At 37.2% G+C, this 65,457-nt stretch overlaps 3 protein-coding genes across 3 annotated transcripts; 2 read left to right on the top strand and 1 right to left on the bottom strand.

Moving 5' to 3' along the window:
• Nucleotides 1–5,284: 5,284 nt before the first annotated feature.
• Nucleotides 5,285–6,670, top strand: LOC107003756. The gene is made up of 2 exons (XM_015202044.1): nt 5,285–6,005; nt 6,171–6,670. The coding sequence occupies exons 1-2, from the start codon at nt 5,285–5,287 to the stop codon at nt 6,668–6,670; spliced, it is 1,221 nt and encodes a 406-aa protein (XP_015057530.1).
• A 5,224-nt stretch (nt 6,671–11,894) lies between these two features.
• On the top strand, nt 11,895–12,407 carry LOC107003755. Its single transcript, XM_027912716.1, has one exon. It carries the CDS (start codon nt 11,895–11,897, stop codon nt 12,405–12,407), a length of 513 nt encoding a protein of 170 aa, XP_027768517.1.
• A 34,268-nt stretch (nt 12,408–46,675) lies between these two features.
• Nucleotides 46,676–47,553, bottom strand: LOC107003754. Its single transcript, XM_015202042.1, has 3 exons — nt 47,320–47,553; nt 47,073–47,237; nt 46,676–46,990 (listed from the first exon to the last, which is right to left on the bottom strand). The coding sequence occupies exons 1-3, from the start codon at nt 47,551–47,553 to the stop codon at nt 46,676–46,678; spliced, it is 714 nt and encodes a 237-aa protein (XP_015057528.1).
• Between the last annotated feature and the right edge of the window lie 17,904 nt (nt 47,554–65,457).

Raw genomic sequence — 65,457 nt, 5'->3', positions numbered from 1 at the left:
CCATCAAAAAACTAACCCACACCGCCCCTATTATTATATAAAAAAATTACATAACAAAAAAAAAAAGGAGAAGAGAGGAACCAAAAAAATCAGAAAAAAGGGAGAAGAGGAAAGAAAAAGAGAGAGGAAAGAAAGAAAAAAGAAAATCAGCAAAAGAAGAAAAAAAAAGAGAACAAAAAGAACGAGAAAAGAAAAAACAAAACAAAAAGGGAAAGGAAAAAGAAAAAAGAAGAAACAACAAAGAAAACTTTTCAATTTTTTTCTGAAGAACACACGCACAAAGAAAAACACAAGTAAAAATAGTGGAGTTCGAGGTTTCAAGTTCGTGGTTCCTAAATTCTTTCTTTTCGTGAAATAATTTCCACAAGAGGTAATACTAATTTTATTTTGTATTAGTTTTATGTCATGATAATGCGAGAATGAATTGCAATACATATTGAAGTTGTTAAATTTCGCATGCGTTTAAACCATTAATATTTATTCATGTTATTATATGAAGTATGTTCAAATATTCATATCAACTTTATGTTTAGATCCTTTTTATAGTTATATCTATTGTGAAATTATTATAACAAACCATGATTTATTTTATATTTAAATAGCCCATAGTTTATTTTATATTTAAGTAAAATTATTGTCCAAGTCATTTTAATTTTTAATATTTAGTTTATAATGATAACATGTGTATCTATTATGTAAATATATTAATGTTAGTTAGTAGAATTTTCATTTAATGTTAGTGACGTAAAAAAAAAATCGAATAAAAATGGAAGAAAAAAATATAATAATAATAATAAGAAAAAAAAGTTAAAAAGTAAAATGTGAGAAAGTATATAATAAAAAAAGAGGGGAAAAGAGAAAACAGAAAAAAAAAAAGAAAAAGAAGTATAAAAGTAATATTACATATTAAAAAAACATTCAATTGAAGAGGAAAGAAATTTTTTTTTAAAAGTTTCTTTGTCCAAACAGAGGAAAAAAATTAAGTTGAATAATAATTAAAAAACAAAAACAAATAAAACCTTGAAAGTATAAAAAATAATAATAATAACAATAAAATAATAATAATAGTAAAAGATGAGAAGGTAAAAAGAGAAAAAAAAGATGCGTAAAAAATAGAATAAAAATAAAAATAATAATAATAACAAAAGAAAAAGTAAAATAAAAAATATCTTATTTTATTCTGCTTTGTTTGATTTAATTTATATGCGTATATATATTTTTAATTAAAGGGCATAGATTAATAAAATAAGGTAGTTTAAATATATTTAAATAAATTAAATAGTGAGGTAAATACATAAGTTTTAACAATAGAATATTCAAAAAATTAATTTAAGTCATAAAAGTCCATAAAGTAACCGTGCTAGAACCACGGGACTCGAGGGATGCCTAATACCTTCCCCTAGGTCAATAGAATTCCTGACCCGAACTGGTTCGCAGACCAAACAAAGAGTCATTTCTTTTTTATTAGGGATTAAACAAAAAAGGTGACTTGGAACACCGTAACTCAATTCCAAGTGGTGCCTCTTAAAAAATTAAAATAATCCCCTAATTAATAACGTCACTTAAATTGGAAAAACCCTTACGCCGCTGTGCGAAAAAGGGGTATGACATCTCTGGCGACTCTGCTGGGGACTAGAATTCGAGCTTGTGAACATGGACTTTACATGACTTTATTATTTATTTACGTACTTATCGATTTGTGGATATTGTGTTTAATGGCACAATATGTTATTTGCTTGCTTATTTACCCTTTTGATAATATGTGAATTATCATATAACTATCTTTCCTCGCGCATCCATCTGAGTCCTCTGAGATACTTTATTCGGAGATGCAATTATGCTCCTAAGCCTTGAGATACCAGAGATGCGGCAACGCTCCTGAGAAGGATTCTATAGTAACACATGTCTTAGGATGGGAAGGACTAACAGTGAGGCCGGAAAGCCCTGCTACTGGTAAGTTGTCCCTTCTCGACTCGAGTAGTCCGCTCGTTTTACGGCCAGTATAGACAGCTTCACTATTAGGTTGTCCACCTAGTAAATCAAGCCTCAACAATGACTATCCGTAATAAGATTCGATTTATCTGCATCATGCATAATCTTGAATTAATGGGGAGCTCGACACAGGGGTCGAGCCTGTCTAGGAGAAGTATCCCTACTTAAGACTATCATGTACATTATTTGTGTTACTTGTTGCATTATTGGGAAGACTATACAAATGTTTATCGGCTTTAGATGAATGAATTATAACGAAAAATTAATTATAACGAAAAATATAAAATTAAAGTTTTGACGTATTCCTTTTATTAAACACAATTTTCTCTATCAAAATTTATATTTCTTTTACAAATAGAAAAATCTTTCATTACCATCAAGTTTTTCTATATAAAACAAAAAAAATTGAAAATTTAATTAACAAAAAATAAAATACAATCGAATATACTAATATTTCTTTTTTTTTTTTGAAAAATTTTGAGGGCTACTTATATATATTATTTTTTTCTCTCATTCTTCCTTTATTAACCATATTTTTTTAAAAATAAATAAATAAATAAACATAAAAAATAAAAAAAATTACTTTTTTGTGTGTGTATGATTTTTACGTTATTCTTATTAAGAAAATATTTTATTAAGCCTAATTTGTCACTATCATAATATAGGAAAATATGAATCCATATGGAATGGGAGATAAGAGACAAAGAGAGGATCAATCACCTCGATTCATGATATTGGATAAGGCCCCAACACTCTTGAAGACATGGTATGAAAATATGACAAACCATGGACGAGGAATGGTGTTCAAACGCTTGGGATTTCTACGAAGCCTTTTGTACGTTGAGCCACGACGGGATTTGATAGAAGCACTAGTGCATTTTTGGGACCTGTTAAGGAATGTATTTCGTTTTTCTGGTTGTGAACTCACCCCCACCCTTGAGGAGATAGGGGCATTCATTGGAAAGGGTAAACATCTTCACAAAGGAGAGCCTATGATACCAAAACATATTAATGGGAGGAGGTTTCTAGAATTAATGCATATAAATGAGAATGATATAGGTGGTTATCTCGATAATGGATGAGTTCCTTTAGAATTTTTGTACAAAAGGTATGGCAAAAGTGATGGATTCGAAGTGTATGGAAAGAAACTCCGTAATAATGGGTGTCGTTTGACCTGGGAACCACACAGTTATGATGCCTTCGTGGTGGCTTTTTTGGGGATCATGGTATTTCCAAAAAAGGGAGGAAAGATTAGCATGAACTTGGCTGCAGTCATTACAACTTTAGAGAAAAAGCCTAAGATCAGCCTCGTACCAATGATTCTGGCAGACATCTATCGTGCTTTAACTATTTGCAAGGATGGAAAGACTACTTTGAGGGATGCAATATGTTATTACAGCTATGGATGATTGAACACATTCGTCATCACCCTTATGCGGTGGACTTTAAAGTAGAATGGAATGATTATATTGGAGGCCACAAAGAAAGAATCAAAGATCATAGTTTTCCGAAGAGTATTGAAGCTTGGAAGCAACACCTCAATAATCTGACCGCTGACAGATTGTGTGGAATTATCATTGGTTTCCATCGGTCGAGGTGATATACATGTCTACTTTTCGATCATTCATTGTCCTAATGGGTCTTCGAGGTGTCCAACCTTACATGCCACTTGGAGTTATGCGACAACTTGGGCGACGCCAGTTTCTACCACCTAATGAAGATATGCGGGAATTCATGTATGAGTTTCATCCCGAGATACCTTTATGGCAATCAGAAATATTTAAGATTTGGGGGGGATGCATACTCTCAAGTCCCCACGATATGGTGAAGGATCGCACAAGAGGCGAGGTGGACCAAGCATAATTAGACTGGGTTCATGATCAGCCCCTTCATAAGGTTATGCCAGAAGGGTCAATAAAAGGACCTATTGATCGAGAAGCAGAAATTGAGGTTAAGATTAAGCAAGCTCGCCTCAAAGTCGAAAAAAGCTATAAATCTACTCTGGATATCCTAAGCAATGATCTGAAAAACGCTAAAGAGGAGTTCGCCCAACGTGATGCGATATTTGAAGTTAGAGTTATAAAACACCGCTCTACCATTCTAACCTTACAAGAAGACTTGGGCATTGCCACAGGCGCTATGGAGCAAAAGGAAGAGGAGTATAAGAAAGAAAAGGCCCAGCTTATCTGCGCACAGTCTATACTCCAAACTCAAGTTAAAGCCTCTATGGAACGGAAGAGAAATAGCAAGGCGTTTCAGTGCTTATCAGGCAGACTGTGAGATTGAGAGAGGTCAAAGGATAGACGAGCGAGATGCACTCCACCTTCAAATTTAAGAGCTCAAAGAACAAAGGGAAAATTTGACGCATGAAGTCAATACTGCTCACCACTGGTTAAGAATTATTATTACAATATGGATGAAGCCAGAGACTGAATACTACAACTCAGGGATGAACTCAACAATGTTTATGCTAGATATTTACACCAGAACGATGAGAGGTTGGGCCAACAGGCCCGTGCTTTGGCTCCATATCTACCGAAAGCGTTGGCGAAGATTTATAAGGGTCTTGGAGATGATTGAGATTCGAGGATGGATTCAGTTTCTTTTCGAGTCTATTTTCTTAGTAGTGAGTATTTCATTTTATTTTATTATTATTTTTAGTTTTTTCTCTTTCTTTTAGTTTTTGTTATTTTATTTCATTTAGAGTCTATCTAAGTCCTAGGTACTTCTGTTTTTTGTTTTGTTTTATTCAAATCATTGTTTTAAAAATATTTGAAAATGAATGAAAAAGATTTTCTTTCGGTCACCTTATGTGCATATGTCATGCCAAAAAAATTAATATCTTTCTCGAACTATGCAAGATCTGATTCATGGGCCAAACATGATACGTAGGCAAACCTGGGGGTTCGATCCAAAAAAATTTTCTTCTTCTATCTTCTCTCTTTGAAAAAAAAATCAAATTTTTATTAAAAAAATAAAATAATAATCATAATCATAATAATAAAAAATAAATAAGTAAATAAATAAATAATAATAATAAAATAATATAAAACTAAGGAAGAGAAGAATGCCTAGGTAAGCCTGGATGAAACATAAGGTCCTCCATATTAGAAGTATGTATGTTGATGCAATGTGCATAATTTCTTAACACTAATCGGTTTGTTACTTCATTCAGAGAGAGAGAGAGAGATAGAGAGAGAAATAATGAGAGACACACTAGCTTAAAGGTAGTTGGTTTGTGGTTAAACTGACATCAAATCCTTACAACACAAGATCAAAAGGGAAACAGAAAATGGCCCCCAAAGACGGAAATGAATCGGACAATGATGAGATCCAAAACCAGATGACTTCACAAGAAACAGGGACAACAGAAGAGATAAGGGCATTAAAACAACAAATGGCAGAGATGTATGAGGCTTGGATGAGTGTACAACCTCCACCGTATTCAATCCGGGACTATTTTAATACAAATATGTCTCCCCCTATCCAGGTGTCGACAAGTGATCCGATATATCCCCCTGGATTCGGCCCCTATGCTAACACATCCAATGTCGCTGGAACTTCTATGGTGCGCCCTTGGAATACACCTATGATAAGTAATCCACTCTTTGTGTCAACTGCCCCGACTAACAGCATCGCGCAGCCAACGATGGTGCCCAAATGCAACAACGATCCCCTGCACAAAGTTCGGCTTGATCACAGTTACACTCTAGAAGAGGCCATTAAAATTCCAAGCTCTCATCCCCACATTCATCAATGTAGTTCCCCTGTCGAAATTGAGAAGATGGTCAAGAATGAGGAACATGAAGAAATGACTAAGAAAATGAAGAGTTTGGAACAGAGTATAAGAGATATGCAAGGACTAGGAGGCCACAAAGGCATCTCGTTCAGTGACTTGTGTATGTTTCCTCACGTCCATTTGCCTGCTGGTTTTAGAACTCCAAAATTTGAAAAATACGATGGTCACGGAGACCCCATAGCTCATCTAAAGATATATTGCAACCAATTGAAGGGTGCAGAGGGAAAAGAAGAGTTACTTATGGCCTATTTTGGGAAAAGCTTAATAGGGATTGCATCTGAATGGTTCATAAATCAGAATATCACCAACTGACACACATAGGATGATTTGACTCATTGTTTTGTACAACAATTCCAATATAATATTGACATTGTGCCAGATCGTTCCTCGTTAGCCAACACGAGGAAAAAGACCACGGAAAATTTTCGTGAATATGCTATCAGATGGAGGGAACAAGCTGCTAGGGTTAAACCACCGATGAAGGAGTCAGAGATGATTGACGTTTTTCTCCAGGCACAAGAACCTGATTACTTTAACTATCTACTTTCTGACGTCGGAAAGACATTCGCTGAAGTTATTAAGGTAGGGGAAATGGTGGAAAATGGCATCAAGTCTGGAAAGATTGTAAGTCAAACTGCCTTAAAAGCCACAACACAAGTGCTTCAAAGTGGTTCTGGAAATATTGGAGGGAAGAAGAGAAGGGAGGATGTGGACACTATTGTATCAGCGCCTAGGATTCATGTCCAAGATAATTCCCCCCAACACTATTTTCCTTCCCAAGCTCCACAATATTCTGTCCCATACACTCCATATCATGTTTTTAATGCACAACCAATTGCACCCCCTTCTTATCCACAATGGCGTGCACCAACTCCATAAAATCATCCACCCCCCACAAGTTCATCAAAATACTGCTAGAATTTCTTTCCGTCCTAGACCACAATACAAAAAGGGAAATGGCGTTAAAGATGAGTTCACTCCTATTGAGGAGTCGTATGCTAGCTTGTTCCAAAAATTTAGGATGTTGAATGTTTTGAGTCCTATTGAGAGAAAGATGTCGAATCCTCCCCCGAGAAATTCGGATTATTCTCAACATTGCGCATATTGTTCTAATGCCCCAGGGCACAACATAGAGAGATGTTGGTATTTGAAAAGGGCCATTCAGGATTTGATTGATTCTAATCGAATTATAGTTGAAAGTCTGAGTGGACCCAAAATCAATCAAAATCCATTGCCGAGGCATACTGAAACAAACATGCTAGAAATGATGAAGGGCCATGAAGAGTTTGCATCTCTGTATAAGCCAATCCTTAAGGTTGGAACTGAAATTGAGAAGTCGACAAATGTTGTTGATTTAACAAAAATGATGCCTTTAGGGGCGGAAAGTAGGTTAGAAAAGTTGAGTCCATCAAACACACCCATCTTAACTGTGAAAGGATCCCTTCAAGATGTTTGGGCAAGTCCGAGTAAGGCAAAATCGTTTGTCCCAAAAGGGCCAAACAAGCCTATCTTGATCGTGCAAGGGGCCCATATTCCTCCTGTGATTATCAGGACAGTATCCCAGCTCTTAATGACTAACCCCAAAGCTGTTCCTTGGAATTATGAGCCTACTATCGTGACATACAAGGGAAAAGAAATTGATGAAGAAATAGATAAAGTAGGAGGAATAACCCGTTCAGGAAGATGTTATATCCCGATGGAATTAAGGAAAACTAAAAATAACCAAATACAAATAAAAAGTCCTGTCACTCTGAAGGAGAGGCAGAGGAATTGCTAAGGATGATGAAACTATCAGACTACTCCGTGGTGGAACAATTAAGAAAAACTCCAGCCCAAATCTCTTTGTTGTCTTTGCTAATACATTCTGATGAACATCGTAAGGCTGTAATGAAAATTTTGAATGAAGCACATGTTCCTAGTAAAGTTACAGTGAGTCAATTAGAGAAGATTGCTGGGAGAATATTTGAGGTAAACCGCATCACCTTTTCAGATGATGAACTACCCAAAGAAGGTACAGGACATAACCAAGGCCTACATATCACTGTAAAGTGTGAGCTTTCATATGTCACTCGAGTTCTAATTGATGGAGGATCTGGAGCAAATATTTGTCCTTTATCAACTCTACAGAAATTGAATGTTAGTGCTGAAAGGGTCCGACCCAACAATGTATGTGTTAGAGTTTTTGATGGGTCAAAAAGAGATGTCATTGGTGAGATAGAGCTCGTACTAACCATAGGGCCTGTGGATTTCGCTGTGAATTTTCAAGTGTTGGATATGAACGCGTCCTACAATCTATTGTTGTGGAGGCCATGGGTGCATAGGGATGGAGCAGTCCCCTCAATGTTGCATCAAATGATTAAGTTTGAATACGACCGACAAGAAGTGATTGATCATGGTGAGGGGGATTTGTCAATCTACAAAGACTCTTCCTCCCATTTTATCAAGGCGAATAATGAGAATGAGGCACTGGTTTATCAAGCTTTTGAGGTAGTGGTTATTGAGCATGTCCCCGAGGGGAATGTCATTTCAAAACCAAAGATGACCATCGCGTCTGTAATGGTGGTGAATGAATTGCTGAAACATGGGTTTGAGCCGGGTAAAGGCTAAGGAATCTGCTTGCAAGGGCGAGCTTATCCAATGAGTCTATGAAAGAGCATCGGTACTTTTGGCTTAGGCTACCAACCTAGAGTCGAGGACAAAATGAAGGCAAAGAAGAAGAAGAGAGATGTATGGTCACTTACCAAGCCTATACAACCAATCTACAAATCTTTCATCAAAGCCCGCGCAAAATAATCTTATCAATCATCTTTTCCAGAGCCAGTGATGAAAGTAAGCGAAGAAATGATCAACTATTTTCAAGATTTATTTGTCGAGGTTGATATGGTGGAACTCGGAGAAGGCACTAGCGACAGATATGTGCAATTCATTGGTCCTGATGTCAAGCTAAACAATTGGGAGGCCACCCCTCTCCCCGTTAAAGATGAGTCTTGGTAGTCTGTCTTGTTTTACTTTTGTCGTCCAATTCATTCAAGGATTGTAATTCAGATTTTATCTTTTCGTTTTATTTCGAACTATCTATTTCCTTTTTCAATAGGATGTAATTACATCTTTATTTCAGTCTAATATATTTTTTCGTTTTCTTTTATACAGTTCTTTCTATGCCGATTCTAGTGATATGTCATGCATGCAGAATTTTTTGCCAGATATTAATATCCAATGTAATCTTCGACCTAATATTGAAAGAATAAGTGAAGAAATCGAATATGATGAAGACAGAGTATTTGAAGAAGTAAGGAGGGATTTCATTCATTTTGAAAATAAGTCAAATCCAAACATGAGTGAAACTGAGACGATAAATTTGGGGGATCAGGAAATTATTAAGGAGACTAAGATAAGTGTACATGTTCGACATCAGAAGGACGATATAATCCAGGCCCTGTTTGATTACAAAGATGTTTTTGCATCATCTTATGATGACATGGCTTGATTAAGCACTGACATGGTTGTTTAGAAGTTGCCAATTAATCCTAATTTTCCTCTGATAAAGCAGAAGTTGAGAAAAATCAAAACCGACATGAGTGTAATAATTAAACAGGAGAAACAAAAATATTTGAGGCCAAAGTCATTCAAGTCGCTCAATATCCTTCTTGGTTAGCCAATATCGTACCCGTCCCTAAGAAAGACGGCAACGTTCGAATGTGTGTTGATTATCGTGATTTGAATAAGGAAAGTCCAAAAGATGATTTTCCTTTGCCTAACATCCATATTTTATTGGATAATTGTGCTAAACATGAGGTTGCATCTTTTGTTGATTGTTATGCGGGTTACCATCAGATAATTATGGATGATGAAGATGCAGAAAAAACATTTTTTATCACTCCATGGGGTATACATTGTTATCGTGTTATGCCTTTTGGATTAAAAAATGCAGGGGCAACTTATATGAGAGCAATGAAAACAATGTTTCACGATATGATGCATAGAGAAATCGAAGTTTATGTGGATGATGTTATCATTAAATCTAAAAAATAGTCAAATCATGTGAAAGACATAAGGAGATTCTTCGAAAGTCTCCGCAGGTATAATATCAAGCTTAATCCTGCAAAATGTGTATTTGGAGTACCATCGGGGAAGCTTTTGGGGTTTATAGTCAGTCGAAGAGGTATCGAGTTGAATCCTTCAAAAATAAAAGCAATTCAAGAATTGCCACCTCCAAAGAACAAAACTGAGGTTATGAGCCTTCTAGGAAGGTTAAACTACATCAGCAGATTCATTGCTCAACTCACAACAACTTGTGAGCCTATCTTTAAGTTGTTGAAAAAGAATGCCATAGTCGAGTGGATCGAAGAATGTCGAGAAGCTTTTGAAAGAATTAAGAATTACCTATCGAATCCCCCTGTGTTGGTTCCTCCCGAGCCAGGAAGACCGTTGATATTGTATATGTCAGTACTGGATAATTCTTTTGGTTGTGTATTGGGTCAGCATGATGACACTGGGAAGAAAAAGCAGGCCATTTATTACCTAGGCAAGAATTTCACCATTTACAAAGCGAAGTACACCCTTCTTGAAAGAACGTGTGTGCCCTAACTTGGGTAGCACAGAAGTTGAAACATTATCTTTCATCTTACACTACTTATCTCATCTCTCGTATGGATCCGTTGAAATATATTTTTCAAAAGCCCATGCCCACAGTCAGGCTTGCAAAATGGCAAATATTGCTCACAGAGTTTGACATTATCTATATAACGCGGACCGCAATGAAAGCTCAAGCATTGGCAGATCATTTGGCAGAGAACCCTATTGATGAAGAATATGAACCACTTAAAACCTATTTTCCAGATGAAGATATATCTTGTATCGATGAAGTTATTCACGATATAATCAAGGTTGGAAGTTATTCTTTGATGGTGCCTCTAACAGTAAAGGAGCTGGAATAGGAGCTGTTCTTATGTCTGAATCAGGGTAATATTACCCTATATCAGCCCAACTTAGATTCTATTGTACTAATAATATGTCTGAGTATGAAGCGTGCATTTTGGGTCTGAGGTTAGCTGTTGACATGGGCATCCAAGAATTGTTAGTTTTAGGAGACTCAGACTTACTAGTTCATCAAATTCAAGGAGAATAGGAAACTCGAGACCCAAATCTCATACCATATCAACATTGTTTACAAGGTCTTTGTCAAAAATTCGTGTCGATAAAGTTTAGACACATTCCCAGAGTGCACAATGAGATTGCAGATGCATTGGCCACTTTATCTTCGATGCTCCAACACCCTGATGACGCTCATATCGACCCTTTATACATACAAATTCGTGATCAACATGCTTATTGCAACATCATTGAGAAGGAATTTGATGGTAAGCCTTGGTTTCATGATATCAAAACATATCTACAGTCTGAAGAATGTCCGTCGGATGTAACTAGTAATCAAAAAAGGACTATTCGACAACTAGCAAGGGTTTTTTTCTTAAGAGGAGGCATACTGTACAAGAAGACACCCGTTTAGGTCTTCTAAGGTGTGTAAATGCTCAAGAGGTTTCCACAATCATGATTGAAGTACACTCAGGAGTTTGTGGACCTCATATGAATGGATATGTTCTAGCCAAGAAGATACTTCGAGCAGGATATTATTAGCTCACCATGGAGCGGGATTCCATAGGATTTGTTCGTAAATGTCATGAATGTCAAATACATGGTGATTTGATACATTCTCCCCCTTCTGAGTTGCATTCAATGTCTGCTCCATGACCTTTCGTGGCATGGGGAATGGATGTGATTGGACCGATAGAACCAAAATCATCGAATGATCACAGGTTCATCTTGGTAACCATTGATTATTTTACAATGTGGGTGGAAGCAGTAACTTTCAAGTCAGTGACCAAGAAGGTCATGGTGGATTTCATCCATTTCAACATTATCTGCCGGTTTGGTATTCCAAAGGTGATTATAACTGATAACGCTGCAAATCTCAACAACCACTTAATGCAAGAGGTATGCTACCGATTTAAGATTGAGCATCGAAATTCGACTCCGTATCGCCCAAAGGCAAACGGGGCTGTAGAAGCTGCTAACAAAAAACATAAAAAAGATACTTCGTAAGATGGTGCAAAGTTCTCGACAATGGCATGAAAAGTTGCCTTTTGTTTTGTTGGGTTATCACACTACAGTCCATACGTCAGTGGGCGCTACCCCATATTCACTGGTATACGGGACTGAGGCAGTTATACCTGCAGAGATTGAGATCCCATCTTTACGAATTGTTGTGGAGGCTGAAATTGATAATGATGAGTGGATCAAAACTCGGTTAGAGCAATTAAGTTTGATTGATGAGAAGCGTCTGACATCAGTATGTCATGGACAATTATATCAGAAAAGAATGGCACGGGCATACAACAAAAAGGTGCGTCCCAGACATTTTGAAGAGGGTGAATTAGTGTTGAGATGCATTTTGCCACATCATGCCGAAACCAAAGGCAAATTTTCTCCAAATTGGAGAGGACCATTCGTTGTTAAAAGGGTATTACCCAATGGTGCTCTTTACTTAGCAGATATAGAAGGCAAAGTGACAGAAACGATCGTCAATGCTGATGCTGTGAAAAGATATTACATATGATTTGAGTTTCAACATTAGAAACCTTATGTTTGGGCTCGACATTTCAAGGGTTGATTCAATGGAATCTCTTGGTTATGCTGTTTCCTTGACTTTTAAAAAAAAAACACAAATTGCCTGAACTACGTTTGACCTGATTCTTGTTTCGGCAAGATACGTAGGCAACCCTAATGTTGGGTTCGGTTTAATCAAATACAAATCCGAAAATTCATATTGTAGTAAACTGGGGCAAAAGTCGTTTGTTTATTCATTTGGTCTCTCATCTCAAAGCTCAAAATCAACCCCATCATCTAAAGTCAATCAAAAAAAAGTCTTTGGATCAACCCTTGATATGTCGAGAGTAAGTCGGTTAAGGGTAGGTAAAAATCCAGAATGGGCACCATAAAACAAATGTGAGTAGAAAGAAATAAAAATGAGAGAGTCTTATTGGTGAAAACCCTAAGTTGGCACCGTAAGGCGAAAAGGAGTTGAATATAAGAGAGTCTTATTGGTGAAAATTCTGACATGCACCGTAAGGCGGACGTGAGCTGGAGCAATTAACATGATAGAGTTTTAGTGACAAAGACCTTCGTGAATATCACAAAGTGTATAAGGGTTCCAACTTATTTATGGCTTCATTAAGTGTCGGGATTCCACATCAAGATTGAATGATCAATAGTGGTTGATAAATAGATTGGATAGCCAAGTCTGGAAATCAATTCAAATTGCATGGCATGATCAGTAGACTCGGCTCCCACACTGATAAGTTTTTCTTTCTACTTCTTACTAAAAAAAAGAGTCTTCATCGAAACTTTTCTTTTATTCTCATATAGTTCGTAATTTTCTTATACTTTTCGTCACTTTCTTTTGTATGTATTTGAGTCGAGTCCTTGTCAAAAAACTAGGAAGGAATTTCAAGACTCGCTACCAAGTCTCTAAATGGTACTAGGCGAAGCATCAAGCGACTGAGTTATAATCTGTCTTCAAGTGTTGAATTCAAAAATTCTCAGATTTTATGAAGGCTAAACAATGAGTGTTGTGAGATAAAGACATTGGATTTAGGTCGCAGAATAAGCAAATTTGGATGAAAGTACAATTAATCAATAAGAAGTATTGACCGTTGGAAACAACCAAAGCGTCACAAGTGTTGGAGCAGCCCTTGTCGAAAGATGGAACCACAAACCAACCACCACGTTTTCAAACTCACAATTTTTCTTTGTTGAAGCAGGGACACAAGTTGTTTCAAGAGTGAGGTTTCGAGCAACCTAGATGTTCAACCTAGTCTGTAGCGAGCGAAATGGAAACTCTACAATAAAGACTTGTGGAATATTATATGAAAGTTGGCTAATATATATCAAAATAGCAATTACCTGTATTCACAATGTTTCGTTGGTTTTATTAGTTTGTTGAAAATTTTATTAGCAGGACCCTCCTGGATAATGGGTTTAGCTGGATCCTCCTGGATAATGGGATTAGCAGGACCCTCCTGGATAATGGGATTAGCAGGACCCTCCTGGATAATGGGACTAGAAGGACCCTCCTAGATAATGGGAATAGCAGGACCCTCCTGGATAATGGGATTAGCAGGACCCTCCTAGATAATGGGATTAGCAGGACCCTCTTGGATAATGGGATTAGCAGGACCCTCCTAGATAATGGGATTAGCAGGACCCTCTTGGATAATGGGATTAGCAGGACCCTCCTAGATAATGGGATTAGCAGGACCCTCTTGGATAATGGGATTAGCAGGACCCTCCTAGATAATGGGATTAGCAGGACCCTCTTGGATAATGGGATTAGCAGGACCCTCCTAGATAATGGGATTAGCAGGACCCTCTTGGATAATGGGATTAGCAGGACCCTCCTAGATAATGGGATTAGCAGGACCCTCTTGGATAATGGGATTAGCAGGACCCTCCTAGATAATGGGATTAGCAGGACCCTCTTGGATAATGGGATTAGCAGGACCCTCCTAGATAATGGGATTAGCAGGACCCTCTTGGATAATGGGATTAGCAGGACCCTCCTAGATAATGGGATTAGCAGGACCCTCTTGGATAATGGGATTAGCAGGACCCTCCTAGATAATGGGATTAGCAGGACCCTCTTGGATAATGGGATTAGCAGGACCCTCCTAGATAATGGGATTAGCAGGACCCTCTTGGATAATGGGATTAGCAGGACCCTCCTAGATAATGGGATTAGCAGGACCCTCTTGGATAATGGGATTAGCAGGACCCTCCTAGATAATGGGATTAGCAGGACCCTCTTGGATAATGGGATTAGCAGGACCCTCCTAGATAATGGGATTAGCAGGACCCTCTTGGATAATGGGATTAGCAGGACCCTCCTAGATAATGGGATTAGCAGGACCCTCTTGGATAATGGGATTAGCAGGACCCTCCTAGATAATGGGATTAGCAGGACCCTCTTGGATAATGGGATTAGCAGGACCCTCCTAGATAATGGGATTAGCAGGACCCTCTTGGATAATGGGATTAGCAGGACCCTCCTAGATAATGGGATTAGCAGGACCCTCTTGGATAATGGGATTAGCAGGACCCTCCTAGATAATGGGATTAGCAGGACCCTCTTGGATAATGGGATTAGCAGGACCCTCCTAGATAATGGGATTAGCAGGACCCTCTTGGATAATGGGATTAGCAGGACCCTCCTAGATAATGGGATTAGCAGGACCCTCTTGGATAATGGGATTAGCAGGACCCTCCTAGATAATGGGATTAGCAGGACCCTCTTGGATAATGGGATTAGCAGGACCCTCCTAGATAATGGGATTAGCAGGACCCTCTTGGATAATGGGATTAGCAGGACCCTCCTAGATAATGGGATTAGCAGGACCCTCTTGGATAATGGGATTAGCAGGACCCTCCTAGATAATGGGATTAGCAGGACCCTCTTGGATAATGGGATTAGCAGGACCCTCCTAGATAATGGGATTAGCAGGACCCTCTTGGATAATGGGATTAGCAGGACCCTCCTAGATAATGGGATTAGCAGGACCCTCTTGGATAATGGGATTAGCAGGACCCTCCTAGATAATGGGATTAGCAGGACCCTCTTGGATAATGGGATTAGCAGGACCCTCCTAGATAATGGGATTAGCAGGACCCTCTTGGATAATGGGATTAGCAGGACCCTCCTAGATAATGGGATTAGCAGGACCCTCTTGGATAATGGGATTAGCAGGACCCTCCTAGATAATGGGATTAGCAGGACCCTCTTGGATAATGGGATTAGCAGGACCCTCCTAGATAATGGGATTAGCAGGACCCTCTTGGATAATGGGATTAGCAGGACCCTCCTAGATAATGGGATTAGCAGGACCCTCTTGGATAATGGGATTAGCAGGACCCTCCTAGATAATGGGATTAGCAGGACCCTCTTGGATAATGGGATTAGCAGGACCCTCCTAGATAATGGGATTAGCAGGACCCTCTTGGATAATGGGATTAGCAGGACCCTCCTGGATAATGGGACTAGAAGGACCCTCCTAGATAATGGGAATAGCAGGACCCTCCTGGATAATGGGATTAGCAGGACCCTCCTAGATAATGGGATTAGCAGGACCCTCTTGGATAATGGGATTAGCAGGACCCTCCTTGATAATGGGATTAGCAGGACCCTTTTAGATAACGGGACTAGCAGGACCCTTTTAGATAATGTGATTAGCAGGACCCTCCTGTATAATGGGACTAACAGGACCCTCCTGGATAATGGGATTAGCAGAACCCCCCTAGATAATGGGACTAGCAGGACCCTCATAGATAATGGGACTAGCAGGACCCTCCTGGATAATGGGACTAGCAGGACTCTCCTGGATAATGGGACTAGCAGGAACCTCCTGGATAATGGGATTAGCAGGACCCCCCTGGATAATGGGACTAGCAGGACCCTCTTGGATAATGGGACTAGCAGGACCCTCCTGGATAATGGGACTAGCAGGACCCTCCTGGATAATGGGATTAGCAGGACCCTCCTGGATAATGGGATTAGCAGGACCCTTTTAGATAACGGGACTAGCAGGACCCTTTTAGATAATGTGATTAGCAGGACCCTCCTGTATAATGGGACTAACAGGACTCTCCTAGATAATGGGATTAGCAGAACCCCCCTAGATAATGGGACTAGCAGGACCCTCCTGGATAATGGGACTAGCAGGACCCTCCTAAATAATGGGATTAGATTACTTTCTCATAGGATAAACATTTCCTAGTCTAGATTTTTAGTTATATTTTCTCCTAAAAGAAACACTTCCTAGTCGGAGTTTATGTTTTATATTTATATTTGCTAATAACTTACAAAATTTTCCCACTGAAAACTGGGGCAAAAATTTTATTTGTTTTTTTGTTTTGTTTGTGGTGGTTTTCAGGTTTCCTCAAGCGAGACATGAATTTGAAATTCAAGAACAAAGTTTCAATTTTTTTTTAGAATAATCAATTCCATGATGGTTAGAATTAGTTTCTTCAATGCATGTAGCAGCCTGACTTCCTCACATCTTTTACTAGTCAACTTTTGATCAAGAAAACACATAGCTATTCAAGAGCACTTTTCAAACTGTCATTTTGAAGAATTTCAAAAGTTCCGCCTAAGTGGCAAGTTCTGCCTCCATTCCATTTCTAGGTTAAGATATTCACCCAAAAATCAAGGTGATATCTTAAAGTAAAAATTCAAGTGAAGATTCAAGAAAAGCTGCATGGATAGAAGTTTGTACATTTGTTATTCTTTTCACTATTAGCTTTCATTTTTATATTTTTTTCAAGAGTAGGGATCTAGAGCCTCGATGGAACCTCACTTAACTCCAACTCATCACCTCATCTCCTTGAACTACACGTGACCTGATTCCCTTATAACTTGGGATATATAGGCTGTCCAAAACAAGGACTCGGTCGCATAAATTTTGGTTTTTCAAATAAGAGTTCGGTCAAAACTTGTCACTTTGTATACTTCTTTGTCTGAAAACTCTTCGTGTTTCCAGTCAAAGAGGGGCAAACTGTAGACACGTAATTTTGACCGAATTTAAGTTTTATACCTTTTTAGAGCTTAAATATTTTTTAAATATAAAGTAGATATTTTATTTAGTAAGTTTATTTTAAATTATTTGAAAACAACAAAAATAGAGTTACCCTTTAAGTTACATTTTTATTTTTATTTTTTTTTAATTTATTCAAAACTTAGCAAATAAATTATTGATTTTAATATTTTGTTAATTTTTGATTTAGCTATTTCATATTTTTTTATCAATGCCATAACTAGTAATTATTATTATTATTATTATTATTATTATTATTATTATTATTATTATTATTATTATTATTATTATTTATTAACAATAAAAATTAAAAATAGAGAAAATAAAACAAAAAGGGAAAGGAAAAAGAAAAAAGAAGAAAAAACAAAGAAAACTTTTCAATTTTTTTTCTGAAGAACACACGCACAAAGAAAAACACAACTAAAAATAGTGGATTTCGAGGTTTCAAGTTCGTGGTTCCTAAATTCTTTCTTTTCGTGAAATAATTTCCACAAGAGGTAATACTAATTTTATTTTGTATTAGTTTTATGTCATGATTATACGAGAATGGATTGCAATATATATTGAAGTTGTTAAATTTCGTATACGTTTAAACCATTAATATTTATTGATGTTATTATATGAAGTATGTTCAAATATTCATATCAACTTTATGTTTAGATCCTTTGTATAGTTATATCTATTGTGAAATTATTATAACAAACCATGATTTATTTTATATTTAAATAGCCCATTGTTTATTTTATATTTAAGTAAAATTATTGTCCAAGTCATTTTAATTTTTTATATTTAGTTTATAATGATAACATGTGTAGCTATTATGTAAATATATTAATTTTAGTTAGTAGAATTTTTATTTAATGTTAGTGATGTAAAAAAAATCGAATAAAAATGGAAGAAAAAAATATAATAATAATAATAAATAAAAATAAAAAGGAAAAGTTAAAAAATTAAATGTGAGAAAGAATATAATAAAAAAAGAGGGGAAACGAGAAAACAGAAAAAAAATAATAGAAAAAGAAGTATAAAAATAGTATTAAATAAAAAAAACATTCAATTGAAGAAGAAAGAATTTTTTCTTTAAGGTTTCTTTGTCCAAACAGAGAAACAAAAATTAAGTTGAATAATAATAACAAAAATAAAAACAAATAAAACCTTGAAAGTATAAAAAATAATAATAATAATAATAAAATAATAATAATAGTAAAAGATGAGAAGGTAAAAAGAGAAAAAAAAAGAAACGTAAAAAAAAGAATAAAAATAAAAATAATAATAATAAAAAAAGAAAAAGTAAAATAAAGAATAACTTATTTTATTCTGCTTTCTTTGATTTAATTTATATGCGTATATATATTTTTAATTAAAGGGATAGATTAATAAAATAAGGTAGTTTTAATATATTTAAATAAATTAAAGAATGAGGGTAAATACATTTGTTTTAACAATAGAATATTCAAAAAATTAGTTTAAGTCACAAAAGTCCATAAAGTGACTGTGCTAGAACCACAGGACTCGAGGGATGCCTAATACCTTCCCTCGGTCAATAGAATTCCTTACCCGAACTGGTTCGCAGACCAAACAAAGAGTCATTCCTTTTGATTAGGGATTAAACAGAAAAGGTGACTTGGAACACCGTAACTCAATTCCAAGTGGCGACTCTGAAAAAGTTAAAATAATCCCTTAATTAATAACGTCACTTAAATTGGAAAAACCCTTACGCCGCTGCGCGAAAAAGGGGTGTGACATCCAAATTAGACAAAACACATATAAATCTCTGATTTAGAAACAAAACTTACTTTAGCACTTTGTTTATACATACGTGTATTAACCCCTTAATTTTACTTGAAGTGAATAAATACCACCCTTAGGGGTCGTTTGGTACAAATATTCATAACGTAGGGATTATTATGTATTTGTAATACAGGCATTAGTAATGCACGGTTTAATTATGTAGGGATTGATTTTTATCAAGTGTTTGGTCATTGTTTACCACCTAATTTTATGTTTGGTTTTAAGACTCTAGAAAAACTTCTTTCGTATTATACCCTTGAATTTATTATGAGACTTTCCATTTCATTTAACTAGTCAATTAGTTAAATACTAAATACAAAAAAAAATAATTAATAATTTTGAGGTGTGATGTGCCACCATCATTGATAGCACAATATATTTTAAATTTTTTATTGGTATTAAATATCTTAAATTAACATAGTTTTTTAAGACTGCTTAAATTGTTCAAATAGACAAATATATATATAAATCAACCCAATATAGTAAATCAAACATGTAGAGAGAAAAATTAGTTTGTGAATTCATCAAATTACTTGGAACAAATTTGGAGAATTTAAAAGAATATTTATAAATATTCTAATATAAATAAAAGAGAACATTAAATTACATATGAAATTTAGGAAAATAAATTTGGGGATAGTTTAGTAATATAGTTTCCTATTCAAGGATTGTTAAACCTTGGAATAGTTATCCCTCCATTTTCTAGGGATTAGATAACACCTTGTATGAGATATAACTAATCCATGGATTATATTAAATAGCGTAACCAAATAATGTTTTCTTTGGACCAAAATTTAACCCATGGACTTTTTTGATTAATACTTATACCAAATGGGTCCTTAATGTTATGTGGCATAAAAAGATAATCAGGCGAACATTTATTCTTGGTTAAAAAACTGGTCCCACTAGTAGATGCATTATATAATAAAAAAAAAGAAAAATCATCTCCTTTCATCTTCACTAGACCGCCCACCCCACCTTCTATCCTCTTTCTTCTTCTGCAAACCCTCAAAACTTTTTTCTTATTTTGAACCCCTTACCTCGCCCGCTTTCTCCTTCTTCAAACACCCCCATTACAACACCTCTACACTTGCATCTTAATCTTCATCTTATTTCTTATTTTTAAAATTTTAGATCTACAAAATACAACAAAATTATTTTAATTATATTAATTTTGGTGATTTCGGCTATTTTGCTTTGTGTAGGGTCAAATTCAAGGGAAAATGTTTCTACCAAGAATTTTTTCATATTCAGGAGTCGAATCTAATATTTCTGATTAAGAGAGGAGCAACACGTGTGTCGTAGCACATCCTTTTGTGATACTTCATTTTGCTTTAGATATTGATATAAATATTCATTCTGAATATACAGTGTAATATCATTTTACCATTTAGGTGTATTAATTTAAAATTAATTTTACATTGGATCGAATAAAAATTTAGTTCACCTTTTAATATATAAAGGTCTTTTTTCGTGATGGTTGGTAGGAATGACAATGGGGCGTTGTAGGGCAGGGACGCTGCAGGTCGAGCTTTACCCCGCAATGTTTTTAATCAGCCCCGCCCCACATAGCAACACTTTTCATTTTCAACCCGCTCCACCCCTCCCCGCATAGACCCGCCCCACTTTATTTATTTTTTTAAAGAATTTCGTTTACTAGTTATGTTCGATACTAAAAATGAAATTCATTTTTCATTAAGTTGTTATAATTTAATAGGATAGTGACTTAAAATTATATTTTCTAGAAGTCAATTGGGAAGCTGCAAGAAATATATTATTTTTATTGAACTATTTTCATTTATTATCTTGAATATTTTACTATTTTTAATGAAAATATCTCAAGAAATAATTCTCTATCACTGTAAAATGTTAAAAATAAATTTGAACCCACATAAAATCACATATACCCGCAACTTGCCCCACCCCGCCCTGCCCATATTAAATTTAAGAAAACGCACTTCAACCTGCCCCGCAGCCGACCCGCATAATTCACTTAGACACATCAACTATGAATACTACCTATTGAACACCTCTACCCTCTCGAATTTGAACCATTTAGATACTTTATGCACATGTGGCACTAAAAGTGCAATTCATATCTTGTTGAACACGTGAAATCAAATATTTTAACATTTTCTCTTTTTCCTTTTCAACTTTTCTTTATATTTCTCATTATTTTTTAAAACTTAACAATCTTTTTCTTCTTCCTCTCTTTCATGCCTACTGCAACCACTTCTTCAATACAATCCATCACTATTTCCCCCCACAAATTTCCTTTTTTTAAAAACATCATGTTATAATTCTTTACTTCCGTCGTCCTTTATCCAGAAAAAAGATGGAGATCACCAGATCTTCATCGGATAAAATGATGGATTATGTTTCTTCTTTGCTTAAAAATGGAGACCGTTATATCTTCTTTGCCGAAAAAAGTGGAGACGTTTATATCTTCTTTTCCAAAAAAAATGGATATCATTATTTAAATATTTACTCCTCCCTCTTCACCTCTCCCAGCACACACCACTTCTTTCATTCAAATCTAATAAAAAATTTCAAATCAAAATAAAAAAGAAGGATCTTTTAAGAAAACTCCATCAATTTATATGGAAAATAAGAAAGAAGGCATAAAGAGAAATAAAAATGATAATCTCATTCATAATATATGATAAAATCTCTAACTTTTTTTTCTAAATATAGGTTAACAATGGTGGACAAGACAATTATTAGGGAAAGAGAGGAAATTGAGAGGTTTGAGTTGGGTGGGGTGTGGGCATGTATATTTGTTTTCCTACTTATTTTAGGTTAAAGTAATTCTTTTAGAATTTTGTTAAATTTAAAATTTAGTTTTATAATTACTATGGATTCAAATGCCATGTGTCTTCATTTTATTCGTCATTTTTCCACATCATATGCATGTGTGTTACATACACATTTTCTTTAGACGATGTGTAAGAAAAATATTCAATAGGTAATTATTTTTTAAGATGGCAGTGTCTAATATGAAACAAAGTTTGTTAAGGTATTCTAAGTGAACCATGCAGACAACTTTAAGGGGCCACATATGACTTCAACCTAAAAATAAAATTTCCTTTTTCATTCTTTTAGTCTTCACAATTTTCTATAATGGAGTCTTTGTTCATATTTTTCATCACATTTGTTAAATTGATCGTTGAAAGATTGTGATTTATCTTATTTTTTTAATTTAACTGAAAAGGTTGTCTACTACTTTGATACTTTGGTAGCTCGCTACAACAACCAATGCTCAACAAGATCCTCCTCCTTCTTTCAATAATGCACCACAGTAACCTACTTTCTCTTTTGCCTTCAAAATTTAAACACCCACATACTTGTGGGACTACACTTGTATGTTGTTATATGTGCTTTATGGGCTATAGAGATTGGTTTAATTGTTTTACACTATTAGGAATGTTCTTGTTGTTATGACAAAAATATGAATAAGAAAATGTAAAAATAAAAAACATCAAGTTTAACGTGGAAAAATCCTTTAAACCAAAGGTTTCAACCATAGGATCTACAAGATGCGAATTGATTCACTATAACAACAAGAAGGTTAAAAATATTATTCTAATGTCTACACAACAAGTGTAAAAAGAGAACAAACAATATCTATAACAACAAACCCTGCTTATGTTTGGGACCTATACTTGAATCTTACTGACTTTCGTGTAACAACTAAGAATATAATAAACTATACCAAGGCAAAGAGAGATGGAAACGGACAATGAAGAGTGCTTGGACAGCCCAACCTTCACTATGCACTAACTACCTTCCCACGAGAGCCATTATGAATCGTGGTGGTTACCACGGATCGTGGTGCCACTTGTGGAAGGCAAGGTAGTAGCTCCCCAAGGCTACCTAAAATAGCCTCCTCTACACGAGCCACTTCACGGCCGTGGGAGGTGTTATAATGGTGCTTTAGATTTTTATGGGATAAAGAAGGGTAGCCTAGCCACTGGTCCAAGACCAAGAGAGGACCACGGTTCATGGAGCCTCTCGTGAAGAGTGGACAGTGCATTGCCAAGTGGGGGTTAAATGGGTCATTCCAGTTTTAATTAAACAAAATATATGTCATTTTTCCTAAGTATACGACCCTTTTATAAGTCATTTTAACTCTAAAGATCACTCATTCTAGTCATTATTTCCAAAATCCAAAAAGAAATCTCCAAAGTTCTTCCTCTCAAATAAATTCTCTATTTACAAACAAGAAGAAGAAGAAGAAGAAGAAGAAGAAGAAGAAGAAGAAGAAGAAGAAGAAGATTCAATCTATCGTTCAAGAGCAAGCTTTCATACATAAATTTTCTTGGGCTTTGATGGTAATGTATGTTAGTTTTCATCCATGGAGTTCCTTCAAAATATCCAACTTCAAAAAGGTACGAACTCCAAATTGTTAGAGTTTTCTTCAATTATCATGGGTTCTCTTCAAAGTTAATTTAAATGAATGAATTATGTTATATTAAGCATGAATTAATGAATCCCTATGATTTTTATGATGTTTCCCACGAACCCATGTATATCTCATATTTCTCAATTATGATGATATTATGTGGGTCTTTTTTGATGAAAAAGGAGTTTTATGAACTAATGCATGAAGTTCTAGAATCACATGAATATATTATGAAATCTCTATCTAATGCTTGAATTCCTTATGTGGTAATTGGAAGTAGGCTTTGAACCATGAAAAGGAAAAGTATGAGATTATGCATGCGTTTACGAAATTTATATAAAATCATTAAGGATGATTTGAGAGTGAAGTGTCAATGATTATGATGTTGTTGTTGTGTTGTTGAAATCACATTTTCATAAAAACATATTAACATGATGTTAAAGGTCTTCTTAAATAGTAAGGATTGTTAGGTGGAGATACTTTCTCACCTAATTGAATCAAAGGCTAAGAGCTATTATTAAGAGATCGTGGATGGTGAAATGTTTACTGACACGTGGTCTAAGGAGAAATCCTATTATAAGATAAGTCAAGACTTTATAACTACTCCATGGGATTTATGCTTAGCACCGAGACTAAATTGATGTGAGAGAAAAGATCTCCTCTCACTAGAGGTTAGGTTTCTAGTAACAATCTCCTTATCCCTTAAATTAGGTGCCCCTATATAATTATTAGCTAGTGTATCCACTTAAGCTAGAAGTTCATGGTTCTACCTTGGGCAAGTAGAACACCCCTTTTTGGTGTAGAAGACACGTGGTGATCATATTATAGCTTACGTGGGCTCAGTTTCGGTTAAGACTTATCCTAACAAAAACATGAATAATGAACTAATGTTACTTCAAGAAGTATTACATATGAGTTCAAAGGTTTAAAAGATGATTTTGGTTGCATTGACTATGTTTACTGACTTATGATTTCTCACCCTATTTATATTATGTTTTACCTTGCTCAATTGCATTTCTTTGAAATGAAATGTCCCTTGTTGCATGTTTTAAATATTTTTGTGCATGACTATCACAATTTGTGTATTTTTGTACCAACACATACTTTTGCCTAAATTTTTCCCAAATTGAGGGTCCAACAGTCAGGGTCATCCATTTAGTAGCTAAGTGTTGATCTAGAGATTTCTAAGCTCTGGTGAGTCCTCACGCTTCAGGGATGGAGTTTTACTGTTTTCGATTTGTTTTATGTATTTTCCCTTTTTTGATATGATGTATGGGATAGTCCTAATTATTTTTGATTGTAATAGATTACTGTGATAACATAAAATGTCTAGACTTCTGCTTTTCTAAAAAGTTATTTTTGGACTTCAAAATGTTGTTTAACTTTGTTGGTTCTATTTCTTATGTTATGAAAGCGAAGTGGCTTGTATTCTATATGACATGTTACATCTAAGGGGTACCCATGGATCGTGACATTTCTATTCTTATATAAACCTTTCAAATCAACCACTAATAAATTTGGAATACTAAGTCAAAATTTCAATCCGATCCAACGAAGAGTTTATTGCGAAATGTGATTAGTAGATTGCTGTTTGGAGAAACAGACTACAGAAAAGGAACCATTGTTCGTATCTCTTTTCTCTTATTGAATGATCTCTAAAAAATCCTCTTATATCCTAATGTACTTCAAAAACAAAAGAAATGAGCAATTGAATGATTCTCTCAATACCCTCTTCTATTTATAGAGTTGTGCTTCTCCTTTACAAATCCAAAACCAACTCCAAATAGAACTACTATTTAAATACTTTTCCTAATAGAATTGGAAATCAAATAAAGAGAATAACTCCAATAATTTTTCAAGTAGGATCGGTCCATGGGCTTTTTTTGGAACAAGGGTTATAGCCCGAAAAATCCCCCTTCCAGTCAAGGGGCCAAATGGACTTCAAGTGGAGGAATCTTCAAATGATTCATGCTTTCCATACTTCTACAAAACCCATGCTTGTCTACAATCCCCATTTTTGTAACCATATTTGAAGAATTGTCATCAGTTTGTATCTTCTCAACCTCAAATAATTTCTCTTCGAGGTCCATTCTAATCCAATGATACTTTCCACTAGTATGATTGGACTTAGAATGACTGATAGAGTGCTTGGTGAGATAAATAACACTTTGATCATTACAAAATAAGACGAACATTAATTGTTCAAATTCAAGATCTTTGAAAAACTTATCCACCCAAAGCAATTCTTTGGCATCTTCAGCGATGGAAATTTATTCATCTTTAAAGGTTGATACATTTATGCATTTATATAGTCTTGATTGCCATGAAATACACTCCATCCAAAAGTATTCAAATAAATTATTTTTGGATTTCAAATTGTAAAGATTTCCTCCCAAATCAGAATCTATGTAGCATACAAGTTCAGGCTTACCACAACCAAAGCACACCATATCTGAAGTACCTTTCAAATATCTTATTGTCGATTTCACTGCAGCTCGATGTACTTTTCCAGTAATTGAAAGAAAATTGCTAACGTTCCAATAACATGTGCAATACTTGGTCTAGTGCAAACCATAACATACATCAAACTACCAACTACAGATTAGTATGAAATACATGACATGTCATTCTTCTCTTCATTGGTAGATAGACTTTGGGTTGTACTCAAAATAGAGTGTTTAGCAAGAGGTGTACTAACCACTTCTGCCATTATCACGTTGAACATCTTAAGTATTTTCTTGATATACTACTGCTTCTGTCTATCTCAATAAATTTGTATGCATAAGATTTTCTATAGGCCCTTATTCCTTCATCGCGAACAATTTTCTCAACTCCTTCTTAAGGAACACAATTCAAGATTTATTTTTGCCAACAATCAGCATATCATCCACATAAAGTAGTAAGATAAATTATCATGAGACAACTTCTGAAAGAATACACAATGATCTGAAGTAGTTCTCTTATATCCTTGATTTTCAATGACAAATTAAAACTTCATGGTACCATTACCTTGGAGCTTGTTTCATGCTACACAATCTCTTTCTCAATTCCCATACATGGTTTTCATTTCCTTTAACTATCAAGCCTCAAGGTTTCTTGTCATGCCCCGAGAACGGGCACTGGAGAACCATTCTGGCCCCGAGTGATCCCTTGGCTTGGCTTACTTACTCTGCGAAAGACCTACTTATGATATAAATATTTTAAACGTAAACTGAACTTCTTAATAATAAACATAAAATGTATCAAATTAATACTCACTGGAAAAAGTGGCAACTAAAGTCTTAACCATCAAAACAGGAAATAATAAGATTTAAGAACTAACATCAATAACTGTCTGTGATGCCTCTGAATAATTGCGATTGAAGTTGGGAAAACACCCATGACATCCCAATTAACTAAACATACTAAAAACACTGAAAGGGAACTAAACTGTGAAGCTTAACTAGAACCAACAATGCGCTGGATGCTGATCTTGGTTACTTGTATTTGCAAAATAAAATGATGCAGGCCTAATGACATCAGTACATTTAATGTATGAGCATCAAGGCGTAAGCTTGAAAAGAATTGAAAGAACCAAACTTGGTCTCAACTCAACTCAGTGAACTAGACTCATTTTGAATATAAAGAAATAATGCAAAATGCAACGTAAAGAAAATATTTTAAAATACAAATAACAATTTTGTGCATTTAGAAATGCCATAATAACTCTTAATGTATGCCAAAACACAATATAAACTACAGAATGTATACAGAAATACAATATACCTATGTATATATAAGGATATAATATACATCAGTGGGAGTTTCTCTAATCAACAACACCCACTAAAGAGCTATTGTGATTATATAACGTTTTGTCTCACGCTACCAGGGTTGATTTATACCTTGACGAGGGTATAAAACATAACTACTAAGTTGATCCACTAGTCTATAATAAAAATAACTAAGAAATAATCTAAAAAGTACGAAACTCTTCTAACCATCGTGACTTCATGGTTTATGGGGGCTGGGAATTTTCTGAACTCTCCCCATATCTGTGCACGATATAACTCCAAAAATACAATACTAGCTCTTATGATCATTTAAAACATTCAACTTTCTATAGTTTGATATGCTTAAAATATCGCTCAAAGGCTCGTATTGGAGATCAAAGTATCCTCTGTTGCTTAATTGTGGCATTTATTCTTTATTGAAAATTAGCACAAAGGCTCTTCAAAGAATCAAAGTTTTTCCCTCTTTCGTTTAAATGTGGAAACATCTTACTCTATTGGAAATACATAGTCCTAATATACTTATTTGAATAAAAGAACTTCAATATTTACTCTTTACTCAACTACAATTTCAAGTCCTAAAATAAAGTTAAAACGTTTGTAAAAGACTTTTGGAGAACTCTATTAACTTCTCCTGACTTGACTCTTAACTTTCTTTGAATTGAATTATGGATTCAAGTTTCATGATCTCATTTTACTAATAATTTCATGTGCTTAGATGTACCTTACCTGTAGGAATCAACTAGGAAACATAGGTAAATATAAAGGGAACTAGTACGAAAAAAATGGAAAAAGTAGAAAGACCTAATGTCTCTTGCCCTCTGAGTAGAGCGGGGCACCATACCCAAAACATTAAAACTGAAGTTGGGTTGCAATTTCTGGCGCGGTGCCCCGGGGCTGAAACTTCAGAACCTAAAGTGCGGCGCTTAAGCGGGCGCAACGCCCAGACCATTGCCCATAAAACTTCAATCGTTTTTGTTGTTTTGTCCACTCTAAAACCTGTAGTTTCGATTGGTTATTTCCCCAACGCGTAGATTCGAATACATAACCAAAGTTTGCAAGAATTTACTCAATATGACACCTAATTTCATCAATTTGATTAAACAACTCAACAATTTCAATAAATCAGGAAATCAATAGATTTCAACAAACTGATATGCTCAAATTACACCTCCCTAAAGAAATATAAGCGATCATTATCAAGTACAGAACCCAACTAGTTGGTTGGGGTTGAACCACAACGAATATTGTTTAGACTTAACTTTATCCCACAATTATATTCGATTAGTCAAGGTATTTTCGAAACAAGTAAGTAAGCAAAGGGGGGGGGGGGTTGTGAAATAAATTCCTAAGCTTATGTAATTATCAAATAAAGAAGAGTTAACTTTGATTGTTATCAAGATAAGAAATTAACTAGGGTGTACATGTTCCTCACAAGCTCATAATGCGGTAATCCTAATAATAGCAATCCCTTCCTAGTGTATTGTATGGAAAGTGATAAGTTATGTATCTTTAAATCCTTTCTCAGGCCTCTAAAGAATTTCACCCCAAACCTTGGTCCGGCTATGTGTGTATAATTTAATAGCCCTTACCTTTAGATCATATAAGACATCACATCGATGTGTGGCTTAGTTTTCACCTTCACACCAATCCACACTAGACTATTAAATAGGATCACACTAAATCTATGTTGATAATTCTTTTCTTAATAACTACCTCCTTGGTCCGGCAAGTAGCAGCAAGACGAGTTTTAATGTTTGTAACCACTAAAAAGACTTTTAAATGAAAGAATTATCAATGCATGCAAAACATTGTTCAAAGATTGCTTAATTAATATTTATATGATGTTAATTGCTCATGGTTCCCGCAACCCTAGTTGAGGTTTTTAGTTACCCATAATCACAAGAACACAATTCATTATTTTAGATGAAATAATTATGAACTTATGTAATAAGAATAATAAAACCAGAATTTCAACTTGAATATCAACACCAAAATCTTCAAACTCAACTTCAGAAACCAATAGTTGCTTAGGCTTTGCAAAATTAACCTCCAAAGTCTCAAACTAGAGCAATAATAATGGAACCCAACCCCCAAAACAAGGTGTACATCCCATATTTATAGAAATAAAACTCCTAATTAAAAAGGAAAAACATAAGAAAAATTTATTCAGGCACACGTCTTCAATCTACGAGACTGGCTTATGGAGCGTCAATGGACCTACTCTCTATAAGTCCCTTTCGTCAACCAAGACTTAGAAAATATATCAGTATCAAGAAAATACCTCTCTAATAAAATGACGGACCACCAGTAAAATCCATCAATCAATAAACGCTCCATCAATGCCCCACCGTGACTCTATACTTGGTATCTTAAAAAATCAGGTACTGGAACTGTTGCAGTATCATTTTGTGGATTTCTAGTACGATCTATCAAATGATCGACGGACCATCAATGACCACACATGGTAAGATTTCCCTAATTTCATCCAATGCCTAGGATGCCCTTCGACAATACCCTTCTACGGGGCGTCAATGGATATATGATCCACCAATTATCTCTGTGGATGCATTTTTCTTCACTTTTTAAGTTGTCTCTTTAATTTTGCGCCTGAACACAAAAACATGATACAAAACCATCAAACTCAATATAAAAAGTCTCTACACACACAACTCATAGTTGAAATGTATTAGACATACCGTAAACACATGGTATATCAACACCAATGTCATGGTCAGGTGTATTGGTTTATCATAGTGCCTGATCGGCACTCCAGAATCCCTGCACAACTGAAAAATCAAACAAGGAAAGGGGTAAGTCGTGGAGGTGTTGAATACTCTCTCATGAATTTCTGCCAGCATCATTCGAGCAAAATCATTGTCCAACCTGGATAAAAACGTTGCAAGCGTGATTGCCCTGTCCCGTGTATGTTGGTTGTCGGCCTTCGTAGATGAGACTTTGTTTCATACTAATTACCTGAAGAATATGGCCACAAAGTTTAGCGTGGCCTTTTTAATTCCCCATCATGGTGTTGTGACCCACTCTCCACTCTATCCATCCACATCAATGTATTGGGATAACCACAATTTCCCGCTTCTTAGCACTCATCTTAAAGTCACTACCCAAAACTATGTCCCACCTAATCAAACTCTATAGTGTTTAGGGCTTAATCTAGACCACTGTTAGGATCTTATAGAAATTGTTGGATGGTGTCCTATGAGATGTCCACCCGGCAACCTCAAACGACGGTGGACGTGAAAGGGTCATATTTTGCTGGCTTGACGCGCTTGGGAATCGACCCTCGAAAAGTGGGAACATTAGAAGCATAGAACTCCCGCACAATCTCCTCAGTATATGTACCAAGATCCCGCTGTACCTCTAGCACTATATGCAAGATCCTTGTGAGGACTCGATGTCCTTAGTGATCAATCAGGACATCATCTCCTTATCATTTAGAATCTTTACATCTCGATAGATCTGTCGTAGACCATCGACACACCATTTATTTGGCTAGCAGGACACTGAGGGATTATCTTTTCTTTGTGTTGGTGCTGCTTCCAAGCTTGTAGCATCATCAGTTGAGGGTTTTTATTCATGGTTACCTGGCCCTGTGGCTGTTTTAGAAATGGAGCTTGAAGCATCACCCTAATCGATGTTTGTAGAATAGTTATACCTAGAGCCTGAACCGTTGGTTGCTTGGAGCCAAATAAGGATCCACCATCAGAACTGGAAGCACCCCTAGTTTGTAATCCGATCAGTGTGCGCTCCTCATCAGACATGGAGGCGGTGAGTACGTCAGGTTTCACCTTTCGAGGTGTGCCTCTAGTGACCCGAGGTACCGTGGATGAGGTCCTTGTGTTAGGAGGAATGTAGGTCGGGTCCTTCTCTGCATATGTGCCTTCAACGATCAACTAGAGAGTCATGGTAGCCGACTTGGATTTTCCTTTTTTTGTATAACTAATTGCTTATTGGGTTCCATAGTAGTTGTAGAAGGGATATCAGTAACAAAACAAACTAAAAACATACTCGAAATATTTTTAGAAGAAAGAGTGAACAAAAGCAAAACAAAAAAAATTATAAACAGTGGATTCATTTGTCATTGACGGTTGGGGTTGACAGTCCGTAGGCTGATCTACGCTCCATGGGATCCCTCTGTGGATTAGAGGGTCAAAAGTATTGGTCTCTGATACAAAAGATGGGTGTATAGAATGGACTGTAGTCTACATCTGTCGTTTAATACTTAGTGAGATTTGATTGTGTATGAATCCATGAACCTAATCAATGGCCCGTTGATCGATTGACGGACCATAGAGGGGGTCTCGTGGATGAGGTCTGTGCGAGATTGTAGACCTTTTTTAAATCAATGTCCCTATTTCTTGATCAATTTCAACATTCTCGTAGTCTACTTGTGCATTTCAACATATACTATGCTAGTTCGTCATTATTATGGTTCCAAGTAATCAATGGTTACGATTATTTTGTTCAAACTATGGATTCTTTGTCGTAACTAACATTTAGACTTAAAAACACATTTTACGGGTAATAGAATTAGACACAATCACTATCCATTGTACCAAGGGTGTTCACGTTTTTAATTCTAGCATGCTTTTTCAGTAAACAACCCCTAAGGTAAAGATCTGACTCCCCACTTCCTTTATTCAATCTATGAATCAAAATTTAAAGTGAGGAGAAGTATTATTACCTTACAATCAATGAGGAGCGGTGTGTTTTTGTGATAAAAATATGATTCACTACCACAAAAAGCTTCCTGTGCCACCGAACCTGAACATAGAACTTGTGGAAAAGAGATGGAGGAGGGTTTGGTATAGAGGAACTTGGAATTTAGGGGAAAGGGATTTGGATGGTTTATGGGGAGTGTATGGGTGATTTGGGGATGATTTAGGGGAGATTGGATGTGGGAAAAATAGTTGTGGAGGGAAAATAATGGAAGTGGGAAATGAATTTAAATAGTGGGATTTTAAAATAAGGGAGTCTGGGTCAGGTCAGCAGGCTGGAAGTTTGGACCCACGAGACCCCGTTAATGGTCAGTGGGTCGATTGATGGTCCGTCAAAGGGGATCGTCAGTCACTTTTTGACTTAGATAAAATTAGGGACATACCTGAGATAAACGGATGCCATTCACGGTCTGTCAATCAATTGACGGACCGTCGATGGGGTTCGTAGACCTCTGCACCAGCCCATTTTTCTGTAGATCTTGACTTGAGTTCATGCACATCTAACATCAATTAGTCCATTCTTTTTGTATTTTCTAGGCACTTTTAGACACGAACCCTATGTTGTATCTATCCAATACGAAAACCACATATTAACAACTAACTACTCTAGTAAAAGAAATCAAATAAACAAAAGAAAACTAATAGAAATTATAAACCTAGGGTTGGCTAGATTTTATACCTTGGGTTGCCTTCCAAGTAGAGATTGATCTAAAGTCACAACACGACACCAACCTCTTGATTACTCAGACTTAATCAAGATAGTAGACCTAAATCACTTGGTGCACACTTTCTCTTTTCCCATATAAAGCTTTATCCTCTGTCCATTCACCTTGAACCTTATTCCTTCACTATTCTCAAGCTCCACCGCTCCATGCGGAACACTTGTTTGAGTAAAAAAGATCCAGACCACTTGGACTTGAGCTTGCCCGAAAATAAGCAAAACCTAGAGTTGAACAGAAGTAGAAGATCTACATCTACAAAATCTAACTTTTCAATCCTTAGGTCATGGTACTTTTTCATATTCTCTTTATACAATGATGCATTTTCATAAGCTTTTAGGTGAAACTCATCAAGAAAATTCAAGTCATTTACCCTTAGAGTTGATGCGGCATTCCAATCCAAGTTAAGCGTCTTCTTGTCCACATGACTTTATGCTCTAGCTCTATAGACAAATTGTAAGACCTCCCATATACAAGTTGGTATCAATACATACCTATGGGAGTCTTGTATGCGATGGGGTAGGCCCATAGAGAATCATCAAGATTCTTTGACCAATTCGTTCTATTCACATTCACTGTGTTTACCAAAATTTGTTTTTATCTCTCTGTTGGACACTTTGACTTGCCCACTAGTTCTGGGCGGTAAGGAGTAGCTACAATATGGAGGACACCATACTTCTCAAGCAATGCTTTAAACAAATTATTGCAAAAGTAGGAACCTCCATCACAGATAATTTCCCTTAGGGTGAAAAATCTAGAGAAGATATTATTCTTCAAGAATGAGGTGACACTCTTGCCTTCATTGTTGGGGAGTGCAATTGCTTCCACCCACTTCGATACATAACAAACCGCAACAAAAATATATTTCATCCCATATGAACTCACAAATGGCCACACAAAATCAATGCCACATACATCAAATAACTCGATTAACATGATTGAGTTCATAGAAAGTTCTTGCTTCTATGAAATCCAACCCTCTCTTTTGCAACAAGACTTGGCGAAATCATGAGTGTCTTGGTGGATAGTTTACCAATAATATCCACTCTACAAAATTTTGTGCGCACTCCGAACACCACTATTATGCCCACCAACAGGTGATGAATGATACGCCCCAAGAACACTCAACATATCAACCTCGAGCACATAATAACGAATAATCCCATCAGCACAACTATGATAAAAGTATGGCTCATCCCAAAAGAAATTTTATTACATCATGCATGAACTTTTTCCTTTGGTGAGACGACAAATCCCGAGGTACCAAATGGCTTGACAAATAATCAGCAAAGTCGGCAAATCAATAAATGAAGTCATGGGAAGCAGCCAATACCTTTTCATGTGGGAACATATAATTGATCTCACCCTTCACAAAGATCAAGTAAAACTTAATCCTCCTTTCTATGTAAATCCAAGGGAACACCCCCTAGACGGTACCGGTGTACTCGACCTCTAACAGTTCTCATACAAGCCTCTTAGCATAATCTTCATGGAATAATAAACTTGAAATACTGCGAAAATTTTTAAACTTTTACATGGTGAAGTGTACTTAGAATTCTCACATATTATATGTGGATTTTACATAGACTCCTCGCTTATGAAGTTTATATAGGCTTCTTGATTAGCAATATAAGCGATTCATGATCATATTCTAACATTGTCTAAAAATACCATCTATTGATAATATTTCAACAAAAGTCTACAAATAGGGTCCTTACCCCTTTAGACAAAATAATCTTTTAAACAAATGTACATAAGAGAAGATTACTAGTTCTATTATATCAATAGAGAAAACATAAAGTGTCCACTAGTGCATATGTCCTCCAATCTTTGAGGACCTACCACAATGCCTTGGAGAATAGAAGTCCAAGCTTTCTTCAAAAACGGAGGAGCAACCAACTAGACGAAACCTATACTCATAATATAAAAGGGAGAAAAAAGGGTTTAGCACAATTAATGCACTAAGTATGAAAATATGCGTAAAAACTTTTAAAATATGACAAAAGGAAATTTACATGTAATTCATGTATTAGGTTTTGAAAGCCAAATGCATAAAAAATATAACACATAAGACAATAAATTCATAATACCAAGATTTCAACACAACATGACTTTAGCCTTTCCTAAGAGTCCACTAGTGCAATGTAAAGTTACCATCCCATACTACCAACCCTACCAAGCATTCCCATAGAAACTACCTTGGTCACACATGTTACCTTGTTACCTTTTTACCTTCATTTGATAAGGCATGTTGTCATAATCATTTCATAATTATGAGGAACCACATACAACAACCTTCCAAGTATACTAGTGCAATGTACAAGTAAAATATCATACCCCACTTCTACTTAGTAAACTCATTAGGATTTATAAAATAGTTTATACTTCTTTACTAATTAATTCCTTTATTCCTTTAGGTAAGAGCAACCATAACAGACATAGACCATGAGATCTTCCATAGAATCGGGTGTCATAAATCCCCACACCAAAAAAGGGTGTTATACTTGGCAAGGTGAAAACTACAAACTATCTATTATGTGGATCCACTAGCTATATCCTACGGGGCCACATAGTTAAAGGATATTGAGGTTGCTTCTAGAAACCTGGCCTATTGCATTTGCGGGAAGTCTTTCATCTCATGAGTAACCACTTGGATGGCCCTGACCTATTGCATTAACAGGAGGGTTTTTTCCTCATTGTATATATCCACTCGGTGCTTATTATACTTCCCAAGTTACTACCACTGTTTCTCTTAATTGTATCTACACTTGTGAAGAAAAATTTGTCTTCATGCAATACTATTCGACATAAAGCTCTTAGATTCATTTGGTGAGAATGCACATTCACCGTAAAATCATCATACATATGTAAGTTGTGCCTTCATAGTCTTGATTATAGTGTTTTCATGAGCACTATACTTTCAATCAGCACAAGAGGCCAATCTCATTATACAAGGTTTATACTACACAGTAGACAAGGTTAAAGAGAATGCAACGCCAATCTAATTACCTTTCTTGCCTCCTTCATAAGTCATACACCTTGCAAGAAAATTCAATGTCTATGTACAATATCCTTCATCATATATACAACCCTAGAATTTACCCTCTTTTCAAGGTTAGGAATCAAATATCATTATCATCCCCATATACATTACAATAGACAAGAAAAAAAGATTTTATGGCTGGATAATCATCAATTACAATATATCATATTCATCTCTACCCAATTCATCCAATAACATTCATGAATTAGGTTATAGGGTTTACATGGTTTCTTGGAGGTTTTCACAATATAAATCATCAATTAATCGCATTATAGTCACAATACAATGCATATAACATAAAAAAATGATTTTGGACTGAACCCATGGATAGATCACAAGCCCTATTTTTTTGTGATAAAATAGAATTCAAAATTAGAAGTTTTTAAGGGCTGCATGGAGAATATAATCCATGAATCAATACCACCATACCTTATTTGATGATTGCCCACAAATTTGGAGTGGAAAGTTTACAGATCCGGTCTTCTTCTTCAAGCTTTAACTCCTTTTCAATGGAGGTTCAGTAAATAGAGAAGAGAGAGAGATGTGGAGGAATTGATTTGAATGGGTAAAAATGACTTAAAAATTACCCTAAATTAATATATAGTCAACCCCAAAATTACCCAAAAGACACCTCACTTAATTGGATCTTTTTGTGAAGTCAAATTGACTTAACAACGACGAAAACGAATTAAGAAAGTGCCTGTGTGTCGCGAGGATATTTCCAATTATTTTTTACGAAATTCGGGTCGAGGCAGTGAGAGTCGTGAAATACCCGCATCACGAGGCAATTTTTTCTTGACTAGTGTAAGCTGCACGGCGCGTGGCAACCTTCAATTCTTGTCTACACCCAGGCTGGTTTTGAAGCCTTCTTGCCAATGTTCGGCTACTCCTCAAGGACCCTTTGGCTTGTCCTTGGGAGTCGTGACTGGATATTTGGACCGTATATAAAATATTTTGCCTATTTAAATTATTTTTACAAGTTTTATACTTCATATGACACTCCCAAACCTTCACCAAACATAGGAACGTCTACTAGTTCAATTTCGCTAGTTTTTGGACATTAGAGTCTTTTTTGACACTTACGCTCTAATAGTTCTAAATCAACTTTAGTATGTTAATATAGGTCTGGACACATCATTTTAATCATTATTAGGTAGGTGAGGCTCTAGTCTAGGTTCATAGGACTTTTGAGGTGGTACATTATCCACCTCCCCTTAGGAACATTCGTCCTCGAATGACACCAAAATATTTTCATTGGGAGAGACAAGACTCAATACTAGCAGCCCACTCAACAACAAGAAGAACATAATCATTATGAGTCACAACTCATAGGATTACTTAACAAATCTATACAAAACATGACATTACACATAGCAACTCAAATCACAAGTCACAATACATAAGATCTCAACTTTCCATAACATATTATGAGGAACTACCTTCTCAATAACAATATGTGCTCAAAATGACATCAAAGAGTTATCATGCTATTCTTCTCAAGACAACATCAAGAAGACAAAAACATATATTTCACATTAGTGCAAGTTAACAAAAAATCATTTTTCATGAGAACTCATTTTGAAATAAACCTTTAGCAGAATATGCACATACTTAGAAAATAAGCCGAATGCACATTATTCAATGATTATAGGGACAATTGACCTTAATTAGGAAAAAAATGAGGGTAACGGGACTTCATGTCATCCTCGGCCTCCCATGTTGGCCCCTCGACTAGGTTGTTTCTCCATAGAACTTTCATGGAGGACACTTTTTTTCCTCAACAATAATTTGTTGATCAAGCATTTCCATCGGAACCTCTTCATAGGAAAGGTTCTCATCAAAACCTAGCCTTTCAATATGGAGAATGGACTCGGCATCATCAATACATTTCATTAGCATGGAGATGTGAAATATCGGATGAATCGAAGCTAGTTCACTAGGTAACTTCAACTGATATGCAACCTTTCCAACTTGTTGCAATATTCCATAGGGACCCACATAAATGGGGACTAAGTTTTCCCTTCTTACCGAATATGATCACCCCTTTCATAGGTGAAATATGAAAATACACCCTATCACCCACTTCAAATTCAAGGTCTCTTCTCCTATTATCGACAGAAGACTTTTGTCGACTATAGGTCGCTTTAAAACTATCCCTTATCACATGAACTTTCCTTTAAGCTTCATAGACAATTTCGGGGCCAAGAAGTGATGGATCACTAACCTCAGATCACCAAACAAGAGATCTACACCTCACACCATATAGTGCTTCAAAAGGAGCCATGGCAATGCTCAAATGGTAGCTATTATTATAAGAGAACTCAATCAACGCTAGTAGATCGTTCCCATTCCCTTTGAAATCAATCACAAGCTCTTAACATATCTTTTAGAGTTTGAATGGTACGTTCCGCTTGACCATCGGTTTGAGGATGAAAAGCGGTGCTTAGCTTTACTTGGCTACCCAAACCTTTTTTAAATGACTTCCAAAATGAGAAGTGAATTGTGCACCCCTATCGGATATGATGGATAAAGGGATCCCATGAAGAATCACATTCTTGTTAAGGTATATCCTAGCATATGTTTCTGCCAAAAAAGTAGACTTAATGGGGATAAAATGAGAGGATTTCGTCATCCTATCCACCACAACCCATATTGAGTCATTTTTCCTTTATGTCCGAGGAAAACCCACTATGAAATCCATAATGTCTTCCCACTTCCAAGTAGGAACATTCATAACTTGAGTCCAACAACCCATCTTCTTATGCTCGACCTTTACTTGTTGAATATTAGGTCATCGAGACATGAATTTCGGTATGTCCCTTTTCAAGCCTTCCCACGAATAGATATCTTGAATTTCATGATACATTTTGGTGACACCCGGATGAAAAGAATATCGGGAACAATGAGCTCCTGCCAAAATCCTATTTCTCAAATCATCAATATCCGGTACACATAACCTACCTTTGTACCTAAGTACCCCATCCCCCTTGGAGAATGACTCATTAAGCTTACCAAGAACCGATTCTTTCAACTCCATCAATAATGGATCAACATGTTGTTTGGACTTCAACTCAACCACTAAAGATGATTCGCAGTTATGATGGATCATAAAACCACCATTTGTAGGATCGTCTAGACGAACACCCGACCGAGACAACCTATGAAAATCTTTCACTTGGTTTTTGTTAGTTTCTTCCACATGAGACACACCACCCAAAGTCATATGTCTTAAAGCATCCTCAACCACATTAGTATTGTCGGAGTTGTAAAGGACACTCATATCATAGTACTTCAAAAGTTATAACCTTCGCCTATGTTGGAGATTCAACTCCTTTTGAATAAAGACATATTGAAGACTGTTGTGGTCGGTAAAAATGTCCATATGTACCCCATAAAGATAATGCCTCCATATTTTCAAGGAAAATACCACAGCCGCCAATTCAAGATCATGAGTTGGATAGTTCTTCTCATGAACCTTTAGTTGTCAGAAGCATATGCTATCACCTTCCCATGTTGCATGATAACACAACCCAATCCTACTCGAGAAGAGTCACAATATATCACAAATGCTTCTGTACCCTCTGTTAAAGCCAATATTGGAGCATAGGTAAGCTTGTCTTTCAACAATTGAAAGTTTCTCTCACATGCCTTCAACCATTCGAACCTAGCCTTCTTTGGAGTCAAAGTCGTTAATGGAGATGAAATTGAGGATAATCCTTCAATAGAACTTCTATAATACCCCGCTAACCCTAAGAAGCTTCAAATGTTGGTAGGACTCAATGGTTTAGGCCAAATCTTGACCGCTTCCGTCTTTTTTTTAATCTACTTTTATCTCTTCAATAGACACAATGTATCCATGAAAAGAAACCTATCTAAACCAAAACTCTCACTTACTAAATTTAGCATAGATTTGAGCATACTTGAGGACTTTCAATACTATCGTCAAATGGTTAACATGGTCACCTTCACTTTTGGAGTATATCAAAATGTCGTCAATAAAGACAATCTCAAACAAATCAAGGTACTTTCTAAAAACATGATTCATGAAGTCCATAAAAGCCATCGGTGCATTTGTTAGTCGAAAATACATGACTCAGAATTCAAAATGGCCATACCTAGTTCGAAAAGTTGTCTTAGGTATGTCAATTTTTATAACTCTGAATTAATGATATACCGACCATGGAGTTGATAAAATAAATCATCGATCCTAGGAAGAGGGTACTTGTTCTTTATGGTGACCTTATTGTCGAGAAGCAATGCACATCCTAAGAGACCTATCCTTTATTCACACAAACAACACCTGGGCATCCCATGGAGAGATACTTGGTTGTAAGAAACCTTTTTCTAGTAAATCATTGCTTTGAACTTCAACTCATCAGGGCCCATCCAGTAAGGAGTGCTTTAAATAGGGTGTATCAGGCAATAAATCTATGTTAAAGTAAATTTCGCGCTTGAGCGGAATTTTGGGCAAGTCATTGGGAAAGACTTTCCAGAACTCCCTCACTACATGGATCGACTCAGAAGGAGGGGTCTCAGATTCAATATCCTTGACCCTCACTATATGATCAATAAAACCCTTCACAATCAACTTACAAGCCTTAAGACATAAATATAATTCGAATCTTTGGAGCTAGTCTCCCCCCGTTGCACTCTACAATAGGTTCATTTGGGAATTGAAACCTTACTACCAGATATCTATAATCAATTGAGGCAAAACAAGAATTAAGCCAATCCATACCCAAAATCACATCAAAATCCAACTTATCAAGTTCTATCAAGTCTACCAATTTGATTCGATTGGGAAATTACATGGAACAACCTTTATAACCTCTTCTAACATGTACGGAATCACCCACCAGGGTAGAAACCGAAAGAGGTTCATGAAAGACGCCAGGAAGTATATTAAATATCGTTGCTACCAAAGGAGTGACAAAGGACAAGGTATCACTGGGGTCCAATAATGCATTGAATTCAATAGAAAATACTTGTAACGTACCCATAACAACATCCGTCGAGCTCTCTTGATCACCTCGGGATTGAAGGGCATAAAAGCGATTTCTTTTGAAAGCATCGGAGTTTTATGCATTGGTGGGAGATTCCGTAGCTTCTCTCCCCTAGGCTACCCAAATTGGACAATCCTTAATTTGTTGACCACTCTTCCCATAACCATAGCAAACACCCATACCAGCAAGACTCTTCGCTTCATGCTTTTTATCACACTTGGCACAAGGGTTTCTCTCCCCAATAGGACCACTCTTGTTTTCTCCTTGTGTCCTAGGGATATTCCTTCTCCCTTGATTTGTCTTTGTAGATTGAGGGCCTTGGATTAGAAAATAACTTTTTGAAACTTTGTTTGTCTTGTATTCCAAACCTAATCGTGGAAAAATTTCTTTCATCGGGCATTGATCTCTTCAATTCTCTACCAACTTGCTTAAGCTTTTGTTCCTTGATTTGTTCTGCATGGACCATAAGGCGAGAAATGCACATGTTTAAAATTAGCATAGCCGACATACATTCATTCACCATAAGATCGGATACCCCCATAACAAACTTGTGCATCTTTGCTCTACAGTCATGCTACCATGGTGAGAGCATACTTAGATAGTTGAGTGAACTTCAAGCAATACTCCTTCAAACTCGTATTCCCTTGATGAAGATTAACGAATTCTTGCATTTTCATCTCCCTTAGTTCCAAGGGAAAGAAACTATCAAGGAATGTCATTTTGAACATTCCCCAAGGGATCCGACCCTCTCAAGCTGGCCTCTCATCCTTTCATTGTTCATACCAAACTTGAGCCACATCTTTGAGTTGATAGGCATACAATTCCAAATTTTCTTGAGGAGTCACACTCATGGAATATACCACCTTAAGTACCTATAAGCCCTTGAGAGTCTTTCTCCACTTTGGATCCAAACAAAGTAGGGGGATTCGTCCTTGTGAAATTTCTTATCCTTGAAGCGGTGGTGCTAGAATTGGGATTCACTTGGACCCTAGTATTCCTTGCAACTTGAGTAGCCAACACTTGATTCATACTATGGATGACATCCCTTACCTCAACATCAGACATATCTCCTCCCTCTTTAATGGGAACTTGAGGGTTTTGAGGAGCTTGAGGGGGAATCTCCTCATTAGCATTCTCCTCTTCAGCCCTCCTAGAATTATTCCTCCTTGTATTCATGGCCTATGAGCACAAAAAATGATTAAAAGGAAATAATGAAATAGGATTAGGACTCCAAGCAAGATCATACAATAATGAAGAAAGGAAGGTTTATAATTATCTCATATCCTCCTATTCATAAAGGTGGCGCAGTCTACATTTATTAATACGACTCTACTTAATATGGTGTGTGGGACATCAACCCTATTCTAATCCCAAAACCTTATACTATGATACTAAGTTTTTTAACGCTCGGGATCGCCCCCTAGACAGTACCAGAGTACTCGACCTCGAAGAAGTCTCATACTAACCTCTTAGCATAATCGTAAGGCAAAATGAACTTTTAAAACTTTTACATGGTGAAGTGTACTTAGACTTCTCACGTATTATATTTGTTGTTTACGTAGACTCTTCGCTTATAAAGTTTACATAGACTTCTAGATTAGCAATATAAGCGATTCATGATCATATTGTAACATTGTCTCGCACCAAAATCTATTTATAATATTTCAACAGAAGTCTACAAATAGGGTCTTAGCCCTTTAGACATAATAATCTTTAGAACAAATGTACATAAGAGAAGATTACTAGTTCTATTACCATCAATAGAGAAAATATAAAGTGTCCACTAGTGCATATGTCCTCGAATCTTTGAGGACCTACCACAGTGCCTTGGAGAATAGAAGTCCAAGCTTTCTTAAAAAACGGAGGAGAAACCAACTAGACGGAACCTATTCTCATAATATAAAAAGCAAAAAAAAAAGGTTTAGTACAATTAATGCACTAAGAATGAAGATATGCGAAAAAAAATTTAAAACATGAGAAAAGGACATTTATATGTAATGCATGCATATATAAGGTTTTGAAAGCCAAATGCATCAAAAATACAATAGATAAGCACGTAATTTCATAATACCAAGACTTCAACACAACATGACTTTAGCCCTTCCTAAGAGTTCACTAGTGCAATGTAGAGTTACCATCCCATACTACCAACCCTACCAAGCATTCCCATAGAAACCACCTTGTCATAATCATTTCATAATTATAAGGAACCACCTACAACAACCTTCCAAGTATACTAGTGCAATGTACAGGTAAAATCTCATACCCCACTTCTACTTAATAAACTCATTCGGAGTTATAGACTAGTTCATACTTCTTCATTGCTTTATTACTTTATTACTTTAGGTAAGAGCAACCGTTACCAACATATACCATGGGAGCTTCCATGGAATCAGGTTTCATAAAGCCCTACATTGAAAAAGGGTGTTCACTTGCCAAGGTGAAACATAGAAGCTAGCTATTATGTGGATCCACTAGCTATATCCTACGGGGGCATGTAGCTTAGGGGTAGTGAGATTGCTTCTAGAAACCCAGCGTATTTCGTTAGCTAGAAGGATTTCATATCATGAGTAATCACTTGGATGATCCAGCATATTTCATTAACGGGAGGGTCTTTTCCTCATTGTTCATATCCACTCGGTGCTTAGTATACTACCCAAGTTACTACCATTTTTCTCTTAGATGTATCTACATCTATCAAGAGTAATTTATCTTCATTCAATACAATTCGACATAAAGCTCTTAGATTTATTAGGTGAGAATGCACTTTCACCCTAGAGTCATCATATATATGTGAGTAGAACCTTCATAGTCTTGTTTATAGTTTTTCATGAGAACTGTACTTTCAATAAACACAAGAGGCCATTCTCATTATACATGGTTTATACTACACAACAGACAAGGTTCAAGAGAATGCAAAACCATCCTAATTACCTTTCTTGCCTCCTTCCATAAGCCATACACCGTGCAACCAAATTCAAACTCTATGTAAAATATCCTTCATCATATATACAACCCTAGAATTTACCTTCTTTTCAAGGTTAGCAATCAACTATCATGATCATCCCCATATACATTACAATAGCAAGAAAACAAGATTTTATGGCTAGATAATCATCAATTACAATATATCACATTCATCTCTACCCAATTCATCCAATAACATTCATGAAATTACGTCATAGGATGCACATGGGTTCTTGAGATATCTTCAAAGTATAATTCATCAATTAATCCCAATATAGTAAGAATATAATGCATATAACATAAAGAAAACGATTTTGGATTGAATCCATGGCAAGATCACAAGCCCTAGTTTTTGGTCATGAAATGAAATTCAAAATTAGAAGCTTTGAAGGGATTCATGGACAAACTAGTCCATGAATCAATATCCCCGTACCTTATTTGATGATTGCCCACAAATTTGGAGTAAAAAGTTGGACAATTCGGTCTTCTTCTTCAAGCTTCAACTCCTCTTCAATGAAGGTTGAGTACAGAGAGAAGTGAGAGAGATTTGGGGGAATTTATTTGAATGGGTAAAAATGACTTAAAACTAACCCTAAACCAATATATATATTCACTCCCTAAATTACCAAAACTACCCCTAAGATAATTGGGTCTTGTTGTGAAGTTAAATTGACTTAAAAAAGATGTGAATAAATCTAGGAAGTGGTTGCACGTCGCTGGGGTAATTCTAATTATTTTTGCTAAAATCCAGGTCGAGGAAGTGAGCCTCGTGAAGGCCCCACCTCATGAGGCAATTTTTCCCTGTCGTGTGTACACTGCATGATGCATAGCAGCCTTGAGTTCTTGGTTGCGCGACTCGTAGCAACCTTCAATTCTTGCGAATGTTCGGGTCCTCCTCAAGGACCTTTTGGGTAGTCTTTGGGGAGTCATGACTGGAGGTTTGGACCCTATATACCATATTTTACCTATTGAAAGTATTTTTGCAAGTTTTAGACTTCATATGACACTCTGAAACCTTCACCAAACATAGGGACGTCTACTAGTTCAATTTCCGCTTGTTTCCGGACATCAAGGTCTTTCTTTGACACTTAGGATCTAATACATCTAAATTAACTTCATTATATCAGTCTAGGTCTGGAAACATCATTTTAATCATTATTAGGTAGATGAGGCTCTTGACTAGGTTCATAGGACTTTGAGGTGTTACAATCTAGACAAGTGATCGGCGACTTGGTTCGCTGTCCCTTTGCAGTCTTTCACTAAAAAATTAAATCCTTGCAACAACAAAACCCATCTAATGAGTCGTGGTTTTTCATCCTTTTTGACCATCAAATACCTCAACTACGAATGGTCTGTGTGTACTATGACCACAGTCCTAAGCAAATAAGAGCAAAATTTCTTGAATGAAAACACCACAACGAGACCTCTTGTTCTGTAACTGTGCAATTATTTTGGGCTGCATTTAGAGATTTGATTGCATAGTAAATAGGCTGAAGTATCTTTTCATGCCTTTTCCCCAATACCACGCCAAGCACAACCCCACTAGCATCACACATGACTTTAAATGGTTCCCACAATTTGGAGCAATAATGATGGGGACAGAGACCAACTTTTTCTTCACTCTTCAAATGCTAGAAGAAAAGTATCATAAAAGACAAATTTATTCTCATTTTCAAGCATCTTGCACAAAGGATGTGCAAATTTTAAAAAAATCTTTTATGAACCGCCGATTGAAACCTGCATGCCCCAGAAAACTTCTTATACCTTTTACCGAGATAGGTTGATGAAGTTTTCCTATTACCTCCACTTTGGCCTTATCCACCTCAATACCTTTCTCAGAAATTCGGTGCCCCAACACTATGCCGTCTTTTACCATAAAGTGACACTTCTCTCAGTTTCGCATTAAATAACAATCTTCACACCTTTTAAGTACCTTAGCCATATTGTCCAAGCATTTACCAAAAGAAACACCAACAACCGAGAAATCGTCCATGAACACGTCAATAGTGTCGACAACTATGTCGGAGAATATCAACATCATGCAACGCTGGAAGGTTGTTGGAGCACTGCAAAACCCAAATGGCATGTGTTTGAATTCAAAGGTCCCATACGGACAAGTGAAGGTGGTTTATCTTATTCTTCCGGGGCTATAGAGATTTGATTGTAGCCCAAATACCCATGAAGGAAGCAGTATCATCCCTTTCCTGAATGTCTATCAAGCATATTATCCATGAAGGGCATAAGGAAATGGTCCTTCTCTGTCCAAGCTTTCAAATTTTTGTAATACATGCAAGTTCTCTATTTAGTCGTCGGTCGCATCGGAACAAGCTAGTTTCTTTTATTCGAGACCACAGTTATACCACCCTTCTTAGTCACACACTGAACCAGGCATGCCCAACTAAATTTCTGTGATGGGGTAGATGACTCGAGCATCCAACCATTAATTAATCTCCTTCTTCACTACCTCATGCATAGGCGGATTTAATATTCTCTGATGCTCGATCCTAGGCTTATAGTCCGACATGAGTTGAATTTTGTGATCATAAATACTGGACGGATTCTGATAATATCTAAAATAGTCCACCCAATAGCTCGCTTGAACCTCTTTAGTAGTGCTACCAAACACTCGACTTGTCGCCCATTAAGATATGCCACAATAATGACTGGAAGTTTCTCATCCATACCCAAGAATGCATACGTCAAATGTGGGGGTAGAGCCTTGAGTTCCAGTTTAGGTGCATCTTCCACAGATGGTCTTGCTGGTGGAGTCTCACGATTTTCCATATTCAAGTCCAACTTTTTAGGCTTTGGCTAATATTTGCACCTATCAGGTGCGGCCACGAACTCATCATAATCTTCGATGAAATCAATCGCGAAGTTCATTATCACTGTTGTTAACGCCTCAACACCCAGTCTCTCCTCGATTTGTGCCTCCGAACCACTCTTACTTCTAAAATTTGTAGCAGATACTGATTGGATCTCACCACTCTGCTTCATGGACCTACAAATATTGAAAGTCATTTTTTCATTGTTAAGTCCTAACTTCATCTTCCCTTTCTCTATGTAAACCAAAGCACGCCCCGTGGCAAGAAATGGTCTCGCAAGGACAAGAACTTCAAAGTCAACCTTACAATCAAGAATAACAAAATCAGACTTTCACTAGCATGTCATGGAACACTCCAATAGGCCTCTTCATAGTTCTATCCACCATGAAAAACCGCATTGTAGTTGCTTTCACATCACCCAATCCCAACTTCTTGTACATGGACAATGGCATGAGATTAATTCTACCACCAAGATCACATAGTTCCTTGGAGAAGTGCAATAACCCAATGGTACAAGGGATAGTGAAAGCACTGGGATCTTCCTTTTTCTGAACAAGGGATTTTTAGCAACATCACTACAATGTTGCAATTTATCGTCATCCTCAAAACCACATATCTCTTCTTTGTAACCATATACTTCATAAATTTCACATAACCAGGCATTTTATCTAGAGATTCAATCAACAGAGCAGTGATGGAAAGTTGTTTTAGTATAGTGATGAACCTGCAGTATTTTCCTTCTTCAGTCTTCTTTGCTAATATTTGAGGAAAGAGAGGTGGAGTCCTAGGCAAGTGAACCATTATATTTGTGACCACATCCTCTTTTTCACTCGCATTCTCGTGCTCTCTACTAACCTCTGTCATCTCATTATCTTTTCAAGGATCAATCTACACCCCAGACGGCATCAGTGGATCAATGGTTGCTTACCCCCTCAATTAGTAACCGCCATACAATTCCCATCATTTTTTGATTCTGGATGGTGTCGCTTGGAAGAGTTCCTGGTTGCCTTGAGTTCATTGTGGTAGACAACTGATTAATCTATAGATCAAGATGCTTGATTGAAACTGCGTGAGCATCAAACTTTTTAGCAATACCAGATAAGTCGTCCCTCATCTCTTTAACATTCTCATTAGTTTCATTGAACCTTCTCATCATCTTCTCCATCATATCCTCAATTTGCGCCAGGTTACTGTTGACATCCCAAAAAGGATGCAACATTGCAGTGACTCAATTAAAATATATTTAAAAGAATTTTAAAAGGGTGAAATGGAAAAAGGTTAAACGAGTCGTCACCTAATTTTAGGATAAATAGGAAACTAATTAATAAATTAACTTAAAAGAAAGTCTAATAAACCAATCAGTTCTAGGTAAAGAGTACAACTTATTTCGAAGGTAAGGGATTAGGTACCCTTCGAAATCCACAAGTGTGGATCCCGTCTAAATTTTTTTTTTTAAATTGAGGAGGAGAAAAAAACAATATACAATTATGATTAACATGTGATATACAAAAATAGTAGAATAAAACAATAATATAAAAAACGGCCAAAAGTTTGCTTAACATCGATAAATACAAGATAACAAATAAAACATATAATTCGAACTTAATTTGAATAGCTTCAATGGGATTAACAAATAAAAATATATGAACTTAAATTAGATTTCTATCTTTTAAAATGGGAGGCCTCCAAAACAACCAGTGAGTTTTTTGTCATTGGCCAATTGAACATATAAAGAATAATGATAAATATTAAAATTGAAACAAAAGAAAGGATAAAATAACCACACAAAACCATGTGTACAATGAAATGGAAAACAATTAAACCCACAACTATAGCACAATGGATAAAATAACCACACAAAACCATGTGTACAATGAAATGGAAAACAATTTAACCCACAACTATAGCACCAAATTAAGATTTTAGAAGAAAGAAAAAAGAATTAAAAAATGTACAAATCAACAAAATTAATGACTGTCAACATAAGAATCAACAGAAAATATATAAAATTAACAATAAAAAACTAAAAGAAACAATAGTAGACAAAACATACGCATTGTTGAAACATTTAAATAAAATGAACAAACTTTATAAACAAAAAGTAATTGAATTCTTATAGCAATCGCAATCAAAACAAAGAAGAAAACTGCAGAGAAACTTCCAATAAAATATGAAACAAAATGGTAAAAAAACAAGTAATCAAGCAGCCAAAAAATGAAATAAAATAGAAATAGTTTATTTACCGGAGTTGGAGCACCCAAGAGGTGAGAAAAGAGCTAGGAGATCGGGTTCTCGCTGGAGAAATCACGGAACAGTAGCGTGACAAAGCTCTGGCTCGACAGAGTACATGTAAAATATACAAAAAGAAAAGGTAGAGGGAACAATGGGTTTGTGTGATGGGTTGTTGGGCGGCTTGAAAGGGATTTTGTTTGTTGTTGTGGGCTTGGTTTTGCCGGTGGGTTTGGGGTCTGGTTGTCCGAAAAATATAGAAAAAATGGGGTTGTTTGGGTCTGTTTTGGAGAGTTTGGAGGTTGTTTGGTTGCAAGTCGGGTGGAGGAAAAATGGTGGTTTAACAGTTGTATTTTGGGTGGTCTGGAAGTTGGTCGGGGAAGACGGAAAAAGGAGCTAGTTTTAAGTTGTTTGCTGGCTGGTATTCTGGTTGTTTATTCAACAAGGGTGGTGGCTGGCTCTTGGCTTCCAGAAAAAAGAGAAAATGAATGGGGTTTTGGGTGGTGGACTCGCTAGATTCCAGCGGAACTCCGATGACAAGTAACTGGAAAATAATGAATTATAAAAGAATCTCTTAAATACTACAAATCTGAAAATACTTCTACATTTTATCCACCCCCTTCAATCTAATAAGTCAAATATTCTACATATAGGAAATTTATTAAAATGGGCATAATTTATGGGCTTGAGATCGTGGCCCAAAATTTGTTGGTTGATAAAATATTTGTATATGCAAATTATATCCGTATTTGAATGAATTTTGGACTGTGAAAAATATACAAATTAATACATTAATGAATGTAACAAATAAAATGAATATTATAAAAAATGTTATGGGGGTAACAATGACATGTAAAGAATGCAATTTAACAGAAATACTTATTTTAAAAAAATGAACAAACATTTGATCGTATGACTGTGACAAAATAATATAAATAGAACTAATCGACAAAAATCCTAATATTTTTAGAAAAGGGATTATTATCAACAAATTTCATTAAAATGACAAAACATGTATTTTGAACTATCTAAAATAACATACTCAAAAATTATTAACTTTAAAACTATCAGACCATGATTTTGTGTCAACAACTTGTCCCTTTGTTTGATTAAGATTGATGAAAAGATCCTCGTAAAACAAATTTCACGAACCCAAATTTGGTCTTATAAACATAAAGCAAAACAATTGAGACATTAGTAAAGATTTTGAGAAAGACTATACGTCTGTCGATTAGGATTAAAATAATAAACAAAAGACAGAAATTGATTGTAAACTGAAAACATTCACATACCTTCTATGTTACTTGCAAAGTTTGATAAAGAAAGTAGTGTACCTTTTTGAAAGGAGGATAATGTGAATAACATGTCACTTTGAACGAGGTGACAACCCTACGAGTCTCTTTGAAAGGAAGATGACCCAATCTGAACATAACATGTCACTTTGAACGAGGTGAGAACCCTTGAAAGGCGGACAACCCAACTTGAACTTAACATATCACTTTGAACAAGGTGACAACCTCACTTATCTCTTTGAAACGAGGAAGACCAATCTTGAACTCAACATGTCATTTGAAGGGAGATGACAACCCAATATTGAATATAACATGTCACTTTGAATAAGGTGAAAAACCAATGTGTCTCATTGAAAGGCGAATGACCCAATTTAAATATAACATGTCACTTTGAACGAGTTGACAATCCAACGTGTCTATTCGAATGGCGGACGACCCAAATTGAACTTATCACATCACTTTGAATGTGGTGAATATCCAATTTGAATATAAAATGTCACTTTGAACGAGGTGACAACCCAACGTATCTTTGAAAGTCAGATGATCCAATTTGAATATAGCATGTCATTTGAAGGTAGATGACAACCCAACGTGTATCTTTGAAAAACGGATGACCCAACTTGAATGTAACATGCCATTTGAAGGGAGATGATAACACAATCTTGAATATAACATGTCACTTTGAACGAAGTGACAACCCAACATGTCTTTTTGAAAGGCGGACAACCGAATTTGAATATAACATGTCATTTGAAGGGAGATGAAAACCCAATGTGTCTCTTTGAAAGGCGGATGACCCAACTTGAATATAACATGCCACTTTGAATGAGGTAACAATCAAACTTGTCTCTTTAAAGGCGGACTACCATCTTGAATATAACATGTCACATTGAACGAGGTGACAACCCAACTTGTCTCTTGAAAGGAAGAAAAACAAATTTGAATATAACATGTTATTTTGAACGAGGTGACAACCCAATGTGTCTCTTTGAAAGGCAGATGAATTGATGATAATTTATTGATTTTAATGTGGATTTCAATCAAATTTCATGATGAACCCATTCTCCCTTCAAACTATAATTTTATCTTAAGTATGGACTTTGTGATCTTGAATTGATGTTGATCGAATTATGATTCTAGCATATTGAATTGCTCTTGCCTATGCCTACATTGTAATGTGATGAGGAATTATGTGATATTTGATCAATGTGGTTTGAAGCTTGAAGATTTGATCTCTACTTCCTATATTTTGTTAATATATGGCATTCACTGTAACATTGACTCTATAATGCATGAATGTGGGATTCACTTGTGTGGAGATAATTGTATCTACTACCTTATATTGAGGTTATTGATGAATTTTGGGTATGAATCCTTAATGATCAAAACAAAGGAGTGTTGGTAAGGATTAATTTACATTCTCTTAGCCTATAGATATGCAATGCTATATACATGATGTGATCTAAGTTCTAGTGTAGGTGAAACATGATTTAGATTTGGTTTTTATGTCTTTAGATACTTCTCTAGATTGGTATTGTGGAAATATTATGAATGTTGATTATGATGATAAAAGTAAGAAATACTAGTAAGTAATCTGTCTCTGTACTCTCTAATGTCTTGTTGATAAAGTGTACTTGTTAGTAGCATGATCTTGTAGTGGCTTACGCATGAATTCTTTTATGATTAGAGTACATTTAGTTAGTGCCCGATATATGAATTGTTGATGAAAAAGGTGTATTGATCAATGATGATCAAAGGTCGATGAGTTGGTAATATTGGTTCTTCCTCTCTACTTTCTTATAGCATTGGTAGTTTATAAGCGGTCGTATCAAGTAAAGAACCCAACTATGAGGTTGGGGTCTATCCCACGAGGAAAATGATTTAGACTTAACTTTAACCTATTAATACTTCTATTTAGTCAAGTCCTGTCCGAAAACAAGAAACAAACAGGGTTTTTTTTAAAGAAATAAATGTAATTAGCTATTTCTAAAGAAACAAGTGACATGTTTAAAGATTTGATTTTTATCAAGTAATGAGAGTAACTAGGGCTTAAGTGTTCCCCACAGGTTTATAACGCGGTAATTCTAGCTATAACAATCATTTCCTAGTATCTTACATGCAAGATGGTAAGTTATGTTTCACTAATTCCTTGGTCCGTCAACTAGGGAATTTCACTCCGCACCTTGGTCCGGCTACGTGTGTGTGCTTTATTAAACCTTACCTTTACCTCATATTAAGCATCCTAATTGATGTATGGCTTAGTTGTTACTTTGCACCAAACAACACTAGCCTATTACATAGTGTATGCTAAATCTACGTTGATAATGCTTTTCTTATTATCTACCTCCTTGGTCCGACAAGTAGAAACAAGGCGAGTTTTAACGCGTGCACTCGTTAAAAAGACTTCTAAATGAAAGAATTATCAATAAATGCAAGACACTATTCTAGGATTATTATTTTAGCTAGTTTTTACCTTGTTAATTACCCATGGTTCCCACAACCCTAGCTATTGATTTGGTTACCCATGTTAATAATCACACAATTCATATTAGTTTGATAAGAATTCATACTTTTATGAGATTGCAGAAAATCAAGAAAATTACTTGAATTAATCAATAAGCTTGCAATAAACAATTTCTAGAAAATAGAATAATTTTCCAAAATCACAAGTTCACAACTAGAACAATAAAATCATAAAAATACCCAAGAGTCTACTCTCAAAAAACAAGGTTTTTACAAGTATTTATAATAAAAGAGTCCTAACAAAAGAGGAAAATTTATTTAATGAAAATCTGCCAAAACACACGTCTGAGTCGATGACCTAGATGACGGACCATCGAGGCAACGACGGACTGTCGTCGTCCTCCATCGTTCCAAACTAAGCTTCTTTTCAAGATGGGTACTGGGGATACTTTTTGTTGACGATGACGGATGTGCATGATAGTCGGTCATGGAGATGACGGTCCATCAAGAGCCTTCGTAGCCCCACACTTAGTCGGAATTCCCCAATCTTCATTCAGCATCTTTTCCTTCATACAAAGCTGGCCACCTACGGACAGTGAGGGGTTGACGGACCGTCGATGGCTCTGTAGGTAGTCACTTCTGCAGTTTCAGTATAATTCTTCCGCGTTTTCATTCTGGATAGATTTACTGCAAACAAAGAGAAAAATACATAAAAACTAATACAAAAAGGCTTTAGACACACACGAACCTTAAGGAAAAAGCATTGAAAGTGTCGTTAAACCACGATACATCAACACTCTCAGCTTAAATTCGTTTTTTGTCCTCAAGCGATGGACTATGTCTCACCACAAAATTTTTGTACAAGAGTATCCTTATTTTATCTTTCGCAATAATCTGACTATCAATCCCGATTATTTTCATTATGTTTATGCATGCTATCACTATTAGGCTCGCTCATGCGGATCAGACAATGATACAGACTCACCACACACCGACACCTGTCCTCTTTGATCTATCACTAAGGTACCAATTTTCCGGTATTTTAACTACTGTCTTCACATCAAAACAACGTCCTCCTTTTTCACACAATTATTTAAGTTTGAGTATAAGGATTATTTTTCAACACTCGCTCTCAGAACAACTTCACACCTTATTTATACTTATTGCCATAGGCTTGCTGTTATTTTCACTAATTCAAGTTCACCCTAATAGACTCTTAGGATCACGATAAGACTTTCTTAGCTTGTAACTTAGGCTCAGGGTCAGGTAGGGTACATTTGGATGTATTTTAGTGATTTATTGACCTCCTTGACATAACGGCTAAGCGTCCTACCTATTCATCATTTTATTCCTCCCTATTTCTTAATTTTCTTGTATTGTTTCACCTTGCTATTCTCCCTTCTTTTTTCTTTTGTGTAAGTGACTCTTTTCTTTTCTTGCTTGTATATTCATATTTTCAAATATTGTTTTTCACTGTTCTTTCAACTTTTCTTGAGACACTTTTATTTTCTTTTTTCTCTCTCCATGTTCTTTCAATCCCACTTTCCGGAGCATTCCTCATAATAGCCACCCTCAACTTATGGCTTTGCCATGAGTCAAGGTACATAATACCTAAAGTTGGGTCGAGGCCACAACAAGGTTTTTTTCTGCATTAGCCACCCTCAACTTATGCTTTTGGCATAAACTGAAGTGCACATGTCCAAGGAGGAACTACGGCCAACAAATTGTTCCCAGCGAAGATCAGTTGGGGCTAAAAGAAAGGTCTATTTTAAGATCAAATCATTTGGATCAAGAAGGGATTAATTTCATTCGGTTTTCTGTTATTTAGGCTAAAGATTGGCTATATTGAACAAGGGCCTATGGTCCTTTCCTAATATTCTATTACGACTTACTTTTAGCAGGACTAACCATGCAAGTTCTAGCTCTGTACCGATGGTGGAATATTCAAATTTTCCTCACAGTCACTTGACATCTCATTACTCTAACAAATTATCAGAAACCTAGTTCGAGTTTTAGATTGAGGATCATGTAGTGGTGTATCTCTATGTCATGCTCAAATCCACACATTTAACAGTGTTTTCTTTAAATCAGGATATCATATTTTTAGCAATCATGCTTCGGAGTCAATTTCTATACTATGTACTAAAGATACCAACATGCCGGTTCAACAATAAAGTAACCAGTCTCTTGGGGAAAACATAACACTGGTAAGAAAACCCCAAGAGAGGATCGTGAGTTGGGCTACTTAGACTTCACCCTAGAACTCACTTTCCATTTACCCCACCCCCAACAAAAAAACATGCAATTGTCCCCAATACATAAAAGTATATAAGAATGAGTGGTAGGTAAAGCAAACCTAAGGTGCAAAGCGCCGGTGATCAACAAGCTGGTGGGTCCGGTTTCTCAAAACCCTCTCCCTTTGAAGTAGGGACACCATCAGTATTGTCCCCAGCAGTGACCGCACCATCATTAGTGCTCCTTTCAGCCTCTGCAACTATGGTACTAGATGCCCGAGTAGCCACCTCGATAACCCTCAACAGGCGGGCCTCCTTATCAAGCAGCGAGGCTCTCCTCGCAGCCTCTAACTCATGGCGCTCCTTCTTCCGAGCCTGGGATTCATCCTCATCTCTAGTCCAGTTCCTCTTGGCACATTCTTGTGGTGGAGGTGGTGGCACATCATTAGTGGCGAAAAGGGCAGCCATCACCGTGTCCTCAGTAGGATCTGCAGAAAGGGCTTCACACTCAAGTACCCGAGCCTCTAGTATTGTGTCCAAGTCCTCTCTCAGACTCTCCACAACATCCTGGAGAGTCGTCATATCCACTGTAGGGGCTGGCCAAGCGAGAAACCGCAGCTCAAATTCATCCAAACTCTCGTGGACCTCCATGATCTTCCGCTCAGCGTGCTGGGCCATCTTTCTCTCCATACGCTCTTTTGGCTCACGAATGGACCTCTTCATCCAAGGCTGGATGTGATGCAGAACTGTGGCCATTTGGCCCTCTAGATTCTGGACCCTAGCAAGCGGGACAAGTGTAGCATATGGGATAGAGCGGGAGGAGCTCGGAGCGGTACTACCACCCGAAATAGACTCGACCAGAGTGGTTTTGGTAGGCTAAGATGTAGCCGGATTAGCCCCTTGGGCCTGCTCTAGCATGGATGCCAGGTTCTCACCTAGCGGCTGCACCTCTATACGGGGCCCTCTATTGGGAGACAACTCATTGGCTTCATCCTAGATGAAACCGATATATACCTGGCCAGGCGTGGTCTTGATCAAATAAATGTGCCACACAGGCACTCCTGCATACCTTCACAATGCGAAATTCATGCACGGAAATGGGTAAGTAGTAATGGCCCTAAAGGCCCTCTAGTGCATCACTGCCTGTAATAGCCATGCGAAGTCCACCTCGAACCCCGCAATTATGGCAGCCATCAGCACTGCACGATCCCAGGTGACAATATTATCAGCAGTAGTGAGGGAAAGGAAGTGTCAGACAAATAGTCATGGGAACTGGCTGTGAAGGGGAGGTTGGCCTTCTTGATACTCCCCTTGGGCTCCCGCACCCAATCGGCAGCCTCACCATCTACGGAGAGGTACTATACAATCCACCGCTTGGTGGTCTCTCTCACCTCAGTCTCACGCTAGAACCAGCCATCTTTGATCAATTTCCACCTATAGTCAAACTCGAAGGTGAGAGGAGTCCAGGTGGCATCAATATCCGCGCCCACATAAATCTGCGGATACCCTGTAAGGAAATGTCAACCCGCTTGTCGTGGACTCGAACGTACTCCATTGGTGCATGCTTGGCGGGGGCTGCCCGCCTGTCCAGCTGAGATTGGAGAGTCGCCCCATAAGAGGCGTAGAACTCTCGGACCATCTCCTCTCTATAGCGGCCTACATCTCGAGCCGTCCACTCCAGCCGATGTCGGGTGAATAACTCATGAATGGCCGACATGGTGGGAAGACTCCGCATGAGAAACCGCCGCTCAAGTGTTAGGGTCCGGGTCATGATCCCCTTTTCATTGGGCATCTTTACATCAGCGTAGACTTGGTACTTTCTCTCGACACACCAACGGTTGAGCTTATCAGCAACCGGAGCGGGGACGACAGTCCGGGGTGCTGGAGAAGAGTCAGCACTAGCAACCTCATTAGACGAGGAAGACGCACAAGCTTCTTTCGATCTAGAAGCCTTCACAGAGCCAGAAGCTTCCACAGAACCGAATGCCTCCACGGAGCCAGATGCTCCCTCGGATTGTGCAGCCGACCCAGAAGGTGTGCCGGTCAGTATGCACTCCTTGTTAGACTGGGAGGCAATGACTACGCCAGTCGACACACTCATAGGCATGGCTCTAGTGGGGCGGGCAGCATGGGTAGGAGTGCTGGTGCCTGGCGGCATGTAGTTAGGGTAACGCTCATCATCTGGACCTATGATAAGATGGTTCGACGGGGTGACAGACTTGGAATGGCCTGGTGAATAGACACGGTCGTGTGTAGGTGCCATTTGGACATGCAGAGAGAAGTAGTTAGTACAAGTGGAAGCAACAAAACATAGAAAAGGAATGACATTGAAGAAGTACAGAGTGCAGGACGGACCCATCGACGGTCCGTTGACGGTCCGTCATGGGGGTCCATCGAGGGACACTTAGAAACAATTTTTTAAACCATAAGAAACAAAGGTTCTGACAATGTCGACAGTTGTGCGGGACGGACAGTTGAAGGCACGACGGTCCGTCATGAGGGTCCATCGCTGCACACTTAGAAGAAATTATAAAAACATCAGAAACAATGGTTCTTACACCGTCGACGGTTGTGCAGGACGGACCGTCGAAGGGAAGATGGTCCGTGATAAGGGTACATTGACGGACACTTTTATTAGTTTTATAAAAAATCAGAAGCAAAGGTTCTGACATCATGGACAATTGTGCAGGATGGACCATCGAAGGGGCGACGATCCGTCATAAGGGTCCGTTGATGGATACTTAGAGTAAACTCAGGAAGTTGGGGTTGACGACCCCAATGACAGTCCGTCACGGGACCGACGGTCCGTCGATGGGGTCTCGTACTCCCCTTTAGGGAACATAGTTTGGCAGCCAATTTTGTACCCTATCATACTAATTTGAAGTATTCTTAGAAGCCTAAGTTTACTAAACATATACGCAGCATCTTATCATTCGTAGTGCATGAATTTTTCTAGTTTTAACATGCATTTTTGACAGCCTATCAAACCCTAGGTCAGGAACACAATCATGCAAACACACGCTATTTTTTTAACAATACACCTCCATCCCTTTCAATTTCAGTGTTCTTAGGGACTTAGGTTTGTTCTGTGTAAGTTTTAGCATGCAAAATTGTCCAAAACTAATTACCCAAACAGTTAGATAATACGGTAATCAGGAATATTAACAAAATTTAATCTTGTAGCTCAGAAAACATACCTGACAACTGTAGTACAGGAGAAAGAGTATGAATACTAGTAGTTGAACAGTAGCAACAACCACCACGAACACCGACTTGCAAAGGAATTGAAGAAAATGGGAGATTTTAGGAGAGAATGGATTTTGCGGAAGTGGGAGAAGATTAGAAATCTGATGATGGAATGGGAGTGAATAGGTTACGAACTGGGGGAAAATGAGAGGAAATGGGGAGGGAAACCGTTATGGGGGTTATGTGAAGAGATGGGTAGTTGAAGAGTTTAAAAATATTTAACAAGTAGTTAGACGAGTCGGGTCGAGTTGGTGGGTGAGTGATTGACGATTCCCCGTCGACAGACCGTAAGCCGATCGACTATCCATAGGCCCATCCGTCAACATTGCCCTAACATAGCAAAACTTAAAGAACATACTTGGGCACGACGGATCCTATCGACGGTCCGTCGAAGGATGATGTTCCATCGATGGGTCCGTTGATGGGTGCACCAGACAAATTTTCTGTAGATTTCTAATGATTTGGACCCAGCATATTTAACACCCATTAAGCTAATGTTTTTGTGTTTTGTGGACACTTTTTGGACACGGACCCTACTCTACGCTCTAGCCAACACTTCTAAAGAAAAATAAAGGAACATTCAGACGTGACATATGTAATAAAAGCAAAAATAATGCAACTATTCCTAGAAAATCATGAAAAACCTATAGTTTGCTAGAGGATACATATTGGGTTGCCTCCCAATCAGCACCTGATTTAACATCGCGGCACGAGGAAGGACTCTTGATTAATCAGACTTTATCAAGATTGTATGCCTCGATCACTTCCTTCGCTTTTTTAGCATGCCCTAGATAGATTTTGATTCGCTGCCCGTTCACCTTGAACCTCACACCCTCCTTGTTCTCCAACTCAACCGCACCATGAGGGAATAGTTGGGTGATCAAATAGGGACCAGTCCTTTTGGACATTAGTTTGTTCGGAAACAAACACAACCTAGAATTGAACAAAAGCACCAAATACCCAACAAAAAAAGTCGCGTTTCTCAATCTTTTGGTCATGGTACTTCATCATCTTTTCTTTGTAGAGGGCTGAACTTTCATATGCCTTCTAGCGAAATTCATCAAGCTCATTCAACATGTTTAGCCTCTGTTCCGCAGCCTCATTTGAATCCATTTTCAACTTCTTCATTTCCAACATAGCCTTATGCTCTAACTCAACCGGTAAGTTACAAGCCTTCCCATATACAAAGTGGAACGGGGACATACCTACGGGAGTCTTTTATGCTGTCCGGTAAGCCCAAAGAGCATCATCAAGTCTCATTGATCAATCCGTTCTACTAGCATTCACCGTTTTTGACAAAATCTGATTAATCTCCCTGTTTGACACCTCAACTTGCCCACTAGTTTGAGTATGGTGAGGAGTGGCCACATTATGGCGAACCCCATATTTTTCCAATAATCCCTTAAACAGCTTGTTGTAAAAGTGGGATCCCCCCATCATTGATAATATCCCTTGGGGTGCCAAATCTAAAAAATATGTTCTTTTTCAAGAACGCGGTGACACTCTTCCCTTCATTATTCTTAAGTGCAATAGCTTCTACCCATTTTGACACATAATCGACTGCCACATGAATGTAATTCATCCCATGAGAACTCACAAAAGGGCCCATCAGACAATTCAATCACAACAATGGCATTTAAAGGGAGCTCTTGCTTTCTCGAAATGCCACCATATCTGTGACATCTTTAACATGCCTTGGAGAACTCATGAGCATCTTGGTGGATGATTGGACAATAGTAGCCAAATTGCAAGATCTTATGAGCAGTCAGGATACCCCAATGATGCCCATCTACAGGTGAAGAATGGCATGACTCCAAAACACTCAACATCTCAACTTCCGGCACACTACGCCGAATAAGCTCATCGGCACAACTCCTATATAAGTATGGCTCATACGAAAATAAATTTTTCACATCATGCATGAACTTTTTCCTTTGATTAAAGGACAAGTCCAATGGGACGATATCACTAGCCAGATAATTTGCAAAATCTGAGAACCATGGAATCAAGTCTTGGGAGGCAGCCAGTACATGGTCATCAGGGAAAGTATCATCAATTTTAGCCTTTTCACCTAACTCCCTCATTGCTTCATCTTCTAATCGGGACAAGTGATCAACTTCTTGATTTTCGGTCCTTTTTCTATCTTTCACCTCAAAGTCAAATTCTTGCAATAGTAATACCCAACGAATCAACCTCGATTTCACCTCCTTCTTTGCTATAAAATATCTCAAAGCAGAATGATCAGTATGCACTATAACCCTCGTGCCAATCAAATAGGAGCAAAATTTCTCGAAAGCAAAGACTACTGCAAGGAGCTCTTATTCAGTCATGGTGTAGTTCTTTTGGGTTTCATTACGGGCTTTACTAGAATAGTAAATGGGATGAAGGATTTTGTCCCTTCTTTTGTCCCAATACCACACCAAGAGCAACCCCATTCGCATCACACATCACATCAAAAGGCTTGCTCCAATCTGGAGAAATAATGATAGGTGCATACACCAACTTTTCCTTCAACTCACAAAATGCCTTGAGAAAAGATTCATCAAAATGAAAATTACACTCTTTCTCAAGCAACTTGCACAAAGGGTGTGCAATCTTTAAAATATCCTTGATGAACCTCTGGTAAAAGCCTGCATGCCCAAGAAAACTTCTCACACCTTTTACAGAGATAAGTGGAGGAAGTCGCTCTATCACCTCAACTTTGGCTCGATCAACCTCTATACCCTTTTCTTAAAGGAGATGACCCAATACAATACCTTCTTTCACCATGAAATGACATTTTTTCCAATTTAGCACAAGGTTGCAATCTTCACACCTCTTAAGAACCTCGGACAAATGACTCAAACACCGCTCAAAGGAGTCACCAACCACTAAAAAATCATCCATAAACACCTCATAGTGTCCTCCACCATATCAGAGAATATTGGCATCATACATCTCTGAAATGTGGCTGGTGCATTACATAACCTAAATGGCATTCTCTTGAACGCACAGGTCCCATAAGGAAAACTAAAGGTGATTTTATCTTGAACTTCCGGTGCAATAGAAATTTGACTATAACCCGAATAGCCATAAAGAAAACAGTACCACCCCTTGCCGACAAGTCTATCCATCATTTGATCCATGAAGGGGATAGGAAAATGGTCCTTCTCGGTCCATGCATGTAATTTTCGGTAATCCATACATACCCTCCATCCAGTCACCAGCCTCATCAGAACAAGCTCATTTTTCTCATTGGGAACCACAGTAATTCCCCCTTTCTTAGGTACACACTGAACAAGGCATACCCAACTACAATTGGTGATTGGATATATAACTCCAGCATCCAACCACTTAATGATTTCCTTCTTCACTACCTTTTGAATAGGTGGATTTGATCGTCTTTGGTGCTCAATACTTGACTTATGACCCGGCATGAGTTTGATTTTGTGTGACAAATCCCGGGAGGGATCCCAATAATGTCCGCAATAGTCCACCCAATATCTCTTTTGAACCTTTTTAACACCTCCACAAAACTCTCAACTTGACGCACATTAAAATTTGTTGCAATAATTACCGGTAAAGTGTCACCTTTTCCCGAGAATACATACCTCAGATGAGGTGGTAGAGTCTTAAGTTCTAATTTTGGAGCCTCTTCTATAGATGGTTTTGCGGGTGGAGACTCGCGATGCTTCATATCTAACTCCAATTTCTTTGGTTTAAACCGAACATCACCTCGATCAAGTGTCGCGACCAGTGACCCAGACTCTTCTATGCAATCACTATCAAAATTCATGATCACTGCCGCTAGTGCTTCTACAGCCAGACGCTCTTTTATTTGTACCTCAGATGACTTTTCAACCCTGTAAGGTATGACAAATACCGATTGAATCTCACCACTCTGCCTCATGGACCTATAAATGTTGAAAGTCAGTTCTTCATTGTTCAACCAAAATTTCATTTGCCATTTATCCATATCCACCAAGGCTCTACCTGTAGAAAGGAATGGCCTCCCAAGAATAATATGTACCTCAAAATCAACCTCACAATCCAGAATCACAAAATCGGCCGGAATATAAATGACTCCACATTTACTAACACATCGTGGAGCATCCCAATAGGCCTCTTCACCGTTCGATCGGCCATCAGTAGCTGCATAGTTGTGGTCTTTGGGTAACCCAAACCCAACATCTTGTAAATAGAGAAAGGCATGAGATTTATGCTTGCCCAAAGATCACATAATGCTTTCGCAAAGTGTAATAACCCGATTGTATAGGGAATAGTGAAGGCACCAGGATCTTCTTTCTTTTGCACTAGAGACCTTGTAGCAATAGCACTACAATTCTGCATTCTATCATCATCCTCAAAGCTGACCGATATTTTCTTAGTGACATATCTTTCAAGAACTTGTCATAACCGAGCATTTGTTCAAGAGCTTCTATCAAAGAGACATTGATGGAAAGATGTTTAAGCATATTGATAAAACGCCGGTATTTACCATCCTCATTCTTTTTCATTAAAATCTATGGGAATGGAGGTGGTGGTCTAGACATGAAGGTCACCTTTTGGGGTACCTCAGCTTCTTTCCCCGTTTTGTCTTCTAACTCACCACTAACCTCCACTGCCTCATCATCGCCTCTTATCACATTTTTTACACCAGAAGGCATCGGTGGGTCGATGGTTTGCTTACCACCTCGAGTTGTGAATGCCATATAATGTCCATCATTTTTTGGATTTTAGACAGTATTGCTTGGAAGTGCCCTGTTGGCGTGGGTTCACAGTCGAAGACAATTGGGCCATTTGCAACTCAAGATACTTGATCGAGATTGCATGTAAATCTACTTTTTGCGCAATACTTGCTAAGTCACTCCTCAACTATTTAGTGTGCTCATCACTAGCATCAAACCTCCTCATAATTTTTTGCAACATATCCTCAACTCACACCATACTACTTCCACCATCCCTAGGAGCAACTTCACGATTTTGATGTGGAACATAGGGCCCATTCCTATCATTTCTGTTACTATAGTTACCCCGATTGAAGTTGGTTTCGCGGTTGTAATTTCCTTCTCGGACATACTGACCCTCTCGGTTGTAATTACCATAGTTCTGACCTTGATATCCTTGACCTTGGTGCCAATTCTACTGATTGGAGCCTTGGGCATTTGGTCGGAAACCCCCCGTCTGCTCATTTACCGCATAAGAGTCCTCCTCATAGTAATACTCAACAGTCAGCGTTGGTGGTTTAGACAAGTAGTTCACCACATTTACCTTTTCTTCACCCCTAGTGACGTGTTTCAACACTAGACTAAGTTCAGTTCTCATTTGAGTCATTTCTTCATGAATCTAATTTGTGGCTTGATTGTGTGCGGATTGCACCACAAAATTGTTTCTCCCAGTATCTGACTTCCTAGTGCTCTAAGCTTTATTATTTTGGGAGAATTTCTCCAACTTCTCAGCAATCTCAGCATAAGGACACTCCCCATAAAAACCACCCGCTATCGTATCTAGTACAACTTTATTATTATCATCTTGTCCCTGATAGAAGTACTCCTACAGTGACTCATCATCGATTCGGTGATTGGGGACACTTCTCAGGAACAAAGTGAACCTGTTCGAAGAACTACCGACTGATTCTCCCCGTAGTGCCACAAAGTTGTTCACCCTATCATTGTGGTTTAGCTTCTTAGACATCGGGTAGTAACGTGATAAGAACACATCCCTCAATCGATTCCAAGTGTATATTAAGTCATAGGGGAGCTCGGTAAACCATAGAGCGGCGTCTTCCGTCAGTGAGAGAGGAAACATTGTCAACCCAATTACGTCCATATTCAAATCAGGCCTCCCTACACAACTCTTACACACCGACCTCACCTTGGCGATGTGAGAATGTGGATCCTCAGAAGGTATCCGCGAAAACAAACCTCTAGCGGTGAGAATTTGCATCAGACTACTAGTTACCACGAATGTATGGTCGTGTGGTAGGGGAGGCAAGACAAGTGATTTAGACTTAACTTGAACCTATTATTACTTCTATTTAGTCAAGTCCTTTCTGAAAACAAGTAACAAACAGGGTTTTTTTAAGCAATGAATATAATTGGCTATTTCTAAATAAACAAATGATAGGTTTAAAGATTTGATTTTTATCAGGTAATGAGAGTAACTAGGGTTTAAGTGTTCCCCACAAGTTCATAACGTGGTATTTCTATCTATAACAACTCTTTCCTAGTATCTTGCATGCAAAGTGGTAAGTTATGTATCCCTAATTCCTTGGTTCGGCAACTAGAGAATTTACTCTACACCTTGGTCCGGCTACGTGCGTTTGCTTTACTAAACCTTACCTTTACCTCATATTAAGAATCATAATTGATGTATAGCTTATTTGTTCCTACGACACCAATCCACACTAGCCTATTAGATAGTGTATACTAAATCTACGTATTTAATTCTTTTCTTATTATCTACCTCCTTGGTCCAGCAAGTAGCAACAAGGCGAGTTCTAACGCGTGCACTCGTTAAAAGGACTTCTAAATGAAAGAATTATCAATACATGCAAGACACTATTCTAGGATTATTATTTTAGCTAGTTTTTACCTTGTTAATTACCAATGGTTCCCACAACCCTAGATATGGAATTAGTTACCCATGTTAACAATCACACAATAAATATTAGTTTGATAAGAATTCATGCACTTACTTTGATGAGATTGCAGAAAATCTAGAAAATTACTTGAATTAATCAATAAGCTTGCAATAAATGATTTCTGGAAAATAGAATAATTTTCCAAAATAACAAGTTCAACACTAGAACAATACAATCTGAAAAATACCCAAGAGTCTACCCTAAAAAAATGAGGTTTTCACAAGTATTTATAATAATAGAGTCCTAACAAAAGAGGGAAATCTATTTAAGATAAATCTGCCAAAAAACTATGTCTTAGTCGCAACCTAGATTACGGACCGTCGAAGCCACGATGGACCGTCGAGGCCATGATGGACCTTCGTGGTCCTCCGTCGTTCCACACTTAGCTTCTTTCCAAGATTAGTATTGGGGCTACTTTCAGTTGACGATAACGGATGTGCAGGAAGGTCCATCATGGAGATGACGGTCTGTTGAGAGCCTCCGTAGCCCCAAAATTAGTAAAAGTTCCCCAATCTTCATTCAGAATCTTTTCCTTCAAACGACGGTGGCCACCTACGGACCGTCGAGGGGTCAACGGAGCGTCTATGGCTCCGTAGATAGTCACTTCTACAGTTTCAGCACAATTCTTCCGCGTTTTTATTCTTGAAAGATTTCCTGCAAACAAAGAAAAAATACATTAAAA

Source organism: Solanum pennellii, chromosome 11 (assembly GCF_001406875.1).
Source record: "Solanum pennellii chromosome 11, SPENNV200".
Lineage (NCBI taxonomy): Eukaryota > Viridiplantae > Streptophyta > Magnoliopsida > Solanales > Solanaceae > Solanum > Solanum pennellii.
The sequence above is the reverse complement of the archived record's forward strand: the minus strand, read 5'-3'. Positions and strand labels throughout refer to the sequence as shown.

Coding starts and splice junctions, on each gene's coding strand:
- LOC107003756 (XM_015202044.1), top strand. CDS start 5,285: ATGGCCCCCAAAGACGGAAATGAATCGGACAATGATGAGATCCAAAAC. Junction 6,006..6,170: donor ATATTGCAACCAATTGAAGG/GTGCAGAGGGAA, acceptor ACATTGTGCCAG/ATCGTTCCTCGTTAGCCAAC.
- LOC107003755 (XM_027912716.1), top strand. CDS start 11,895: ATGGTGCAAAGTTCTCGACAATGGCATGAAAAGTTGCCTTTTGTTTTG.
- LOC107003754 (XM_015202042.1), bottom strand. CDS start 47,553: ATGACAGAGGTTAGTAGAGAGCACGAGAATGCGAGTGAAAAAGAGGAT. Junction 47,238..47,319: donor TGAAATTTATGAAGTATATG/GTTACAAAGAAG, acceptor TCCCTTGTTCAG/AAAAAGGAAGATCCCAGTGC. Junction 46,991..47,072: donor CTACAATGCGGTTTTTCATG/GTGGATAGAACT, acceptor CTTGATTGTAAG/GTTGACTTTGAAGTTCTTGT.